This window comes from Aquila chrysaetos (genome assembly GCF_900496995.4).
Source record: "Aquila chrysaetos chrysaetos chromosome W unlocalized genomic scaffold, bAquChr1.4 W_unloc_1, whole genome shotgun sequence".
Lineage (NCBI taxonomy): Eukaryota > Metazoa > Chordata > Aves > Accipitriformes > Accipitridae > Aquila > Aquila chrysaetos.
In genome coordinates this window covers 457,725-529,813 of record NW_024470321.1, presented here as the reverse complement: position 1 = coordinate 529,813, position 72,089 = coordinate 457,725, and the positions used below count along the sequence as shown (strand labels likewise).

General features: G+C 43.3%; 1 pseudogene; it reads left to right on the top strand.

The window, feature by feature from the left end:
• Positions 1 to 34,584: 34,584 nt before the first annotated feature.
• On the top strand, positions 34,585 to 61,116 carry LOC121232849 (annotated as a pseudogene).
• The last annotated feature ends 10,973 nt before the right edge of the window (positions 61,117 to 72,089 follow it).

Here is a 72,089-nt window from a genome sequence, read left to right as displayed (position 1 = left end):
TTTTGCCTCAGGGAATGAAAAATTCTCCCACCATTTGTCAGTGGTTTGTGGCAAAGGCCTTAAGTCCAGTTCGTGCTGCATTCCCAACATGTTATTGTTATCATTATATGGATGACATTTTGTTAGCCGCTCCATCTCAACAGATGTTAAGGGAAATGGAAGTCACAGCACGTGATTCACTGCAGCGATTAGGCCTAGTTATTGCACCTGAAAAGGTACAGCGTCAACAGCCGTGGCTGTATTTGGGTATGAAAGTATTAAATCAGACGGTCACACCACAACCCATTCAGTTACAATTGGAAATAAAAACTTTAAATGATATACAAAAATTGGCCGGAGTAATCAATTGGGTTCAACCCTATTTAGGGTTGCCATCATCGAAATTACAGCCACTTTTGGATTTATTGAAGGGTGATACAGATATTGCTGCACCATGGGCATTAACCCCTGAGGCAAAACAAGTAATTACAGAAGTAGAGCAAGCCATTGTGCATAGACATGTGTGGAGAATTGATCTGACAGTTTCAATTCAGGTTTTTGTATTAATAGACAAATTGGTACCTTTTGCCATGATCGCACAATGGAATTCTGATTGGCCGGATCCATTGCATGTGTTAGAATGGGCCTTCTTACCGTTCAGACCAAACAAAACCACCCCAGGTCTTTTTGACCTTTTAGCCCAAATTATCATAAAGACCCGAGTTCGATGTATGGAATTGATAGCCAGGGACCCGGAATGTATCATTGTGCCTGTTAAAACCGATTATTTTGAATGGTGTCTCGCTAATAGCTCCGCATTGCAAGCAGCCTTGGCAAATTATACTGGGCAAATTGGGTATCATCTTCCCTCTTATCCATTAATTAAAATGGGAAGTCAAATACGCTTTGCACAAAAGCAACTAAGTCAATCAGAGCCGGTGATTGGTCCCACAGTGTTCACTGACGGTTCAGGAAAAACAGGAAAAGCAGCCATTGTGTGGCATGACGGCCAGCAATGGCAACAGAAGATAGAACAGCAAGAAGGCTCCCCTCAAGTTGTAGAACTTCGAGCAATGGTGATGGTGTTTCAACATTTTCCAGATCCTGTAAACATTGTCACCGATTCAGCTTATGTGGCGGGTTTGGTTCAAAGATTGGATAAGGCTGTGCTTGGTCAGGTGGGAAATGAAAAGTTATTTGGGGTATTGAAGCTGTTATGGATGGAGATTCAGGAACGCCGCTCCCCATATTATGTCATGCATATTAATAGCCACACAAGCTTGCCTGGTTTTATTGTGGAAGGGAATGCTCGTGCAGATGCTCTCGTATTGGGGGTGGCAATAGGTCCAGCACCAAATGTGAGACAACAGGCGATCGAAGCTCATCGTTTTTTTCACCAAGGACATCGGGCCTTAAAGCGGCAATTTCGATTGTCGAACTCTGAGGCTCGTGCCATCGTCGCCGCGTGCCCTGACTGTCAGGGCCACCACGTACCTCATTATTATGGAACCAACCCTAGAGGCCTTCGAGCCTTGCAAATCTGGCAGACTGACGTGACACATATTCCTGAGTTTGGGCGGTTGAAATATGTGCATGTGTCTATTGATACTTTTTCTTCTGTTGTTATTGCCACCGCTCATACAGGTGAAGCCGCCAGGGATGTTATTCGACACTGGCAACGAGCGTTTTCTGTGGCTGGTGTACCTCAGCAGATTAAGACTGACAACGGTCCAGCCTATCTTTCTACCAAGGTGACTACCTTTTTGCAGCTTTGGGGAATTACCCATGTCACCGGTATCCCTCATTCTCCCACAGGACAAGGCATTGTAGAGCGCGCCCATGGAACTCTAAAGCATATACTTCAAAAACAAAAAGGGGGAATGATGGGTGAGAGCCCGGAGGCTCGACTTAACAAGGCCACGTATGTATTAAATTTTTTGCAGGTCACTCATGATGTTCAACAACCACCAATGCTGCGTCATTTTGGGTCATTGACAAGTATATCTGGTGTGACCCCCGGGGTTAAGGTTCAGATACGGGACCTGCAGACAGGTCAATGGTCTGCACCTTGTGACTTATTAACCTGGGGTCGAGGTTATGCTTGTGTCTCCACAGATACTGGACCGCGATGTGTGCCGGCACGACTGGTAAAACCCTACTTAGAAGTGTCATCGCCTGCTGCAGCCTCCTCAGAGTAGTGGTTGCAATATAGGTACTATCGCAGTCCAAGATGAACGTATGGGTAACGCTTGCAAATGCTACGGGCCAAGAGGGATGCTGGCTAAGCACGCAAAGCAATGCTACATCACAAGCTCTTTCTGGATTATTGCTAGATATAGATTCTATATGCCATGCTACACTATAAAACAGAGCAGCTATTGATTTTCTATTGTTGGCCCATGGCCACAGTTGTGAAAACCTTAATGGTATGTGTTGTATGAACCTATCAGGTCATTCGGTGTCAGTGTCCCAGAGTATCCAACAGCTGCGAAAGGAGGTGCAGAAGCTGACAGAAGATGTTGGGTTTTTTGGGTTGGATGGCTTGTTCTCTCAATGGGGGATTGGAGGGTGGTTAAAAGGAGTATTGAAAACAGGATTATTAATATTGGCAATTATTATCATTGCATTGAGCATCCTCCCATGTGTGCTGTCCTTGCTGCAAAGGGCCCTGCAGCGGACAATTCACATGGCATATTTGGCGCAAAAACAAAAAGGGGGAATTGTGGAGGACCTTGGCCGGACCGAGGGGCCTGGGGAGGATATTGACCTTGACAAGATTACAGTGTTCCCATGAGAGAACAAGAAAGGAGGAGAAGCATGCCTGGGAAACTAAGTTTAAGGAATGTGTTGACCATTTGCAGTTGTGATAAGGAACCTGAAAAAGTCACCCAATGAGGGGTGAGAAAAACAACTTCTGACAACTTTCTGACCAATAAGGGACAGACATATGTACAAGGTAACAAGTATAATGGGTATAAATTTGCTGGCTTGTAGTAATAAAAATCCCTTCTTTGCTTGTACTATAAGAATGCGTACTTGTCATTTGTCCGTCTCGACCACGACATCCATCTAGTACTGATTCGATGGAGTTTTCCAGATCTATCTTTTGCCTCCAAAGCGTAAAGGTTCTTTGAGGTTGTTAGTACCATTGCCACTGTCCCAATCTGAGGCATTTTAACCAGCACAGGCTGGCCCACATAAAAGCCAGTAGGGGATTCCCCCAGCTTTACATCTGCTTTTGTCATCAATGTTGTGGCAGAAGCACAAAAAGCTTTCATCTTTGGACAACTGTCTCCACTCCAGCTATTATTCAATTGATAGATGGCATTGGATAGTCGCAAATGCCACCCAGATTCATGAGTTTTAGCAAATTGCTTGACCAACTCTTTTGTTCGCTCAACAGTACCATTAGCTTGGGGGTAGTACGGAGTATGGAATACCCATCAGATCCCTTCTTCCTTTGCCCAGTCTTGTACTACTGTAGCTGAAAAATGCGACCCATTATCGCTTTGAACCTCCTCAGGAAGGGGGAGTGTACTAAACCATTCCTTCAGACTATGGACTGCATTTTCCCCAGTGGCAGCTGTGATGGCTGTAGCCATGGTAACTCCTGAAATAACTTCCACTCCCACTAGTATGTATCTTTTACCCCCTGAAGGTTGTAGTAGGCCTATGTAGTCAATTTGCCAGGTGTGCCACAGTGTTTTCTTGTCCCAGATATGCAGGGGAGGTGCCTCAGATGGTCTTTCTTAAGTCGCAAACAACGTTGTGAACAGGCAGTTACCACTTGTTCACACAGTTTTACCAATACAGGCCATCCTCGGGCTATACCTTCCCAATACAAATCGGCTCAGCTGATATGGCCTCGTTTCACATGTAACCATTCGAGTAAGTGTTCCCATTCATGATCATCACTCACAACATCAATTTTTTTGTAGTCATGTGAGACTGTCGACTTGTTGATTGAACTGGGCAGTGATAGAAGCTGATCGATCATGTCCTTTTACCCAACCAATATGCAGCACCCTTTGTTGTCCTATATTTAGCAATTGCTTCCAACTGTTGGTTTGCCAGACTGGGACTCTGTTTACCTGCCAGTCGTCGGCTGCCCAGTGGCCTACCCACACTGTGGCTCCCTTAAAAACAGCATATGAGTCGGTATAGATATGGCTGGCACCGTGTTGTGCGGCTAATAGGACTGCCCTAAGTTCCCCTACTTGTGTACTTCCCTTGCCTGTTTCGCTTAACTTTTCCCCTGTGGCTACTTCCAGTACCACGGCCTTATAGTTCTACTCATTGTTTTGTCTATAGGATAATGCATCGGTGAACCATACCCCCTTAAGGTCACTGTCCTCCCTCAGAGGAGGTGCCTCCTGAATTGGAGATGGTTTACTTGGTGGGGTTTGGAATAACAAAGTGCTGTCTGTATCTTTCTGCAGTTTAGATATTTTAACATTGCCTTCTGTAATGGGCATAAATTCATTGATACCTTCCAGATAGGCATGCCAATTACAGACTGTAGGTTTCTGGGCAATGCCTGCAGGTGGTTCCGTGCCCTTGCGAATTATATCTAGGAGACAATGGAAAGGCCCCCGAAAGATCACACTGTGTTCTTGTCTTATCTGTTCCACTTGCTTCACTGCTGGCAATAAGGGACAGCAAGCCTTTTTCAAGGTCTGTATATCTCATTTCGGTGTCATTGAAAGAGTGGGAGCTAAACTCTAGTGGTCTCTCTGGCCCTTCTGGTCCCTTTTGCCATAAATTACAATGGGAACTGTGTTCACTGAATCCCCATTCTACATGGATAGGGTCGGTCGGATGTATGGGGCCTAGCTGTTGGAATAGCCTCAGTTCTCTTATTAATAATACTAACGCATTCTCATGCTGTCTAGTCCATTCCCATGATTTCCCTTTTCTGAGCAAATTGTATAAGGGACGAGCAATAATAGAAAAAACAGGGATATGTTTGCACTAATAGCCTAAAGTTCCTAAAACTTGCTGTAACTCCTTCATGCTAGATGGATTTTGCCCATGCTCTATTTTTTCCAGGGTATCTGGGGGAATAGAAACAGCTCCTTTGATCCACCAGACCCCCAGGAATTTAACTTCCTGTGCAGGCCCCTGACACTTGGATGGAGGATTGTCTAGTCCAAAGGTTATCAATTTTTCTCGTATACCTTTCATGGTATGCCTGACTTCCTCTGAGTTTTCTCCTCCTATAAGTGTGGGAGCAGCTTGGAACACCTGGCATTTGTTTTCAAGAGTGACCGTTAGAATTGGTTGTGCTGCATGTTTGCCAAGCCTTTGAAGAACTAGTTTTACAAGGTCAGGTTGGAGGATGGCCTGGTGTATGCCTGGAAAGATGTGGCTGAAGACAGTCACGAGTATGTGTATGGAATGTTTTTATCTTTGACTGTTCTGAGGACTGGCAAACACCCCAGCTGAGCCAGATATGCGCTCCTGTGTTAGTAACATATAAGTATGCTGTAAGACACAATAGTTTCTTTTCTGCTGTTGCTTCGGAACCATCTTGTTGTCATCCCGAGTGCCTCTTTCATCACCGCATTTTTGGTGCCCCGTGTGAGGAGCCAGGAGACTTCAGAAAGCTCAGAGGAACTTTCCGGCGACCCGCAACCCAACGGGTGAGTAATTGTGGCCACAATTCTTTAGAAATAAGGAACAGTAGCGTCCGTTGAATGGAAAAGCTACGGGGATGTGTAGAATAGCATGATGGGACAAGCTGTATCACAAGAGCATCACTTATACTTAAAGGTCTTGCAACAAATAGTTCGTGCAGCGGGGTATAAGCTTACTGAAAAGCAACTAGAACAGTTATTGTTCTTGGTAAAAGAACATTGTACTTGGTTTCCGCAGAACGGTAGCTTTGATATAAAGCTTTGGGAAAGAGTGGGGGAGCACTTGCAAACAACAAAGGAGCTAGGGCTTGCAATTCCTGATTCAGCTATTATAAGGTGGAAATTCCTTTTTGCCGCTTTACAACCGTTAAAGGCTTCTGAGACTGATGCGGAACAAAAACCTGAGGCTGATGGTGATAATAACCATGATTCTGATGATATTATTCCATCGGCTCCAGTGGACCCCAAACTAGAACCAGATTTATATCCCCCATTACCTCCACCACAGCCCGCACCACCACCGTTAACGCACACACCCCGCAGGCAGGCAGGCAGCGGGCGGGCAGCACGGGCTCCACGGGGTTGCCGGCCCCCACCACCGCACACAGGTCCCTGCCGCCTTCCGCGGCCCCCGCACCACCGCCGCCACCCCCCCCCCCCCCACCCCAACTGCCTGGTACTCCCCCTCCAGGGTTTGCAGAACTTAAAACAGAACCTGGCTTTGCTGCATTGCCTGTATCTCTTTCTCCTGCTAATCCCTCTGACTCTATGCCCCTTTCTAATCCTGTGGCTCCTGCTTTACAGTGGTGCAGGGAAAAGGCTATGTCACAAGGAGATCTTACTACTTTCGCTTTCCCTGTAATATTTCACCAAAATCAAAACCCTGTTCACGATGGCTTGCCTTATCAGGTTTTTAAAGAATTAAGGAAGTCCATACAGGAAAAATGGTTTACAGAGCACGTTTACAGTTGGAATTGTAGATGCTATCTCGAATTCTTTTATAATGACACCTTGGGACTGGTTTGCATTAATGAAAACAGTGCTTACCTCAGCACAGTACTCTGTTTGGATGGGGGGAAGAGAAAAGGGGTTGCGGCACACAGAAACAGCAGCTGAAGAGAAGAGTGAGAACATGTAAGAGAAACAACCCTGCAGACACCAAGGTCAGTGAAGAAGGAGGGGGAGGAGATGCTCCAGGTGCCGGAGCAGAGATTCCCCTGCAGCCCGTGGGGAAGACCATGGTGAGACGGGTTGTCCCCCTGCAGTCCATGGAGGTCCATGGTGGAGCAGATATCCACCTGCAGCCCCATGGAGGACCCCACGCCGGAGCAGGTGGATGCCCGAAGGAGGCTGTGACCCTGTGGGAAGCCCACGCTGGAGCAGGATCCTGGCAGGACCTGTGGATCTGTGGAGAGAGAAGCCCACGGAGCAGGTTTTCTGGCAGGACTTGTGACCCCGTGGGGGACCCACACTGAAGCGGTATGCTCCTAAAGGACTGCACACCGTGGAAAGGACCCATGCTGGAGAAATTCGTGGAGGACTGTCTCCCATGGGAGAGATCCCACGCTGGAGCAGGGGAAGAATGTGATGAGTGCTGCCGCTGAGGAGGATAAAGTGACAGAGATAACATGTGATGAACTGACTGCAAACCTCATTTCCCGTCACCCTGTCCAGCTGAGGAGAGAGGAGTGATAGAATAGCTTTGGTGGGCGCCTGGTGTCCAGCCAGGATCAACCCATCACATGGAGATAGACAAAGTGCATTACAAAATAGAATGAAATTACATTGTGATTGGGAATTTCGAAAACAAGGGCTCTGTGTAACTCCTTTACAAAGGAATGAAAGTGTATGTGATTGGAATCAGGTGAAGGCGCATTTACAAGGTGCATTTGCTACTAATATTGCAGGAGAGATCTAAGATCTTGCACAGATATTACAAGATCAAATGGGAAATATACTAAATTAGCAGAACAAAATGTTTTTCAAAGAATTGTCTAATAGTGTTAAATGATTAAATCCAAAAACATGGTTTGAAGGTTTAAATCTGTGTATCCAAATTTATATTGCTATTGGAGGGCTATTAATCATTTGTGTGTTTGCAGCAATCAGAATCACCTGAGGAGCAGTATGAGGATTGCGTCAGTTCGAAGCTAGAGTCCTCGCTGCCTTCCTCGTGAATCTGATGTTCCTAAACAAAAAAGGGGGAGATGTGGGAGCAGCTTGGAACACCTGGCATTTGTTTTCAAGAGTGAACCGTTAGAATTTGTTGTGCTGCATGTTTGCCAAGCCTTGAAAAACTAGTTTTACAAGGTCAGGTTGGAGGATGGCCTTGTGTAGGCCTGGGAAGATGTGGCTGAAGACAGTCACGAGTATGTGTATGGAATGTTTTTATCTTTAACTGTTCTGAGGACTGGCAAACATCCCAGCCGAGCCAGATATGTGCTCCTGTGTTAGTAACATATAAGTATGCTATAAGAGACAATAAAGAGTTCCTTTTCTGCTGTTGCTTCGGAACCATCTTGTTGTCATCCCGAGTGCCTCTTTCATCACCGCATATAAGTATGTCACTGATATATTGATATATCGTGACGCCCAGTGGGCTGGAAATTTCTGTTAAAACCTTCGCCAAGGTGTTGTGGGCAATGGTGGGGGAGTGTTTATATCTCTGGGGCAGCCTGTTAAAGGTGTACTGTATCCCTTTCCAAGTAAACGCAAATTGGGTCTTATCGTGTTCCTGCAGTGGGATCATGAAAAACATATCCTTTACATCTAGGGTTGCCATCCATGAGTGAGATGCTCCCTGAATTTGAGTTACCAGTTCTGTGATGTTAACTGCAATGCAGTTAAAGTTGCGGTATTGGCATTCAGTCACCTGTAATCAATCATAAGTCTCCATTGTCTGCTCATTTTTTTCACTGGCCAGACAGGAGACTTATATAGGGAGTGTGCACAGGTAATGATGCCTTGGTTTTCTAAATCTTTCACCACCCAGTCAATACTCGATTGTGCAGCCGCTGGCAAAGGGTATTGTTTTCTGGTTGTGATTTTTGATGGGGGTAGAGGTATAGACACCTCTAATAAATTTATAGATTTAGGCTCGTCCCCCTCAAGCCATGCTATTTTTCCATTGCTTTGTCTGGCGAAACTCCAGACTGACCCATCAGGGAGTTTCCATGTTCTACTGTACAACAAATCAAACCCTAAAATATTGGTATTAGCAGCACCAACCAACACTTCGGCATGGGTTAATTTCCACTCACCGGGGAGCCATAAGGTGATTTTTGCTGTGGGGCATTCTCTTATAATTCCATCGATCCCTGTAAATTTCATTTTACCGTGACTAGGCTTGATATTTAGGTCCTCTGCCATTTTTTTAGTAATTACTGACATCTGTGCCCCCACGTCAACAAGGAAGTTTACAAAAGTTCTCCTTGGTCCTATTGGGATGGCAATGATGGGTTCATGGTGTTTATCAAAGAGCCACTGTATAGCTAACACCCACCTGGCAGGGTGGCTCACTGCCCTCCCGGGGGATGTAAGTTTTTTGTCAGGGTATTTGCTAAATCAATTACATCTCGTTGCAGGGCTGAGGGCATGGGTCTAACAGGAATTGATTTATTTCCTGCTGAATCGATTCTTTGGCTTAGTGATTGTACTAGAGCTCAGAGGTTGGCGGTAGATGTGCCATATAGTAACTGTCGTGGCAGTCCCATCACCAAGGCTCTACGCCAAAGGTCGTTACATTCCTTGTCAAACTTTGGTTTGAACTCTGGTTTATGCTTAGCAGTATGGACCTGATGAATCCATCGGGGGGGGTTCTAGCGGTTTCCCAGTGGTCAATCTGATCCAACCCATGTGGCACCCATAATTCACTATCTCTTGCACAAACTCGCTCCAGGTGGTTACATGGACCTGCTCCCATGGGGGCTGTGCAGCAGCCGCAGCAGTATTCATAGCACGGGTAGTTTGTATGCGGTCCTGGGCATTAGCTACATACATCTTTAGGCTATCCAGGAGACCATGGATAAGGGGAGTTAACCTTGCCGGATCAATAGGGGCTAGCATTGGGGATATCCTTAATATGTCTCTCATACATTGCTTGTATGCAGGCTGCTTTTTGCACAGACGCAGCCAAATTGGAGAACCCTGAGGTCTTAATAACAAAAGGATCTCTTCTTTTTTGTAGGTCTATATTGCCAGCCCAATAGGCAGCCTGTATAGTCAATGAGTAATTATGATCACCTGGTGTAGTAGTTAAAAACACTCCAGGGCCCCAATAGCCTCTTGCTTCTTCCTTGCTTAACAAGATTTGATCTCCCCTGGTAAGGGAGAATTGCCACACATATTCCATCTCGGACTCCTCCGGATGCCTGGAATACTTTTCCTGTAACTTTGCTAATTCAGCAGGAGACCATGGGATGGTGCGTACAGTAGTACGAGCATCATCGTCTCCCTCATTTGCGGGTTCGGTTTTAATCAACGGTCAGATAGGTACGGGTTCTGGGGTGAGGTTAGAATCTTCCACCAATTCATCGTTGTCATTATCATACCAGATATCTTGATCCCATGTCTCGGGATCCACACAGTGTATTAATTTGTGGATTTGTTTAGCCGAGATTGAGGACGGCATTTGATTTAGTAAGAGACTTAACTTTTCCTGCAGTTGTTTTTCTCACCTTTCAGCTGAGGCTAATAGCATTTTAAGTTCCCTATTTTCGGTTTCCAAGTTTTGTTTTTCAGGGATGAGGGTATCTACTCATGTCCCTAATTTTTCACAGTTCTCCTTTTCAAAGGTCAATGATGTCTTTAATATTTCATTTTCTGACTTCAAAGCAGCATATTCTACATCTGCAATTTGTTTGGGGGGAGAGGACTTTTTAATTTCCTTTTGCGTGCAAGATAAGCAAGCCCCCAACACTGCACAAACAATTCCTTTGCCTTTACCTTTTTTAATCTTTTGTTCTCTTCTACATTGTTCTATTTGCTCTACCACTTTGTCCTCATCTTCCCAATATTTTTGGGCCCATTCTATTCCTGTTTGGGATGGTGCACACATATTTTTGCAGCAGTTTATCCATGGTGGTCCTGTCCATGATGCCAATTTTACTTTCGCGTTAGGTGTATGAGTCAGACGCGTGGCTGAGGGGGGCCCTCCTGTTGAGTCACGAAGTTCAGAAAGGACCCCCTTGCTTTCTAAACTCCTTCTCAGAGAGGAGTCTAGGTACAACTAGGTCCAGTTTTAGTCTCAGACTTGGTCAATGGTTTATGTCTAAAGGATTGTGTGTATAGCCACTTATAAGAGTCAACGTTTGCCTGTCAGAGCCTTCTCAAAGACTTTCACTGAAACAGCTTTGCAAAGCTGAAAAGATAGCTAATTTATTAAGGCGACAGATATAACAAGTTTGGAATTGCTGTTGATAAATACACTTACTGCAAAAACAGACCTCAAGTTAATAGGTCAGCGCTTTTTGTTAGAGGTACTTTCCCGGGTGTCGTAGTTTAACCCCAGCCAGCAACTAAGCACCACACAGCCGCTCACTCACTCCCCCCCACCCAGTGGGATGGGGGAGAAAATCAGGAAAAGAAGTAAAACCCGTGGGTTGAGATAAGAACACTTTAGTAGAACAGAAAGGAAGAAACTAATAATGATAATAACAACAATAATAAAATGACAATAATAATAACAAAAGAAATATACAAAACAGGTGATGCACAATGCAATTGCTCACTACCTGCCAACCAATGCCCAGTTAGTTCCTGAGTGGCGATCCCTCCCAGGCCAACTCCCCCCAGTTTATATACTAGACATGACGTCACATGGTATGGAATACCCCGTTGGCTGCTTTGAGTCAGCTGTCCTGGCTGTGTCCCCTCCCAAATTCTTGTGCCCCTCCAGCCTTCTTGCTGGCTGGGCATGAGAAGCTGAAAAATCCTTGACTTCAGACTAAACACTACTTAGCAGCAACTGAAAACATCAGTGTTATCAACATTCTTCTCATACTGAATCCAAAACATAGCACTATACCAACTACTAGGAAGACAATTAACTCTATCCCAGCTGAAACCAGGACAACCCTGTTCTAACCCCCTCTTTGTTCCTCCTTGCTCCCCCTTCCCCTGTACATTGCCTCATCAGATGGCATAGTTCCACTGACCTGAAATTAACAGTTTTCTGCTTGGAAACCCCCTTACCCTTCCCATCTCAATTTGAGTATCAAGGATTCCAATCAGTAGAGCTAAGTGAAATTGACCAATGATTGTTTTTAAATAAGAATATTGATAAGGTGATATAATCAAAAGACCAATCATTATAAGGGTTAAATTTAAGAGTGAGCATAGTATGCATTTTTATGTATAGAGCTTATGTAACTGACTTGACAGAAAAAGTTTATAAAAACTGATGAATTTAATGTTAAGCTGGACACGCCTTTGGAGGAGCAATCCCCCATGTCCCCAGCGCTGCAATAAACAAAGTGCCTGCTTCTTAATGTCACATCGGTGTTAAGGAGTTTTATTCCGGATTTCGGTAACAGGATGGTGTTTTGGGCAATGGTATGGGTAATTGGGTATGTTTCCAACCATCTGGTAGTTGCCTCTACCATTGCATGCACATGGTGCTTGTGTTCTTGGCAATGTGATATAATCAATCTGCCAGGCCTCCCCATATTCATATCTGTACTAGGTTAACCTTGCTCTGCTGACAGATGCCCACCCAGCCACTCTCTCACTCCCCCTCCTCAACAGGACAGAGGGAGAAAATAAGATGGAAAAGCCTGTGGGTTGAGTTAAAGACAGGGAGATCACTTACCAGTTACTGCCTTGGGCAAAACAGACTCGACTTGGGAAAAAAAAAAATTATTGCCAATTAAAATAGGTTTGGATAATGAGAAACAAAGACAGAATTAAAGTAACACCTTCTCACAGGAGCCATCTCCAGGGGCTGTGGATTGTCACCCCTCTTCCGATCCCTTTGTCCATTCCCCAGTCCCTAGTTAGGGATCCTAGTTGCTGGGCTTCCTTACCCTCTAATTCCTGACCATTGGTCCCAGTATCCCAGCACTGGAGCAACCAGGTGATAGTTTGCTTGCCTGGATGATGGCTGTAATCTTTCCGCATATCTTGCAGCTCACTCAGGGATAGAGCCTGGGTGGTTCCTGACTTGTTTATGCTTTCAGTCCCTTCCCTCTCCTGTTCTTGTGGCTGCTCTGCTGCAGAACAGGCTGCCTCTTCTGATTCTTCCTCCTGCTCCCTCTTAGGAGGAGCTTCTTCCTCTCTGACTAACCGAGCTGACTTCTGCTTCCATTGTTTCTTCTTGACTATAGGAGTGACTGTTATAGTCGAGGGTTGGGTCTTTGGCTTAGCCAGTGTCCGTTTATATGTCCTCAGATCCAGAGACCCTCTTGCTCCCTTGAGGGTGCTGAACAGAGGCTTGGTAGGTGTAGACCAGGCCCCAGCACAGTGCAAAACGTTGTGTCTCTTTGGCATAGGCAAAGCATCCTTTCTTCAAGTGGTCTGCCACTTCAACATCTGTTCGTGTGTGAAGTCCCAGACCATTGGAGGTGAAAACTGCTCTAGGTACCTGCCCAAAATCTCCCACACACCTTGGCACCCATGACTCAACTGCCACAGGGCACATCCTTGTGTGGCATTCCCAACCAGTTGGTTAACCTTAGGAAAAGCCAGAATCAGATTCATGGCACACACCAATACAAGCATTCTGGTTGCCCAAGGATGTTCAAGAAACTGAAGAGCCATTGCAACAAGGCAGAAAACATCTACCCCTCAAGAGAATGATGAGATGCCATTCTTTGTTTCCCCCACAAAGTGGCTCCCAGAGGAGAAGAGGAGAAAGGTGCAATTGTTAATTGTCTCCATGAGATGGTTCCCAGAGTACTGAGATGGAAGCAATGCAGGACCCAAATACGAGCTTAGGCTCAAGGCCAGTGCTTTTATCATAGCTCTCCCAGGAAAAGCAAAACAAAGTAACAAACAGCACAGCAAACAGCAAAAGCTGAAAGCAGCCATTAACAAACCATGAAATCTGACGTACAGCAAGAGACAGAGTTTATTGGCTTTGTGTGGCAAGGTTTTGGTAGCGGGGGCGGTTACAGGGGTGGTTTCTGTAAGAAGCTGCTGGAAGCTTCCCCTGTGTTCGAGAGAGCCAATACCAGCCGGCTCTAAGACGGACCCGCTGCCGGCCAAGGCCAAGCCAATCAGCGATAGTGGTAACATCTCTGTGATAACATTTTTAAGAAGGAAAAAAAGTTGGGACAGATGGAAAACAGCAGCTGGAGAGAGGAGTGAGAACATGTAAGAGAAACAACCCTGCAGACACCAAGGTCAGTGAAGAAGGAGGGGGAGGAGATGCTCCAGGTGCCAGAGCAGAGATTCCCCTGCAGCCTGTGGTGAAGACCATGGTGAGGCAGGCTGTCCCCCTGCAGTCCATGGAGGTCCACGGTGGAGCAGATATCCACCTGCAGCCCCATGGAGGACCCCACGCCGGAGCAGGTGGGTTCCCGAAGGAGGCTATGACCCTGTGGGAACCCCGCGCTGGAGCAGGCTCCTGGCAGGACCTGTGGATCTGTGGAGAGAGGAGCCCACGGAGCAGGTTTTTCTGGCAGGACTTGTGACCCCGTGGGGGACCCACACTGGAGCAGTGTGATCCTGAAGGACTGCACACTGTGGAAAGGACCCATGCTGGAGCAGTTAATGAAGAACTGCAGCCTGTGGGAAGGACCCACCTTGGAGAAGTTCGTGGAGGACTGTCTCCCGTGGGAGGGACCCCACGCTGGAGCAGGGGAAGAGTGTGAGGAGTCCTCCCCCTGAGGAGGATGAAGCGGCAGAAAACAACATGTGATGAACTGATCGTAAACCCCATTCCCCATCCCCCTGTGCCGCTGGGGGGGTTGGTAGAGAATCCGGGAGTGAAGTTGTGCCCAGGAAGAAGGGAGGGGTGGAGGGAAGGTGTTCTGAGATTTGGTTTTATTTCTCATTACCCTACTCTGATTTGATTGGTAATAAATTGAGTTAATTTTCCCCAAGCTGAGTCTGTTTTGCCCGTGACGATAATTGGTGAGTGATCTCTCCCTGTCCTTATCTCGACCCACAAGCTCTTTGTTATATTTTCTCTTCCCTGTCCAGCTGAGGAAGGGGAGTGATAGAACAGCTTTGGTGGGCACCCGGCATCCAGCCAGGGTCAACCCACCACACAGAGCATGCCACAGAGCAGGTAAGGAAACATAAACCAGTGTTGAGAACAAATAAGTCAACATCGTGACCAGCAACAGCAAGTAACAACTTGCCAAGCAACAGCTAAACAGGTATCACTACTATAAATGCTGTCTAGCACACCCTGATCAAATCTATCATTATCTTGAATGCCACTGGCCACATTGAAGAAAGAAATTATGCAAAAGCAATTTTTACCCCCAGCAGACTGATACCCAGTCTCCGAGCAATGGCTACTTTGGAAAAAATCCCCCCCCAGTTTTATTGCTGAGCATGACATTATATGGTATGGCTGTCCTGGATGTGTCCCCTCCCAACTTCTTGTACACCCCCAGCCTACTCACTGAGGGGGCAGAGTGAGAAACAGAAAAGGCCTTGACACTGTGTAAGCACTGTTCAGCAATAGCTAAAATATTTATGTGTTATCAACACTGCTTTGGTCACCAATCTAAAACATAGCACCATAGGGGCTGCTATGAAGAAAATTAATTCCTTCCCAGCCAAACCCAGTACATCAGAATCTCTTCTTTTGCTGGGTGTTCCCCAGATTTGCTACCATGTACTCAGTCTAGGAGGGCTTTCCTGAGAACCTGTGCTATATAGGGCCTAAATTCTCCTGGTTTTTGGCTAAAATTCCCCAAATCCCTTTCCTACAAATCATCTTGCGGTGGGGCAACCTTTCCTTTTCATCCCAATCTATCTGTCCTCCTGGGACTGAGGAGATTGAAGTAGACGGACGCCTGTAATCTTGAGAGTAGACAACAGACGACCCTTTATTGCTAAAACACACACATACTTATAGTCACATATTCTGCAAAGTCACTGTACACGCGCACAAGCATAAAATATAATTGGTTATATCAACACTGTACACGCGCATAAACATAGGACATAATTGGTTATACCAATTAAAACACGCGAAACTTGTCTCAGTCTAATTGGTCAAGATAAACTGCCGAATTGAGGTTCTTTGTGCCAAGTTCCCTTTATCGTGGAATGCGCACCTGTGTTCTTCTAATTGGCATCTTTCTTTTTTTGTCTTCTTGTTTATTCTGTTCAAGGTCTTCTAAAGGCCTCTGGAATGCTCTTGCGACCGATGTTAGCTAAATATGTGTCCACATGGGACTATGGATACTTATATTAGGTTTTGTGTCTGAGTGACTATGACTAGTTTGGAGAATCCGGGGATGGGTGTCTCCCAGAGAGTTTTTGCCTTCCTTGCTGATAAATCTTCCTACTGGTTTCTTGGCAACTCAAAACAATCCCTACAATGTCATTTCACTTTCAGTAAGTACACTTTACCTGTTGATTTCAATATTTGGCTGATGCTCTCCCAAAGTGGCTTATTTTTTATAATGCGCCTATTAGAATCCTGAAATTCATGTGCTTCCTATCAACCTAAGAGTTTAGTGGCCCTTTTAAAAATATAATCACTGTCTGTGGCAATCATGATTGGATTTTCTTCTGTCCCTCTCTGGTGTACATAGTGAAGCACCGCCCATAACACTGTGAGTTCTGCTGTTTGAGCTGTGCTGGTAGGAATAATCCACCCCTTCCAAATTCCCAGTCCAACAATTCCAACTGATGTTTTATAATCCCCTTGACACTTGGAATGTGCCCCATCTATATACCAAACCACCTGTTTTGAAGGGAGTTTTTCCAGATTGGTTGCCATAATCAGAGATCTTCATGCCCATTTTCCTGGCTGACAGTCATGCAGGGGAGGGCTTTGTGGGGCTATAAACTGAATGTGAGGCTGGTCTAGGGCAGTAGTCCAACGCCATTTAGCAATAACCCCCCTGTCCTAAGCAATTTCTGTGGTTTGTGTTTTGTGAGTATTTGAACTGTACCACCACAAAGAAGATAATGGAATTGGCGTACTGCCTAATAACAGGTTAAAAGGACTTCACATTCCACATATTTTTGCTTTACACTAGAAAGGCAATGACTACCATATCCCAAGGCTATTTCTTTCCCATCTTGCATTTGTGAGAAAATAGCTGAAAAATGTTCTGTAAAGAGTTTGGGAATTTTGATGGGGACTATTAATGATGGGTAATTGTGTCAAAAAATGCTGTTTACCTTCCCAAGTGAACACAGTTTTCCTTTTTGTGTCCCCCTCCCTGAATGGGCTAGACTAGAATCCATCATAAATGTCGAGTGCAGAAAATTACTTAATCTTGTGTTGCACCTTTGCATTAATTTCAGGTTGGTGGAACTATGCCATCTGATGAGGCAATGTGCAGGGGAAGGGGGAGCAAGGAGGAACAAAGAGGGGGTTAGAACAGGGTTGTCCTGGTTTCAGCTGGGATAGAGTTAATTGTCTTCCAAGTAGCTGGTATAGTGCTATGTTTTGGATTCAGTATGAGAAGGATGTTGATAACACACTGATGTTTTCAGTTGCTGCTAAGTAATGTTTAGTCTGAAGTCAAGGATTTTTCAGCTTCTCATGCCCAGCCAGCAAGAAGGCTGGAGGGGCACAAGAATTTGGGAGGGGACACAGCCAGGACAGCTGACCCAAAGTGGCCAACGGGGTATTCCATACCATGTGATGTCATGTCTAGTATATAAACTGGGGGGAGTGGGGGTGGGTGGATCGCTGCTCGGGGACTAACTGGGCTTCGATCGGCAGGTGGTGAGCAATTGCATTGTGTATCATTTGTATATTCCAATGCTTTTATTATTGTCATTTTATTAGTGTTACCATTATCATTATTAGTTTATTCTTTTCTGTTCTATTAAACTGTTCTTATCTCAACCCACGAGTTTTACTTTTTTTTCTCGATTTTATCCCTCATCCCACTGGGTGGGGGGGAAATGAGTGAGCAGCTGCGTGGTGCTTAGTTGCTGGCTGGGGTTAAACCATGACAAGGGTATAAAATGGGCCAGTCCCGGGTAAAACAGGGTCAGTCAGTTCATTTGTCTGGCTGAGCCCTGTGCCTGATCACAGGACAGTCTGTCCTGTCTTATTAGATCTTTTATTAACTATCATCTCACTCTATCCTGTGTATACATGTGCCACGAGGACTAAGTGCCAGCTACTGGTGAGACCTGTGTAAGTGGATTTGGTGCCAGCTACAGAAGTCGGACCTGGGGTGTAGGCACCACTATCCTGTTGTGTCAGCTACTGCAGCAGGTGGGGGTCTTGGCTTCCAGCCACTGGGGCGGGAACAGTATGTGTCCCAAAAAACAGCTACTGAGGAGAACTGGAGTGAATGAGGCTAGTGAGGGGTTCAGCGTGGGTGGCTGGAGCAGGCCCACAGGTCACAGCCTGTGTACCTGGTGCCAGCTGCTGGGGGGGCCCAAGTGTCTATATCTTCCCTAAACTGGGTGTGCGTGGGTGTGTGTATGTGTCATTCACTAGCAAACTGCAAGCAGGACCAGCTGGCAAGTAGGAAGCCCTGGGTCTGGGCATGGGGATCAGGTAGGCAGAGGATCCTTGCTGGTATCTGAAGGGACTTCCGAGTATGGAGTGCCTGTGGGACAAGTGTTTGAGTGCATGCATGTTTGCTAGCAAGCATCAAGCTGGACCAGCCAGTGAGCAGAGGACCCATGAAGCAGGTAAGAGGTTCTGGGATCCAGGCAGTGATACCAGATGGACAGAGCGGGTGGTGCCAGTACAAATGCAATGTGCGCATGCTTGTGAGTCTAGAGTGCCATGTGTGTGCCTTCACTAGTGAACTTCTATCTCTACTAGCTGAAGAGGAGAAATGGGACTTGGCTGTCTATTTTTATGTTTTATGCGTGTCCTATACATTGGGGCTGTTGAAGGCAGCACCCTGTCTGTGGCAGTCTTTGTAGCTAGCCGTGTCAGTGTCCTGTGTGTGTGTCTCTGGGATAGGTGCTTAGCTTTGCTACTGGTTGAACTTGCAAATGGGAAAGTGGCAGCTGCATCAATCAGCCTGAGCAGAGACCTCAGGTGAAAAGGACTGGGTTCCTGCAGCTGGGCATGAAGAAGTCCAGGGCTGGAGCTGCTGGAGGCAGCAGGCACTCTTAACATCCCTTAACAGGCATAACCCAATTCAACAAATGATAATCAACAATAAGGCTTTAAGTCCTGATAGGTTTTCTAAATGGCCAGTCTGGTGCATTAATGCATGAAGTACCCTTTTGTATATAGCCTCAAGCATGTAATATCTAGATGACAGTTTGTATGTCTTCCTTTGCTTCCCTTAGGATTGGGTATTGCTTTTGGGGAAGGGGCCATGTGTTCTATACTGGGGAAGGAGGGTGGTGGTGGTGAGGTGAGAGGAAAAAGCCAGTGCAGGGTTCTTTCTGGATCTCAATAAGAAAGGTCTGACAACAAATGGCTTAATAAGCTGCTTTAATAAGCCAGAATAAGAAGATAGCAAGTAAATCTTACATCCCTTCAGATATGGGGCACCTTGTGTTCTTGCAGCATTGGACAGAGCACAGATAGATTTTCCCACGGCATGCTGCACAAAGCAGAACCTGTCTGTGGAGAAAAGCTCTCCCTTTTGGTCGTTCAAGCCAATATATAATTTCATTACACGGAAAAAAAAAAAATTCCTAAAGGATGTTCTCATGAGAACTTCTTGCTGCACTGTTAGATAAAGGCAAGGCCACGCTGGTGGTGTAATCGATGCTACCAAGTGGGGGCTGCCTGCAGGCTCCTCTGTTACAATGAGCTGGCTTAGTTTATCCTGCAGCCAAGGAATTTGTGCAACACAACACAGGCCTGCTCTACTGACTACCTCCCTCTATTGACTGAGTGTATCCATCAGTTCCTGCCTCCCTCATTTGACTAAATGCCTCCCTCCATTCTCGATTCCCTCCGCTGACTGACTCGCTCAATTCCTGCCTCCCTCGGTTGATTGACTGTCTCCCTCCATTCCTGCCTGCCTTCACTGAATGACTGTCTTCCTCCATTGACTGACTCTCTAACTCAATTCCTGTCTCCCTCCAATGACTGACTCCCTGCTCTCTCACCCACTCCCTCCATCCATTGACTTACTCCTCCACTTCACTCCTTCCCTCCATTGACTCCCCATTTGCCTCAACACCTTCCCTCCATCTATGCCTCCTTCCCACATTCTGCTGACTCCCGTCCATTCCTACCTTGGTCAGTTGACTGAGTGCCTCCCAACATTCTTGCCTCCCTCAGTTGAGTGCCTCCCTCCACTGACTGACTACCACCCTTCATTTAAGCCTATGTTAGTTTACTGCCTCAGGTTAACTGTTATGTGTGATGTACTTAAGGCATGATGTATTTAAGCCACCTTAAGAAGACCACAAAGGTCTTGTGAAAAAAGATACCCTTTGTATACACAAGGCATGCCTTGCTAAGGACTGTGCCCCTGAAGAAGAACTAAAAGACTGATAAGAAGGGAACATCCTACCCCAGGAGGCCCTGAAAAGTTGAATAATTGCTAATAGGCATGAAGTCAGCAAAGATCTTCCATAACTGGAGGAAAGGTAAAGGCGGCAGGTGGAGATCACGACCACCGACTCGATTCAAGACCAAAAAGACTTACCCTCCCCTCCTTGAGCATGCGCTGTAGAATAAAAGAACACTGTACCTTTAATTCGAAGCGGGGAAACTTTAGCCTAATAGAAACTGTGGTAGATAAGCAACTACCAGTAATAGTTTTGGGGAAGAAATTTGGAAATTGAATATGTATAACTGAACTGTATAAATTGCTTGCCTGTTTAGGCATGAGGGGTGCTAGCTTTGTGGATTACCACCTAGCCCCCATCTTTGCACAAATATGAACTGGAATAAAATACCTCTGCTCTGTGTGTATATTGGCATTTCACACACTGGGTAAACGACCCCACTTGTGGGAAAACAATGTGGATCACTACCTCCTTGATGTACAATGGTCCCCCAGTTCATATCACCACACTGCCCCCTCTATTGAGGGTCTGCCTCCCTCCATTGACTGACTCTCCACTCTCTCCCGCATTCCCTCTCTCCTTTTACTCCTTCCCTCCTTCCCCTCCCTTCCTCCCCTCTTGCCTCAACTCCTTTTGACGTGCGGAAACAGACTCCACAATCAGTGAGATTGTAAAGTAGGTATGTTCATTCAGCGCTGGGCAGCACGGGGGGTAGTCCCACCAAAGTCGTGCGTGCCTGACGCGGCAGTTCGCTTCAAATTTATACAGTCAAGTGTTACATATACATAGAGTTTCGCAATACGCCTATACATAGGCATGACCTATCCCCGCTTCATATTAAAATTAGTTCCAAGAAGTCATTTCCCTAAGTTCTTCCCAACTGCGCCTGCGCAGTGCCTCCTTGTGGTGGTCATCGGGGGTCGTGAAGATGAAGGCTTTATGTCTTCTTCGCAATGAACTCAACCTTCTGTCCCTGCACAGACTCAGTCGCTCCTTGGCATTTATCCAAATCACAAGGCTGGTCTTGGCTGGTTCTTGGGGTCAACTTCTGCTTCTTATCAGGGACTATCTCTTGCCCCAGCCAGCCTCAACAATGCAAACGTTAAACATCACCTCTCATCCCCTTAGGCCATGTCTACCTCTATTGAAATTTCTTTAACTTCACTATAAGCTAGATAATTATTAAACAGTTCCTATCTACATCCATATATCTACTTTATCTACTAAGGTTCCTTTGGCTCCCCGTCTCACTTTCCTCCCTCCATTCCTCCTTCCAGTTTCCTCCTTCCTTCCTCCACACTCTCTCCATTGATTCTCTCCATTGACTGACTCCTTCCCTCCCCCCTCTATTCCTCCTTTCATTCCCTCCTTCCCTCCCTCCAGTGAGTTCCTTCCTCCCTCCACTTTATTGACTGACACCCTCCCCCCTCGACTCACTACACTCACTCCCGCCCTGCATTTCCTTTTCCTCCTTTCCCAGTAACAAGACTTCTCGGGCTTTGGCTTCAGCTTCTCTAGTAAAAGCTACTCTAGGAGACTGAAACAAAATTCTTGTTCCCGCTGCTTCCCTTTCTCCAGATTTTTTTTCTGCATGAAGTTCTATCGTGCTATCGCTGCAACCTCCTCCTTGTTATAAACGCTCGTGACAAATTTGAGGAGCCAATTTGTATTGAATAAAAAATCGAATTTATTAGCAAGCGATAAGAGAGCAAAACAGCGCTGGGCAGCCGGGGTGACAACGCTCCGCCATAGGCCCGCACCGTCAGGTCGAATTGTGCAGGTTAAGTACAGGTTTTACACACATATTCACTAGATTCCTGAGAAATGTTATACATATTCATTAGTTTTCCGGGAAACTATTAACATATGTAAATGTCCTTTACGCAGGCGTATTGAAGGTCTCTGGTGGTCTTCAGGAGTCCTCTGGTGGTCTTCCATAGTCTTCCTCACTTGTCCGCTATTTGACCCTCCTCAGGTGATTCTGCGCAGTATGGTCCTTTACATGTTTTGATACCTTAGTGCTTGTTAGTGTTCTTATTATCTAAGTTCTCATTAGTGGTATAGCACCATATGGTTAGTTTAAGCTAAATTATCTACAAGGATGGGAACAAAAGGCAGGAGTTCTTATCTTTTCTGGCCTTATCTATTCAAGCAAGGCCTCTACTTGTGTCTTCTTAACAAGATCGTAAATTCATCGAACACTTAATTAAGTCTTGTGATCGCTCTTGGTTCCTTCTTGCTCATCATTCCTAAGTACCAGTACCAGTCTCTGACAGGTTTAATCCTTGACAAACACCAGTCCTTGGTATGTAAAGTTACAGAGAGACAATCATTAAGCAATAAGCAGTTTGTTCTCTATATCAGTCCCCCCGCTTTTTTTCTTTAAACCTTTGCAACTATAGGATTCCGCTACTTCTGAGAGACCGTGTGAAGTATTTTTCGACTTCTACTTGATGTCTGATTTTATTTCGTTTCCAACTTTTGTAATTCCCTACTATTATATGGCTTTTGCAAGAACTATATACATACTCTCTTACTTCCCTTAGGCCTACGGTTATATAAGATCAAGCAAAACGGTTAAAGATTACATATGCAGAGAGGGTCACATTTCACCATGCGGCTCTATCGTTGTTCTATATTGACACGAATCAGGTTAATATATTTCACATCTAGTAAGTTATTGCTGTTGTTCTTTCCCCCCCTCCTTATCTAGTAAGTTATAGCCATTGCCCTCTTCCCTTTACACATCACTTAAGCAAGCTTTGTTATTTACACCAGGCATATGTTAACTCTCAATGTGTCTCTTCCCCCTCCTTGATTTCATGAACAAAGTTAACCCGTTCATTACAATCCCCCCTTTTCTATTTTATCCTGATTTTGTTCATTAAATCGATCTAATGCTTCTTTTGCTCGTCCAAGGATAGGAGTAATTTCTCCATCTCCGATCTGTTTATATTGTTTTCGTAGCAGCATTAAATGTGTAGCTTCTAGGCGCTCTTTAACAACAGCGATCAACTTATTAAAAATGCATGGCCCAAAAGTCAAAAATAAGATCAACAAAATAAGAGGTCTTGTAATGGTTGACAATAGGGTGGTTAACCAGGGTGAATAATTAAACATGGATTCATATCAGTTCTGTTGTACTTCCCAGTCTTTTTTCCGTTTTTCTAACCCCTCTTGTAGTTTGGCCATTGTATTTCTAACTATCCCAGTATGGTCAACATATACACAACACTCCTCCCGTAGGGCTGCACATAACCCCCCCTGCTGCATGAACATTAAGTCCAAGCTCCGTCTGTTTTGTAATATTACTTCTGATAAAGACCCAACAGACTGTTCTAGGGCTGTCATGGCCTCTTCTATCCTAGTTAAATCCTCGTCGACCGCTACCCTTAGGGATTGAAATTTTTTATTTTGTTGTATGAGGGAGGTTATTCCTGTACCAGCTCCAGCAGCTCCGATTACCATGAGAGTTGCCACTGTGAGGGCTGTCAAGGGCTCACGTTTCTGTATGTGATGGGCCTGAGTAGTTTGATAGTCATAAACGAAACTTTCGGGATGGTAAATAAGCCTAGGTATCACAGCTACTTGTATACAATATTCAGCTGTCCAATTAAAGACCTTTAGGGATATACAAGGTGTAACCCCAGTTTGGGAGCAAATCCACTTAGTATTATCTGCAGGAATTAACCACTCAGCTGTTATTTCTCTTGATTTGCGAGTTGTGTTACACAGGTGTCGTTTGTCCTTTGGGACATTTCCGATACACCTTCCTTTTCCTGATACTTGAGACAGTGTTATCCCTTGTTTACGTCCGGATTCTTTATTCCACATGCACTGAGCTGGATTTGTTCCATTGGACTTTTTAAATCTACTGTCCACCCCAATAGCTTCATAAAAGGGCGGTCGAATGTCGTAACACAACCAACAATGCTCAGTTATATTAGGGTGGGTGGCATTCAGTACCTGATAACTGGTTTGGAGCATATCCCACAATGGGTTGATTTTTGTTGATACGCCAGAGATATTGTTTTCAGCGATGTCTATGTTAGGGAGGATAGTAGCAGTCTGTACAATACTGTTACTATCATCTTCCTCTGCTACGACCGAATTTGGTCCTACACCAGAGGGTTCGTTTGGCACCAGCTCTTTCCTTATCGTAATTATTCCTCCTGAATCTGTGCCTGGTTTCTAAAGTCTGACTCCCCATGTTCTCCCGGTTAACCAAGCAGGATCTTTCGGGTTGGTTACATTAATATAAATATATGGGCAATTTCCACTCCATGGCCTTGTTTGGCTTCCATCCCAACCATGTGAGGCAGGTGTACATCCATGAGGCCCCCACCCTACAGATAGGAATTTATCTGGTCCTCCCCCAGGAATCCAATCAGAAGCTATAGTTTCGCAACCCCAATAAGCACAATAGTAAGAGTCGGGATGGTTGCAATACCCTTTTCCAGGGTTAGAACTGGGACAAAAGTAAAAGCCTAAGTTATGTAGACATGGGTTCCTGGGTACGATTTGACATAAGGATTGATTAAAGCTTGGGGCCCCAGCAGTAATTACTTGCTGTAGTATCTTTTGATCCTCCCACCTATAGAGCGTCCATTTGTAGGGTTGGTGGGGGTTCCCTTTGCCTTGGGTTGTCCCTATTAGCATTAGTAACAGTCCTATCATCCAAGTGTTTAATCTCAAGTTTGAGAAAAGTGGTGTCCCTTTACCCTTGCGATAGGTATTCCGAGGATGCTGATAATCATTTTGAGTTTTGTCTTCATCTCTGGTGAGAGATGAGAGACTTTGGGGAAGCTCTGAGGACATTTTGTTTGGGAGTAATAAGTCAAGAGGCTCCGTGAGCCTTCTCTGGAGGTAGTTCATCAACCTTAATCCCCACAGCAGTACGTCTCTGCCCTCTTCTCTGCCTACTCTGTTGGTTAGAGCAGCGAGGTGTATTATCTTCTCGGCAGCAGTCATATTCTTCAGGGGAACCTCCTTTATATTTACTTTGCTTTGACTTATATGCGTCCCAGTTTGTGTCCTTCAGTTCCCCAGCTCCCCCCCCACTATGACCACTGTTCGTCTGCGGGATTTTTTTTTTTTTTTTTTTTTTTTTTTTATAATTTTTCCAAGTTGATACTCCCACACGTAATGCTTACTCAATTAATTCCTGTTCATAATTATAACATTCGTGGCAAATGTCACTAGGGGAATACCCATAGGAGCAATGTGTCCACCACTTTTCTCTACAAAGTTTACACCTGTAACATACAAAGATAACATATACAGTGAGGATTTTTTACAAAAGACAGTCTCACTCCTCCACTTTTCTTCGGAACTTGATTTTCAAGCTGTCAGGGTCTTTGGTCGCCTCCCAGTGAGAACTCTGAATTGGTCCTTTGATCCTGCTTGCATGAGTCTATCCTCGTTCTGCAGTTCGGACAGCAGTTTCTGTGGTAAGTAAAACAAGAAAGGGCCCCTCCCACCTAGGAGTGAGAGAGGATTCTTTCTAGGCTCTGATTAATACCATATCACCTGGCTTCACTGAATGTATGGATATATCTAAGGGTGGCCTCTGTACCACCATTCCCTTTTTTCGCAATCGCTCCCTCCTTTTCATTATCTGAACAATATAAGGGTTAATACTATCTTCATCTAAAGTAGGATAATCGGCTGGGTATTCCATATCATAGGGCATGCCATATAACATTTCAGATGGAGAAATTCCAGTATCTGCTCGGGGCTGAGTCCGAATATTTAATAAAGCAATTGGCAAACATTTTATCCAGGACATTTTGGTTTCTATCATTAACTTAGTTAGTTGCTTCTTTATTTCTCCATTCATTCATTCTACTTTCCCGGAGCTTTGGGGATGCCACGGGGTATGGAACTCCCACTTAGTTCCAAAGGGGGCTAGAGCTTCTTTTATTACTTTGGAAACGAAATGTGGGCCTCTATCTGAATCAATAGTTTCAATATTTCCATATCGTGGTATGATATGCTCTAAAAGTATTTTTACCACTGTATTGGCAGTTGTCCTAGCAGTAGGGAACGCCTCGACATAATGAGTGAGGTGGTCTATCAATACAAGTAAGTGTTTATATCGCCCTACTTTAGGGAGATCAGTAAAATCAATCTGTATTTTGGCGAATGGTCGGTGTGCCAATTCCCGTCCCCCTTGTACTTTTTCTCTAAGATGCTGCTTATTGATTCTCTGGCACGTTAGGCACTCTTGTACGATTCCCTTGGCTACATTATAAACCCCAATACACATGTATTTTATTGCGAAATGATCAACCAGTGCTTGGACACCCCAATGAGTCTTTGAGTGTATACCTCTCATTATTTTCCATGTTAGTGCTTTTAGTAACACCTGTCTCCCATCGGGTAGTTCCCAAATTACCCTCCTTTTCCACTACTCCCATTTCCTTCAATTTATCCATTTCTGGTTTACTAAACTGTGGGCTTAGGATTCTTGTCGGCGTTTCACCTGCCAGTGGGGCGGTGGTCACAGTAAGTAGTGCTGCCGCTTTGGCCTCTTGATCAGCAAGATTATTCCCTCGAATTTCAGGGGTTGTTCCTCTTTGGTGTCTCTTAACATGTACCACAGCTTTTCGCTTGGGGCCTCTTATTGCTTGTAGAATTTTTACAATCAGTTCCTCATGAATCAAACCCTTTCCTTGAGAATTAATAAGTCCTCGTTCCTCCCAAATTTTTTCAAAGGTATGTACCACTCCATACGCGTATTTTGAATCCGTGTACACGGTTCCTTCTTTATCCTTTAAAAGTTCCAGTGCCCTAAGTACTGCGTATAACTCACATGCCTGCGCCAACCACCTAGAACTGAGGGGTCCGGATTCCTTTACTTCTAGGCTCCCCCCGTCCACAATTGCATATCCTGACTTCCTTTTCCCTGCTATTACTCGAGATGACCCATCAGCGAATAACTTTTCTCCCTCTCCCAATTCTACTTTTTCCAGATCTAGCCTAATTTTTGTTTGTTCTTCAATGGTTTGAAGGCAATTATGTGTTAAGTCTTCTTCAGGACCCCCATACAAAAATTGTGCCGGATTTTGCAAGTTCGTTGTTCCGATCTCCAATTTAGGGGAATGGATTAGGATCCCCTCATATTTTAAAAGCCTAGCATCGGTGATCCATTTTTCAGCTTTTTGTTGGAGAACCCCTCGAATATTATGAGGGGAGAACACCTTTAATTCACTTCCAAACGTTATCTTATTTGCTTCTTCCACTATCAGGGCTACAGCAACAACTGCCTGTAAACAGGTGGGCCACCCTCTACTGACGGGGTCTAATAATTTGGAAATGTACCCTACAGGTTTCTTTTTCCTTGCCCACTCCTGGGTCAAAACCCCGTATGCTGTTCCCTCCTCAGTGGCCACAAATAAATGAAAGGGTCTCTTCATATCAGGCAGACTCAAGACAGGGGCGTTAACTAGATCGGCCTTGAGACCCTCTAATCTTTCTTCATCCTCTTGAGTCCACTTAAGCAATCTATCCATAGTTAACTTTTGATACAAAAATCGCACTTTCGCACTAAAGTTCTCAATCCACTGTCTGCAATACCCAAATAGCCCCAACAATTGTCTAATCTGTCGTTTACTCTTTGGGGCTTTCAGTGATAAAATCCTATTTACTCGTTCAGGGTCTAACCTCTTAGTCCCCTTGTTTATCCAGTGTCCTAAATATTTTACCTCCTCTTCCACAAACTGTAGTTTTGACCGTGATATCTTCAGGCCTTGAAGGCTCAAGAAATTTAACAACCGTATGCTTTCTTTTCTGACTGTCTCTTGATCCTCTCCTGCTAACAATAAGTCATCCACATACTGTATTAGCATGACCCCATCTTGCAACCGGTATTCCCGTAGAATCCGTTCTAGGGCTTGTCCAAATAAGTTTGGGGATTCCGTGAACCCTTGGGGAAGTACAGTCCACCTTAACTGCTGTTTTCTATGAGTGTCTGGGTCTTCCCACTCAAAGGCAAAATAATCTCTACATTCCTCCTTAAGAGGGCATGACCAGAATGTATCCTTAAGATCTATTACACTATACCATTGGTTTTCAGGCCCCAATTGACTCAACAGGGTGTGTGGGTTTGCCACTACCGGGAACCAGCTGACAGTCCGTTTATTGATTTCTCTTAGGTCATGCACCAGCCGATAGCTACCATCGGATTTTTTTATTGGTAAAATCGGGGTATTAAAAGGGGACATGCAGGGTTCAAGTACCCCCTTTCCCAATAGTCTTTCAATTTCAGGTTTTAGTCCCCTTCTCCCTTCATTAGATAAGGGATATTGTTTAACTCTCACTGGAATCTTTGGGTTTTTAATAACCACCTCAAATGGTTCAATATCCAGTTTTCCAACTGTTTCGGGAGTATACCACACTTCGGGGTTAATTTGCTTCTCGTCCACCTCTGTAAGGGGACAAAGCTTGATTTTCAACTCTTCCTTTTCCACATCCACCTGAATCCCCATTTCTACAATTAAATCCCTACTTAATAAGTTATATTCCGCTTCAGGTACCAACAGCAGCGTTCCGATTCCATATCTGCAACTTGATTCCACCGCCACATCTTTTATAACAGGGACCCTAAAAGGTTCCCCTTTTGCTCCAATTACATTAACTTTATCCTCAGATATTTTACATCCCAGAGGTAATGATTGTACCGTAGACCTTTCGGCCCCGGTATCAACAAGAAAGATCACCTCCTGACGCTGAGGACCCACTTTTAAAGTTATCAAGGGTTCTTTTTTACCGGGGGTCCTCAGCACATAGAGCCCCTGACCCTGCTAATCCTCCCGGAACGCTTTTTCATCCTGAATTCTTTTTCTACATTCTCTCTTCATGTGTCCTTTTTTCCCGCAATAAAAACATTCCACGGCTTTATCTCCTCTCCCCCCGATTCCTTCTTTATCCCCCCCCACTAGGCCGACCGGGTCTCCTTATCACATCTTTCTGTCCCTCTCTTACCGCTGCAACCAGCAGCCTAGTCTGTCGCTTTTCCGTTTCCTCTTCTCGCCTCACATACACCTTCTGAGCTTCTTTAAGTAATTCATCCAACCCCCGCTCCTGCCAGTCCTCAATTTTCTCCAACTTCTTTCTAATATCTCCCCACGACTTGGCCACGAACTGGGTTTTCAGCAATGCTTGTCCTACAGGAGTGGCAGGGTTCACTCCAGAATATAGCTGGAAACTTTTCCTTAACATTTCAAGCCATTCCGTTGGGGTCTCATCTTTCTTTTGCTGTTCACGAAAGGCTTTATTAATATTCTGTCCTCGGGGAACAGATTCCCGTATCCCCTGAATTATAATTGTTCTCAAGTCTGACATATTATTCCTATGAGCCGGATCCTGATTATTCCAGTTTGGCCGATTTAAGGGCCATTTTTGATCCGTTGCCGGGCCAGCCTGTTGTTGCTGGTCCCACACTCTCATCCCAGCCCTTCTAATCATGTCTCTTTCCTCTACGGTAAATAGTATGCCCAGGATAGACTGTAATTCATCCCACGTGTACAAATTCGGTCCCAAGAATTGATCCAACCTTTCGGCTACCCCCAGGGGATCATCTAACAGATTCCCATTTCCTTCTTAAATTCTCTTACATCCCCTGTATTAAGGGGGACTGCCACATACCCCGTTCCCGGTCCCCCCTGTCCATCCCCACCAGGCACCAACATTTCCCGAAGAGGAAACAATCTTTCCTTTCCTCGCATTATTCTATTACGTGCAGACCTTCTGGGAGGGGGTGCCGGGGTCGGGGAATCAGGTTCCGAATCTGACCCCCCCTGGGCCTGGGCTATTTCCTGGCCTTGGGGTGGGTCCTGAGGTGGAGGGGCTTGAGGGGCATAGGGAGGGGGTCAAAGGGGGTCCTCATCATTTTTTCGATGTTTATCTGATCTGTTTTCCCTTAAGGTAAAGAGGAATGACGGCTCCCAAGATTGGGGAATCCATAAGGCAGCATATTCACTCTCCTCTTGGCTGGCTGGTGGTCTTTTATTGTTTACCCATATATTTAATTGCTGACACACCCAATCCTCAGAGGACCCGAACACAGGCCAAAGTACATGAGGATTGTTGAGAGGTTTCCCACCCCAAATCTCAATACAATAAGTGATCATTTTTTCCTTAGACTTATCCTTTCTCTTTGGTGAACTGTCCCAAGATCTTATCATCAGGCCTAAGGGACTATCAGGGGGTATGTCTGGTAACTTATTTCCTTTCCCCATCCCCATGGGTCCAGAGGGCTTGCTTTTCCTCTGTCCCATCTTCCGAGGTGCCTTTGTCCACACACACACTCACTTCCCCTCGGTCGTGACTCGCTCCCTCGCGGGCTACGAGAACTGCACTACTGGAGGGTCCGCACTCGCGTGATCTCAGAGAGACTTCTCACACACTCGCACCTCGGGATAACCACCCCAACCAAACGGCTCACGCTTTATATACTCACCCGCTCCTGGGTCTTCGCTTGGTCTTCGTGCACAAAATTTAAGGGGTCCTGCAGGTTCTTTTGCTCGGTTATCGTAATTTAAAGGGGTTCATGGGTCCAGGGTGTGGTGACGACACCTCCTCAAGACGGGGCTATCCAAGGATAGGGCGCCTCCCCGCTTGCGAGGGTCCGCACCAAAGAACCTGGATCCGAGTCACGGCACCAAATTTGTTATAAACGCTCGTGACAAATTTGAGGAGCCAATTTGTATTGAATAAAAAATCGAATTTATTAGCAAGTGATAAGAGAGCAAAACAGCGCTGGGCGGCCGGGGAGGCAACGCTCCGCCATAGGCCCGCACCGTCAGGTCTAATTGTGCAGGTTAAGTACAGGTTTTACATACATATTCACTAGATTCCTGAGAAATGTTATACATATTCATTAGTTTTCCGGGAAACTATTAACATATGTAAATGTCCTTTACGCAGGCGTATTGAAGGTCTCTGGTGGTCTTCAGGAGTCCTCTGGTGGTCTTCCATAGTCTTCCTCACTTGTCCGCTATTTGACCCTCCTCAGGTGATTCTGCGCAGTATGGTCCTTTACATGTTTTGATACCTTAGTGCTTGTTAGTGTTCTTATTATCTAAGTTCTCATTAGTGGTATAGCACCATATGGTTAGTTTAAGCTAAATTATCTACAAGGATGGGAACAAAAGGCAGGAGTTCTTATCTTTTCTGGCCTTATCTATTCAAGCAAGGCCTCTACTTGTGTCTTCTTAACAAGATCGTAAATTCATCGAACACTTAATTAAGTCTTGTGATCGCTCTTGGTTCCTTCTTGCTCATCATTCCTAAGTACCAGTACCAGTCTCTGACAGGTTTAATCCTTGACAAACACCAGTCCTTGGTATGTAAAGTTACAGAGAGACAATCATTAAGCAATAAGCAGTTTGTTCTCTATATCAGTCCCCCCGCTTTTTTTCTTTAAACCTTTGCAACTATAGGATTCCGTTACTTCTGAGAGACCGTGTGAAGTATTTTTCGACTTCTACTTGATGTCTGATTTTATTTCGTTTCCAACTTTTGTAATTCCCTACTGTTATATGGCTTTTGCAAGAACTATATGCATACTCTCCTACTTCCCTTAGGCCTACGGTTATACAAGATCAAGCAAAACGGTTAAAGATTACATATGCAGAGAGGGTCACATTTCACCATGCGGCCCTATCGTTGTTCTATATTGACACGAATCAGGTTAATATATTTCACATCTAGTAAGTTATTGCTGTTGTTTTTTCCCCCCCCTCCTTATCTAGTAAGTTATAGCCATTGCCCTCTTCCCTTTACACATCACTTAAGCAAGCTTTGTTATTTACACCAGGCATATGTTAACTCTCAATGTGTCTCTTCCCCCTCCTTGATTTCATGAACAAAGTTAACCCGTTCATTACACTCCTCACCGAGAGGACAAGGCTGATACCTGCTCTTCTGTTCCCTCCCCTGCCCCGCACTGCTGTCGCCCCCTGGGACAGAGCTTGCCTCACAGGCTATCCGGGTACTTTGCGCATGTAGTCAGACTGTAACAGGCAGGCGGAGGTAGGGATGGAGGAGGACTACCTATTAAAGGGGGTGCCTTGGGAGGGCAGCAAAAAGTACTAACTTCTTGTCCCCTTCCTATCACCTTCTGCGTGGCTGTAGATCGGGACTGTCGCGAAGTGGAGATAGGAGTTAAAAAGACAAACTCCCCTGATAGGTCATAACTACATAATACAAATGATGCAAAACTATTCCTCTCGCATGCAGACAGGGAGAGAATTACAGCATTTGGTGACTAGGAAGACAAAGAAATGCCTCCTTCCTCATTGCTCCTTCACCCCTCCTTAATCTCTGTTAATTATTGGTGATTTGGCTAAGTTTCCTACTTTTAGCTCTTCCTCAGACTGCATACAGCAGTTCCCAGGCTGGCAAAGGCCAGAGTGGCGACACAGCCATAGTAGTTGTTTCAAGGTCCCAGCTACGGCTCCTTTATAGCACTGTAAGGGACTCTTTCCACCAGGCACTTCCCAGGAGGAGCGAGGGGAAGCAGCTTTGGGAATGTTGCTGTATGTGCTTGTGAAATGTGTTCATCTGATTCGTGTCAATCTAAACAATGCTAGGGCCGCATAATAAAATGTGACCCTCACTGTATATGTAATCTTTAACCATTTTGTCGGTCCTCGTTTAACCACAGGCCAGGAGGAAAGAGATGATACGTATATAGTTCTTTTTTGCCAGCCCAAAACCGGTTTTGTTGTTAACTGCGCAGTGTTAAACAAGAGATCCTAGGGGACAACTGAGGCATTTATCATAGTATTAAGCAAGGTTACGAACGGGGTGATCTTTAGTATGTATGAATAGAGGGTGTATTGAAGTGGCAGTGTGTAAGCAATATGTTATATGCATTTGTTGGGGGGAAGGTGTCTGTTGCAAACTTGCTTAGGTTTTGATGGCCACAGCTGGTGCTGTGCAGGGTGTTGCCTGTTGCACAGGATGTCTGCTGTCATGCCTGAGCAGCGAGGAGCTTGGTAGGAGATACGTTGTATAGAAGACCCCTCAGCCAATGAGGAGAGTTTGAGAAGTTTCTAGGAGAACTGAAGACCCCTCAGCCAATGAGGAGAGTTTGAGAAGTCTCTAGGAGGACTACTGCACCTGCACAACCAGGAGGAGGAGAGTCTCTTGGATGGACACGATGTAACTAATGTTAGACTATAAAAGAGGCTGGGTTGTTTTTCACAGTGTGCATCTTGGTAGAGCAGAGACTCCCGACACACCCAGCGCTGTTTGCTTGCCTTTATTCATTTAATAAATTGTAAACTTTGATTGGAATCCTGTTTGAGACTAAATTCATTTATCACACGCTGCTGCCAAAATAATACCCCCAAAAATATCCCAAAAGAAGAAGAAAAAAAATCATTCAGACTGCAAGACCACCTCTTTCCCCCACCCCTAGCTTTCTACCTCCAGGAGAGGGGAAAGTGAGGCTTGTTTGTAAAATGTGCTAGTGCCTTCTGCTGTATTAGTGATGACTAATAAAAAGAGGGAGAGCAGAGGAGGTAGATCTTGTGGAAAAGGAATGTGGTTGCAGGAGGAGGAGTGTAACTGATATTTGTGTAATTATTTAATTAACAAAAAAAAAAAAAAAATCCCTGTCTCATTTGAAGAGTGCTAGATAGGGTCCAGAGGGTGTAACCAGTGAATTTTTCAAATTCTAAATTTTGTACAGAGAAGGCACACGAGCAAATAGGGATAATTTGAATTTTCAAGAAATCATTCTTATTATAGTGGGCATTTGGAAAGCAGTTTCTTAACATTACCTACAGAGAGAGGAAGAGGCAGAGGCTGCTGCTGAGAGAGGACCCCAGAGACTCTGCACTGCAGAGCATTTTCCACCCTTGGGGGATGCATACTTGCTCTGACACACATGGTTGTTGCCTTGTAAATTTTCACCTGCCATCACTCCAGGATTTTCCTGCTCTGCTCTGTGCTGTAACGAGCTGGTTTTAGAGTGTGGTGACAGTACTATAATAACCCACCATTAACTTTTTTTTTTTTTTAAAGCAGCCAAACAAAAAAATCTCCCGCCCTCGGCCGAGCCTCCCCCCTCCTCATCTGCAGAACAACCGCCAGCAGCAGCAAAAGCAAGACTCCTGCACCACCGACTACAAGAGGGTTAAAAGCATATATTGGATTTCACCCCAGGAAAACTAGCACACAAAGTAAACTTGAATTTTTGGCTATTTAAGGAGGACTAGGGTTTGTTGTGAAGTTGCGGTGATCCAGGGCAGAGCCTCGTCTTGATTGATTTAATCTTCATCGAGATGACTGTAAAATTAATAGATGAAATTATTACTTTTTGAGGCTTTTCTTAGGGGCTCTCCAGGCAGCGTGTTATCAAAGCAAGGTCATGATGTATTCTCCAATATGTCTCACTGAGGTATAGATGTGTTTTGTTCTTATTCATTTATTTTTATATATGAGCTGTTAATGAGTGATTGCTAGTAGTTGTAATGGGTTAAAGCACACTTCTAACTGCTTGTCAGGTCCAAACTCCTCTTGCACAAGAGAACAGTAGAGAATGCGCTGTACCAGGCCTTTGTTTTGGGGAGACTCATTCAAAGTGTCACATGTAGACAAATACTGTTTATTGTTAGTGCATAAAAAGTCAAAGGTTAACAACATGGAAATGAGCAAATTATGATAAAAAGCAGGTTTGATTTGATTGGAAAACACCAGTCTGCTGTCTTTTCATCCTGTTGGTTTATTCACTTCAATAAAAGGGTGTTAAAGGAAAGTGTTATTTTTGGAAAAAAATCAAAACAAAAAACACCCATCGTCTGGTGCAACATAATACTTTGTGTAATTAATAATATATAATCTGACAACAGTATGAAGAGGGTTTGAGTGGGGATGACCAAATTATAGGATATTTTCTTACTTGGTTATATAGGGATATGGTATTTTTCCTTGTCTAATTTTGGTGTTTATAAATCAGCATGTACATTGCTATTTATTAAAATTGTTTATTAAAACAATGGGGAATGTTTGAACAAACAGAGGAATACTGCTTTGAATGTGGACAGTAGTTTAGTAATGTGTATGGGTTTCTGAAGTTCTTCAGAACCTTCTTCTGTGAGGGGAGTCGAGTGGGGATATTGTTCTTTTAAAACTATCATTTTAGACATTAGTGGTATAGGAAGTAATCCTTCAGAAGTTAAACATAAGTGTCTGTAGAGCATGTTTGTCATTATTTTTTTAATAAGAAATAAGCATCTTGATACTGGAGCATATTCAGAATAGTAAATTATATCTGTAAAGCTATGGGCTAGTTCTCAGAAGTTTTTATGCTAGTCAGTCTTAGGAGGATGTGATGCAAACTGATTAAGCAATAACTGCTTGCTTCCACATTAGTGCAACAAATAGCTTAAGAAAAAGAAAATGCGTGAAAGTAAGTGTTACTGTTACATTAGTATTAAACACCTAATAATGCACTTATATTTGCATAGTGAACAGATAATTGTGATTTCAGTTATTTGATGATTAAAAAGCACTGTGATTTAAAAGGACTAAAGCATTCATAAAATATGAATGAAGATGAAAACAATGATAAGGCTTATTTAGTGATTGGTTACAGTCCTGTAGCTTTTTGGCTGGCACATTTTTTATTGTTTATTGGTATCAAAATGTGATTGACTTAAATACGGGTATTTTCAGCAAGTAAATGTGAACTTGAGTGAAGCAAAACTGGAAATTGAAATAGTTGTACTATAAAAGAAAAATAATATACTATGTATAGATTGTACTTTGTGTAACAGATATAAACATGTTTACAGTTGCACACTTAAGAATTACTTCTGGTGGAGTCCATGATTAGTTAAAAAAAAAAACTCCAAATGCTGTCCTTTCTATGAAATTATTGACAGCTACTGAGACCTCTACACATGAATATATATATGAGTAATACAAAGGAAACAAAGTTGTTTGGGGTTTTTTTGCATTGAAAATAGCAAACTTTAACTTCTACCTGTAATAAAGCACATAGGACTTTTGTTATTTTCTGCTTTAATGACTTTTTTCCCCATATGTTTGCTTTTTGGACTTTTTCTGTCAAAGATGTAATAAAGTCCATTATTTTTACCAAATCTATATTAAAATGCCACTACTTAAGTTTATATTAAATATATAACTCATTGGATTTTTGCAAGCATAAATGAAGCACTGTTTGTCTTTACATGTTTAAAAACTTCTATATATTGTTTTCCAATCATGCTGTATCATGTACCATGTAGAAGTGGTTTGTATTTAGTAATGAATATATGGAATACGATTGCAGCAATTTTGATTTCCTTTAATTTGTTAACTTTTTTTTTCTGCTTGGAATGCTTAAAGGGTTTCTTTAGTCATCTTTTCTTTACCTAATTTTAAAGATTAAGTTTACAGGGTAAATGAGAATTTATTTGTTTATTTAAAGTAAAAGATTGATTACTCTTCAGTTGTAGTTGAGTTAAAACTATCAGAGTTGTATCTGTTGTATTGTCTGTCTGTAAGATGCCTCAGATACAATTTGACTGTAGTAATATGTTCTCAAAAATGTTTGCTATAAATTCTTAACACAGATGAAAATAGAATACTTGATTGGACAAAGGTTCTTGCAGAAGCAGTAGTTCAGTTTGCGTGGAGACAGCATTGTAGCACCTTTTAAAACCAGATCTGAAATCTAAAAGTGTGGTTTTAAGTCAGTCCTTGGTAGTTGGGAGTATTACCCATTATCGTTACAGTAATATGAATATGAGAGAACTGCAAGGAAGAATGAAGACTTGCCAAATACAACTTAATGGTTTTTGTTTTGTTTTCTCATCCCCCATGTACCCCCTTACCCTTATTTTGGAATGAATATAAACTTCATTTACTTCTCTTGCTGAAGCATGATAGGATGCAGTTACTGCATGCCTTTAAGCAGCAAGTCTCTTGTAATATTTTTATCATAATTTATTTTTATATTGCAGTTATTCAGGAATCTTAAAATATGTTTTAATTTTCTTCCCTCTCTATAATATGTTGTTTATTTATTGGCAGAGAAAATCCATGCAGTGAAATTGAGAATGCAAAGTTTCCTATGTATAATTACTAGATATTTACCTTATTTATTGTATGGTCCTTTATTCAAGATTGGATTAATTGATACAAACTTTGGAAAAGTAGAAGGAAGAGGAAAGGATTTCTGTTTCCCTTTTAACTATTAGAAAAAGAAAACCTGACCTATCATTATTGTACCACAATTATAGATAATTTCCAGTTATTTGCAAACTATGTAAATATTTCAAAATAACTTCCATTTTAATCTAAATTGTCAGTGCACATTGATTCAAGAGCATAATTTCTTAAGACATTTGAAAATTTTACCTGCATAAATCACTTTGTTGAAAGAGCAGTTATGGCACGTGGGTAAGTGCTACATAAAAAAACATTGTTTCAACATTAACTCTACAAATATTACAGGGAAAAATGAGATTTAGTAGATAGGTAGGAGGTTTACTGGAGAATATGTATGATTAATAGCAAATCTCCATTTAGGATCATTTTTATGGGGCACTTCTTGTTAAATAATGCTTCATTTGAAAGGAATCCAAATGCACAATGAATCTCAAAGTTATTTGATAATATTGCTTTAGAAGAGGACATTATTTGCCGTGTTTCTTTTCTCATGTTTTAACATACTTTTTATAGTTTTAGGAATTTATGATATTATGGAGCAAAAGCATGATCATAGTTAAAAAAATTAAAATGTTTTCACTTTTTAAAACAAAATCATTCAGTCATTATAGACTGGAATTTAAAATTTGAAATTTGACTATATAAAATTATTTATGGATTTACAATACTATCACTTATTATTGTTAATACTATATGCAGTATCTACAGGAGCAGCTAATCCAATGTTCATGATGTTCTTACTAGAAAGAAAAACTAGATATCTGGTATTCTAATACTGTAGAATATTTCTGCAGCAATTTTATCACCATTTTTAAAACTAGAAATGCTGCAATCTATTTTAGACATGGGGAAATTATTGTACCTGGGACAAAAGAATCTTTTCTCCCCAAGCCCTTCAGCTCCCCTGCTTTAGCCTCCAGCTGTTAAATTTTAAAAACCTATAGTAAATCTGTTTTATTCAGTATAAAATGAACTGGAATGATTTACTGACACAGTCTTGCTGTTTTTGTTAAATTCAAAATTTATTAACATTTTATTAAAATGCTTTTATTAAGATGACTTCTGGAGAACTACTACTTTCTGTATTAGTTATAACTGAAGGAGGAAAAAGCATGGCATCAGAAAGTGTATGAAGACAGGGTAATCTTATCACGGGCTGTGGTTAATCACAGCACTATTGCTTTTCCACACAAAGAACAGTTTGTGGTTTAACTACTTCCATGGCTTTAACATGCAAGTATAGTATAAGAGTTGTTTAAAAATCTCTGCTGGAAACCCCTAATCAGTTTAATTATTGTCTTTGTGGTTCTTTGTTAAGCATCATATTGGAATGTAATCATTTATGTCCTGAATGGTCTTTTGATATTGGGTCTCTTCTCTATAAAGGTAGTGATGGCTATATGTAAACTGTTTGCAATTTTTCTTTTGCTTTGTCTTTGATTTGAGGGTGATTAGGGAAGAGATACTTCCCCCTAAGGTCTGACTTCCAAACCAAAATATAGTAATGTTTGATAAGCAGATTGCTCTGTTTTAAACAGCAAATTAATTATATTCATATTTGTACACAAAGACAATACTTTTTGGGAAATGCCTATTTAGATATTAACATGGATGCATAAGAAGATGCTTAAAGCAGATAAAAATGAAACAATTTAGTTGCTGTAGAATGTACTTGTAGACAACAATTAAGCATTACCTCTTTAATGCAATAAGTACTGCAACTAGGCAGAAGATATAAACTTGCAGGTGAAGCCATATGACAGGAAGGGATATTTTAGAACTGTAATTAAATTGCATGGATGTCACAAAAGCAGTGTTTGACCTATGGTACACTTTTAATATCACCCTGCCACAGCATGCAAAAACACAAAGAATGCAACGTTTGTGCCAAGTTGCCATTTTTTCATTGTATAACTCAGATGATTGATTTTTAAGGGGTTTACAATTATTGCTGTACTCAAGTGATCAGCTAAAAAACTGAATTGGTGGTGCTTCAAATGCCATAGTGGAGCTGCTGGAAAAACATTAATGTAATTCTTGTTCTCAACTTCATAAACTTGTATTTTACAGAGTTTGAGTGGTGGGAGGGAACCATGCAGAGCTGGAAGTACAGAAGCTTTTGTTCAGGATTTTTATATGACATATTGTGTCTTTTACCTACTTTCCCTTACTGTATACTGATTTCTCTAGTTACCACGACTGGAACAGTGCTGTTTCAGTGTTGGAATGTTGGACATTTGATAAGAAAATGGATCAAGTTTAATGGCACATGCTCTTTGGGCCACCAGCAGTTTCTTGCTGAGAGCATGCTCCAAAAGTGGGAACTGTGTGGTATTACACTGAGCATGTATATGCTTTGTGTTTCTGTACCACAGACAAATGAATTGTGGTATTCACTTCAGCGTTCCAAACGTTTCTGCATGGATTTTTTTTTTTAAATCGTATAGTGTCCTCTTTGTATAATGGTACTTTGCTTGGTGTTAGCTGTTCACTTGTGTGGTGGGTTGACCCTGGCTGGACGCCAGGTGCCCACCAAAGCCATTCTATCACCCACTCCACCCCCCCCCCCCCCCCCTCAGCTAGACATGGGAGAGAAAATATAACAAAGGGCTCGTGGGTCGAGATAAGGATAGGAGAGATCACTCACCAATTACCGTCACAGGCAAAACAGACTCAACTTGGGGAAAATTAACTCAATTTATTACCAATCAACCAGAGCAGGGTAATCAGAAATAAAACCAAATCTCAGAACACCTTCCCTCCACCCCTCCCTTCTTCCCGGGCACAACTTCACTCCCGGATTCTCTACCAACCCCCCCAGCGGCACAGGGGGACGGGGAATGGGGTTTACGGTCAGTTCATCACACGTTATTTTCTGCCGCTTCATCCTCCTCAGGGGGAGGACTCCTCACACTCTTCCCCTGCTCCAGCGTGGGGTCCCTCCCACGGGAGACAGTCCTCCACAAACTTCTCCAATGTGGGTCCTTCCCATGGGCTGCAGTTCTTCACAAACTGGTCCAGCATGGGTCCCTTCCACGGTGTGCAGTCCTTCAGGAGCACACTGCTCCAGCATGGGTCCCCTGCGGGGACACAAGTCCTGCCAGAAAAACCTGCTCCGTGGGCTCCTCTCTCCACAGATCCTGCCATGAGCCTGCTCCAGCACGGGCTTCCCATGGGGTCACAGCCTCCTTCGGGAACCCACCTGCTCCGGCGTGGGGTCCTCCACGGGCTACAGGTGGATATCTGCTCCACCGTGGACCTCCATGGGCTGCAGGGGGACAGCCTGCCTCACCATGGTCTTCACCATGGGCTGCAGGGGAATCTCTGCTCCGGCGCCTGGAGCATCTCCTCCCCCTCCTTCTTCACTGACCTTGGTGTCTGCAGGGTTGTTTCTCTCACATGTTCTCACTCCTCTCTCCAACTGCCGTTTCTGTGTGCCCTGCAACTTTTTTCCCTTCTTAAATATGTTATCACAGAGGCACTACCACTATCACTGATTGGCTCAGCCTTGGCCAGCGGCGGGTCTGTCTTGGAGCCGGCTGGCATTGGCTCTGTCAGACACAGGGGAAGCTTCCAGCAGCTTCTCACAGAAGCCACCCCTGTAACCCCCCAGCTACCAAAACCTTGCCACACAAATCCAATACAATTTGCTATTTACATATTAGAAACAAAACATCTTGATAGCATCTCTTAAATGATGTAGTCTGTATAGTGTTGTGGGATGAAGTGAGGGGAGGCATATCAAAATATTTACATGGATCTTTCAAAGAGTGAAATGTGGAGAAAATGTGATGCTCTGAGTAATTTTGTCCATTGCCTGATAGTGATACATAAGAGACATTATGCAGAAGTTTGTCTAAATTTTAATTATTCTTTTCATCTTGGTTTTCACTTTGATAGTTTCAGAAACCTATCTCGATATTGCCTTGCGTATAAGAACAAAATGACTTTGAGTTTTCTTCTTCTCTTCCTTTCCCCTCTCCCCCTCCACTTTTTTCCACAGCATGAATTTCACCCATTCATTGAGGCACTTCTTCCACATGTCCATGCAATTGCCTATATTTGGTTCACCATTCAGGCTCGAAAATGCAAGTATTTTAAAAAACATGAGAAGCGAATGTCAAAGGATGAGGAAAGAGCAGTCAAGGATGAGGTAGTGAGAAGCCTGAAATTAAACAGAAGTGGGCATCCAGACTCCTTGCCAAGCTTCGCAAGGATATTCACCAAGAGTACCGGGAGGACTTTGTGCTCACGGTTACTGGGAAGAAGCATCCATGCTGTGTATTGTTGTTAAAGAATTCTCAGTCATGGGTTTCTCTAGGTTTGCTTTATTAACAACTCGGAGTTGGGCCACCACCACAGTGAATGGCAACCCACAAAATTTTCTCTCGATTTTATATACCCTTTAGGTAGTTCATTATCTCAGTCCAAAGTCTTTGTAATTTTCCAGTTGATCTCGGGTTCCCATGTCGTTATCATTCATCATCATCTTATCTCATCAATTCTTGTCTCGTTCAGTCTGGTCATCATCCTCTGGTTTTTGAAGTCCATCTTGGGTCAGTCATCTTCACATCCCCTTTACCTTGAAGTCTGATACCTACACAATTCTGAGAAAACCTCTCTGGTTGTTCCATTAACTATTTCACCTTTATCTTTGTAAGCTCTACATATTTTAATCACTCCCCAGCTAAGCACCTGTATCTTGCTGATTTTTCATCATTTGTTTGATCTGTCTCTACTGATTAGCTTGACTGGGTTTTAAACCGGTCCTGGATTGGGGCTATACAGGGGGGCGGGCTGAAAACACTGTTCATGGCCTGTTGAGCAGCTCTGTTCCAATAATAACCTTAACTCATTCTATATTAATTTCTAACAGTCTTATAGTCCTAAATTTCTAAAATCTTCTACAATTGTCCAATCCTGATCAAAAGGGTAAGATTAGGAGAACTGACTGTCTGTGACAAGCTGACAAAGTCTGGTGTCTGGATCTACTCATGGTGATCCTGTTCAAAGGCATCCCTTTGGAAAGTACAGATGGAGAACAACTCATGAAATTCCCACATTGTACAAATCCAGCACTTTGCATCCAACCACATCATATAACAATATCAGTGAAGGAGCTTGATTTTTTTTGGCATAGTACATGCAGGAGAAAGGTAGGAAGCAGGTTGTTGCATTTTGTTTTAGTATGTCAAACTGATTCTAACTAGCCCTTTTTCTCCTAAACAATGACTTGAAATGCTCTTCTCTGGTCTATCTACACAATGTGGATATGTATACGTATGATATATAAATTTGAAACAAGTGTCATGTTCTCTTTCAAGAGAGACTAGGACACACTAAGGAAGTACTTAAGTTCCTTTGCAGTTGCTATTTATGTCAGCAGCGGTATTTTGCAGTTAGTGCTTCAGAAAACATTATTATTATAGGTCTTTTTCTCCAGTAATGTTAATAACAGATGCAGGTATGTGCAATTGCACAGACACATAGGTAATATAAATATTTATTTTCACCTTTTTAACTACTAATATTCAATATTTTTCCTTACACTGATGAATCTACAGTTGCTTTGAAGAACAACTGTAAACTTTCTCATCATTATTAAATGTGAAAAAACTTTAGCAAAGAAATACTGCTTAGTAACTACCATAACTATATACTCAGATTTACTGCAGACAGTATTTACATTTTATTCATACTTGACAATACCATCTCATATTACTTGTCTGAACTTTAAAACAACAAACCACTTTGTAATATTTTCACAAAATATTCCATAAAAGTTATATTTTCATATTCACACTGGTATGCTCAGTTTTGTTTGAAAGATATTTTAATATGGAAAATCCCAGGTGCACTATGGAAAAGCTACATAAGTTTAGTGTTACAGAATTAAAAGAAAATCAGCTGATGATAATTCTTTATTGGAGGGGAAAAACTCTTATATATTACAATATTCATTTGCAGTTCCTCTAAATCATAAAGGGATGTAAGTAGATAAAGTTTTTCTCAGATACTGAGGATCATGGAAAAACATTTTCTTCCTGAAAGGTCTTTTGGGTCCTCTCTGGTGATTGTATCATCCTCTGGAAGTCTTTGCATTACTGGCTGGTCCACACTAATAAAGCATTTATTTCTTAGCTGCAAAACCAAACTAGGGAAAGTTTGAACTGCCACAGATGATGGACCATTTCTCAGTTTGTCCTGGTAGTAGGCAGAAAGGGCCTACAGGAGAGCAGGTGGCAGGCTGTTACCTGATGTTCCGTATATAACTGGATGGATTTAACTGAATGTTTTTTATTAGTAACAAAAAAGTAAAATGACATGTCTTCATTTGACCATTGATGGTTTTTTTTCTTATTATCTATGAATATTCATTCTTTAAGAGAACACATACACAGCACAAACTTTTTCATTTTAATGAACCTCTCTTTTAGAATCCACGTTTAATTACCCAAGTGATGCATTATGATTACAGAAACATATAAATACAGCTAGTCTTTCTGAACTTTTCATGATGAAAGAATATAATTCATTGTTGTTGGTGTTTTTTTCTTGCTTGTATTTAACTTTTTTTTCCACAGCAGTAGACAAAATATACAACAGTTGTTCTGCAATGACTTTAAACAGCTGCTTAATTGTTAAAACTGATCCTGGATAACATAGAAAGTAAGTGTGCTGTGATACAAAATATCTTAATTATAGATGATTTGTCCCTTTAAACTTCTTTTGTGCAGAAAAGTTAAAATGATATTTGAATACACATATTTCAAGACATAGCTTATTGATTAATTAAGTAGCTTTTAAGCCAAAGAAACCAGGGTCAGTGTACTTTTAAACATTGCCAATTTTTTCTGTTGGTGGAAGCCTGTAATTTGAAATGGGGAGTAGGGGTTGCAGGACATTCCTGATTTTATTAGTTTAAATGAATTGACAATATGAGTTTATTCAAGAGTTGTCTAAATTGTCCAAGTTGTTCTAAATAGAAATGGCATCAGTCTTTCTTTGTTTAGCTTAGGATGCCTGCGATTTGTTGGTTGGCATCTGTATTGCAGTGCAGAGTAATGTTACAATATGTTGACAATTTTTAAATCTAGAAACGTCAGTAATCCTTTTGGTTATTTATAAAAAGAGATTCTACTTCCTTATTTCTCTTGGGGGGGGAATAAGCACCAGACTATCAAGTTTTGTCATTGACCAACTTAATTTCGTTCTGCTTGCTCCTCTCAGAATGTAGCTTGTTTCTCCCTTTCTCTTACTATCCTCTTGTGTTTCAGGATCTTAAATAGAAGTGGCTTGACATAGGTTGCAATGCTGCTGCTTTGATTGGTTTGAAGGAAGAAACAGTGAAGTTTACATTGTGATCAGTACTTCATCCATTAAAATATTTAACATAAAAAAAATTCTTAATGATATATTTCTTTGGGGTTCTGCTCATTCTGTGTTTGGTTTTTTTCCTGAGTTTTAAAAAACCTTCAAACCTTGAAAATGCCATGATCGTTGCTTCTGTTGACAAAACTTTTTTTTTTTTTGGTCAGGCATCAGACAGCCTCTATCATTTGATATGAAATGCATCTCGGTTCATAAAATCATTTCGTGGTATTCGATCAATAAGTGCAGCATTTATGCTATGTTCCATTGTTACAAAAACCTCCATTTTGTTTGTCAAGTGCCAGGAGAGGAGGAAAATAAAGGAAAATAATGTGTTTGATGCCAATAATGGTTGCCAGTAGCACCGAGGTTGGCATCAGATCCTCTTTGTCTAGTTGCTGAATGCCTTTGATTTGCTAGTTGGCATTTGCATTGCAGTGGCATATTGGAAAGTTTTTGACAATCACTGAATGAAAGCTGCAGTAGTTGTTTGCTGCAATAGAATCCCAGATAATATAAATTTACTATCCTTATAGATGTTTTAGTCTTATAACTGACTAAAAAAAATTGCATTGCTGTTTGTGTAAAAAAAATATCTGCTGCAATGTTTTTCATTTGCAGAATTATTAATCCCCATGTTGTCTCTGCTGCTTTTTTCTTTTCCAACATAAATAAAATGCAAACCTGATGTTAGCTATTTAATCACATACTGAATGAAGCATAGTGGACCTTGAGAAATGTTTTGAGAGTCTAAGAGACTGAAGCAATGTTAAATGCACCAAACATTTGCAATTGTTTTTAATGCATGCTTCTCTCAGTACATTTCTCTGATCACCCATGTTTATCCACTGTTTTCACTCTCCTTTGTCCTTGTGTAAGACTGATATAATTGGGAGGGGAACCTGCATCCCCTGCTACTAATAAAATCTGAAGTTGAGGGGAGAATTTTTTAAACTGTCCAAGAAAGAAAGCAGAAAATAGATACAAATCTGCTTAGTCTGATATTGTTCAGACAGTCCTGAATTTGTAAGTTCTCAAACATCAAGATGCTGTAACAGTTCCAGCTCCATGATTTTTGTTACCAGGAAATCAACAAAAATGCTAAATCACTTCTGTTGAAGTTTCCTAGAGAGTTAGTATTAATATTGCTTTATGGTTAACCACCATTACCTCATTAATTAAGAAGGATTAGCAGTTCTATCCAAAGGGCTGCACAGAAGCAAGTCTGGCCTATGTGAGTGCCTGAATTGTCAGGGTTGTCTTGTGCATTTGGGAAAAGTGGGGGTGCAGAGAGAGAGAGAAAGCTGTTTTTTTCTGTAGAGTAGGTAGGGGAAAACTTTAGTGCAAAGATTCATCTGCTGTACCACTAAGAAGTTTACAGAGCCCAAGAAATAGTGACTGCTGTGTGCACTGTGTGAAAATCACATGATTTCAACAGTTTGAACTTTAAACTAACTCAGGCTTACTGATATTTTTAATGCACTTTGAACTGTTAAGCACATTTTCAGATAATCTCAACTGAAGCTCAGAAATTTTTTTACCTCATCTGTATTGATTTTAGGCATAGTCTTGCTGTGAAAAATGTAACTTAATTTTAAAAGACGTTAGAATTCTTTTTTTTTAATGTGATATATCATAAAAAGGAGCTAATGAAACCTTAGTGGCTTATTGGTTCAATCTTTATTGAGCTGTTCTTGAGTTTTATGTATTTGTTATCTTAGGGAGCTTCAACAGGTTTAGGTAGGCATTTTTAAATTATACTGTAGTTTACATTTAGTAAACAGGCCTCTAGAAAACTGGTGTTATTAGGAATATTGAAATAGAACTTTTTTATATTTTAAAGGCATATATGTGATTTCTTTGGATGGCTAGTTCACTATGAATATAAGCAATTCTGTTTAAAAATAGCATGCAAAATAATGTTCCGGAATAGGGTTTTTTGTGTAGTTCATATGATTCATATGTTCAACAATCCACAATATTCTCATGGATTTCGGACAAAGGTTTGTATTCCTCTTGAACTTTGATGTTTTCATGTGTAATTACTGAAAATATTAGTTCTGGAAGGTTTAAACAGTCCATTAAGTTGCTAATTGTTTCTACTTCCAATAACTTCAGTAATTTGGCTCCTTCTGAATACTTTAGTTGAAAATTTTACTCATTTCATGGAAGGGTACATCAAGGCTCAATGTGATTTGTCAGAGTTCACACAACTAATTGGTAGATGATCTGACATTGACTGGAAATTGTGCTCATTACTTTCTGTACCTATAGATGCTTTAGAAGCTTGTCACATATACTGAAATGACTTGCTGATCCCCTGTGTTAAAAGAAATCTCAGTTAAGAACCAAAGAACCACTATAGAAGCAGAATGATGACTTTAATATTTTATCAGTTCTCATTTAAGAGCTTTTTGTAATATAACTATCTAATAATGAATAATGCATTTTTTAAAACTTCACTTTGCTGTGAGCAATTCCAGTTCATTCATGTATGCAGAAAATATAACTTTTTGGTTTAACTGAAAAAGACACCATACTGACTTCTCCCCTATTTATCTACTACACGGAACAGAATTACTTTGTCAAGTAATTTATTGCTTCATTGTACTTTATGACTTCAGTGTGCTGAAAAGATTGAGCATGAAATGCATCATTAAAAAATGGTGATTAATTTAATTTGTACACAAGTATAGTTTTAGTTTCTGATTGATTCTCACAAGTATTCTGTACATGAAGATGTAGAGAATTAAAACATTTGAAAAGATCACCTATCCTTTATGATTTCTCAGAACCTGCATGTGGATTTATATTTAGAAGGTAGAAATTAAGAATTCAAAATGAATAGTATTTGTTTCTTGTAGTTTCCCCTCAGGGCAGGATTATGGATGGTGTAACAGGCTGATGAGAAAGAAGAGAGAATTTTCAGTATTTAATCTTAATAGTCCAGGCATGAATGAAATAAGTATATTTTAAAAAGGATCTTTTCTGGTTTGTTTTCTCCTGATACAACCAGGGGGTCATTTTCACAGAACTAAATCACATTATTCATGTTTAAGGCAAAGGAAACAGTTAAATTTTGTGCCATAAGATGAAAATTTAGCAATGTTAACTTATAAATTACATTTAGATTAGTAGCAAGAAGCTATAAACTAACAACAACAACAAAATCTTCCTAGTAGCGTTAAGCAAAAAAACCCCAATATTGGGAGCAAAAAGGAACAAATTATATATAAGGCAACTAATTCGTAAAGGGAGTAATTAAAGGCTAAGATCTATATTTTTAATTTCTTTTTGTATATAATCAAACCTTACAGTTGTGAAAACGTCATTAAAATAATTAAATGCAAATACCACTGCAGGTTAGATTTTTAAAGTTTATTCCACCAGAATTGCTTTGAAGTCCACATCTTTTTCTTCATCCCCTTCTTCCTCCCCACCTTTGATAGAGGAGTACCTTCAGAAAGCTTAAGTACTGGTGGCCGTTGAAACCTCTGGTTCTTAGAGCAGCATGCCACAGCGTTTGTAGCAGTACATCCCGCCCCCCCATCCTGCCAGCAGGAAACAAAACTTCTCCAGGAAGGGAGAAGGGGAAGGAAACCCTGGAGGCTGCAGGTTGAAATTTGAACTGGCCAATCGAGATGCGCCAGGTACACCGAGGTGACCCTCCTAGCCAATAGAATTAAATGACCACAGGTCAGATTCGACAGGGGTATAAACGGGGTCCCGCCGGAGGACACGTTGGCAGTCCTCCTCGGAGCAGCGGGTCTGCAGTCGGGGACTCCCCCTCGGGCCGGGGCACCGCCCGAGGTAACTCCTCGAGGGAGAGAGCCCTCAGCTTTTAGGTGAGTGATACGCGCGTTTTGAGCCATCACTTTAAATCGTGGGGATTCTTAAGTCGGCCGTGTAGTATTAATTCTCTTTACATCATTGAGCCTGTGGTTTTATAAAATGTTACCGGACTTCTAACTTCTGCTGAAGAATAAATCTGAGTTTTAACACCTGTTGGATTTGGTTAGTTGTGCATCCATAACAGCGCTAAACATAACAATTCAAGAGTCTTTCTAAAGATTCATATTCCATTCTCAATGGCAAGGTAGTATGTTGCTTCACTGTAGTCACTTGGGTTGGTGATCTTAAAACCAAGTTCAACTGCTAACTGAACTAATTAGGCTTGTTACACCTATTTTGGGATGGAGACAAAAATCACATAGCTAGAGATAATTTTCTGATAAATGTGAAATAAGAAAAAGGCTTGTGTAATTAGCCAGACTAAGACAGTAACAAGATGTGATTCTTTATATGGTGGTTTCATGGTTTTACTCTGTGGTTTTTGTTGTTTTTTTAATTCATAGAACTTATAAAACCAGCTGCTAATAAACTGGTTCATAGAAGTGAGGCTATCCTAGATTTGAATTGGAAGTTTAAAAGGCCTAAAAGCTAGTAGAAGGGAAACAAATCTTACGTGTGTATTGTACTGTCTGCAATCAATGAGTTCTGTGTAAGGTTGGGATACAGTCTTATAGTACAGCTTTTCTTCTTTTTACCACATTTGTATTTATTATAAAATTAGTTTCTGCTTGAAAGTTCTTTTTTCCAAGCTTGAACTCTCTTCATAAAGAGGATTTTAAAAAATATGAATATATTTATTAAGTAGGTGTATTAAGTATTAACTTTAGTAGGGTTGGGGGGGGGTGGGCGACACGAACATCACTATTAAAGTGTACGTGGCTGTTGTTCTAGCTTATTTCTGACATGGTGGGAGATTGGTAGTTCTGGAACACTTCTCCTATGGAGAAAGGCTGAGAGAGTTGGGGCTGTTTGACCTGGAGAAGAGAAGGCTCTGGGAAGGCCTTATTGCAGCCTTTCAATACATAAAGGGGGCTTATAAGAAAGATGGAGAGAGACTTTTTACCAGGGCCTGTAGTGACAGGACAAGGGGCAATGGTTTTAAACTGAAAGAGGGTAGGTTTAGATTGGACATAAGGAAGATGTTTTTTACGATGAGGGTGGTGAGACACTGGAACAGGTTGCCCAGAGAAGTTGTGGATGCCCCATCATTGGAAGTGTTCAACGTCAGGTTGGATGGGGCTTTGAGCAACCTGATCAAGTGAAAGATGTCCCTGTCCATGACAGGGGCTTTGGACTAGATGATCTTTAAAGATCCCTTCCAACCCAAACCATTCAAAACTTGATTTTGTGTTTGTGTGTACACAGATGTGTGCATGTGTGTGTGGATTCTAATTGAGGAAAGGCAAATAATTCAAAACGTGTTCATCAGTGCTAGTGCTTTGGACATTTTGAATCAGTCTGAATACTAGACCTTTTGCTTGTAGCTTATGCTGTGTTCCATCACTCTGTCTCCCCAGTGCCCCAATGGGGCAATAACAATACTACTAATAAAAAAGACCTCAAACCACTGTAATACAGTACTAGGTAATGAATTGTGTAAAAACTTAGCTAAAGTCCATTCAACCATTAAAGGTTCTTTAAGCCTAGTGCAGCTTTACACATTTGAACTGTAATGATATAGCTCTAAAGCAGAAAGGAACCTTTTAAATTTCTCAGTGTCATTCACTGTTTTAAACATACCTTTGCTAAATGCACCTTTACAGCTTTAAGTGGCCTCTTAATTATTTCCTCACAGAAAAAAATACTCCCCCCCCATTCAAGAACAAAACGCAGAAGTAAACTGCAAGTCAACTATTTTCTGAGAAATTGAGTGTTTCCGTTAGGTTATTAAAGAAGATAAAGTTTCTAATACAGGTTTAACTCAAAGGTTGTGCATAAATATGTATGTTCTATATTTCTTGAACCTGTTCAACCATGGAGAATTTTAAATATTTAATTCTTGAACTTCTTGGTTATATGCTTGTCTCCTCAACCTTCAAATTGTAATAACCTGCATTTTTTTAAGCAATGCATTTAAACAAGTGAAAAATAAATATAACCTATCTAAAATCTAGCATTGTACTCTAATTTTTAGTCAGGTATCTTACTGTATTCTTCAGAAAACATCTAATAGAATTAAGTATTTATACATTTTTATTTAAAATAGAAAAAATGTGTATCTTAGAATATAGTACTTACAGACACTGTTGCTTTAAAAATTACACATAATTAAAATATTTTCAGACTCCTCTTTTTTGGGTGAACTATATTGGACCACAATGCCAAAACATTTTCAATATAACTTTCTGATGAGACAAGTTGCAAGGAAGCGCTAGATTTGCTTACAAGATTTTTAAAAGTGCATTGTATATAACAGATAAGCAACAATATTTACTGCAGGACCATGTTTCCATTCTGTGATTAATGCCACCAAAAAATGATAGTCATCCTTTCAATATATCTGCTATATTTCAGTGTCTCTGATTTAAAAGTGTGAAAACATCTCTTAGTCATGACAACTTATACTTTCTTATTCTGACATCTGCAGTTTCTGGATGGATTACCTTAAATTTGTTATGCCATGTTAAAAGACTTGTTTTCCAAGGCCAGCCTCAGCTCTTGGCCTTAGTGTCAAGAACCTTGCTATGTAATGCAACATGTCTTGTTATGTTTAATTGATCAAAGCTAATTTGTTAAACAATCAATTTGTGCTGGAACTTATGCCCACACTAAGTTGCTACTGGAATCTCTTGACCTTGACTTGTCTGGGCCATAAAATGTCTACAAACTGACTTTTCCATTTTTCAGCAGTGTCACTACCTCTGATTCTTTGTGGTAGCAATTGACAAGAAGGCCTCAACCCCACCTTTACACACCAGTGGGTTTCAAGGCATTCCTCTGGAGTTGCTGTCTTGTACTTTATGTGGTCTGGCTATAGACTTCATTACCTTCTGTTTGCTGACAGTGATGGGGACAAATTGACAACCCTCCTTAGTGGAAGAGGTGGCAGGATTTGTAGGTGTTGGAGGGAAACTTCATTTTCTCTTGCTTTGTAATGAAATTGTTTCTTTCAGTGTGTTCAAATTCATAATATTTTTTCAAGAGAAAATGCCCATAAGTCTTCATCAATTATATCCTGTTATTTCACTTTATGTGAGTGGGGCATATTGGAAAGAATGAAGGAAATATTGGAAAGGATGAATACGTCACACATATAACTGTAAAATTGTTTCAAGGTAATTTCTTGGCATTAAATGAAAGATCAGCTCATATCAGCATCACAAATGGCTTCCTGATTTCTTAAGTACTAAAACATTGCTTCTTAAAGACCTTTGTTCTATTCAGGATTATGTGTGATAGCTGAAGAGAAAGATTTTGTTTATTGCATTTGTTTGCAGTATCTGAACTTACTAAAAGAGGAGAGTCACCTTTGTCTTTTGCCTTTATTTGTGAAACTTCTTGCTTCTAATGAATACCGCTTATACTTGTGAATTACTCTTGGTGTGAGGGACAGTCATTCTCCCCATATCCTGACAAACTGTCTACTATGAATGTCCCCGATTCTAATATCAGATTCTTCATTTATACTTTGTGCTTTGTATAATAACCTGTGGTTCAAATGTTAGAAGAGTTTATTGAGATGAGTATTACATCTAATCATCTGCTGTGGATGTATTATGCCAACAGTTTTAGGAAACAGTGCCTTTTGAAATTGGTAACAACTTGATTTCTTTGCTTGTGTTTTGTTTTTTTTAATGAGATTGCACATCTACACACAGTATTCCATGTACTTTTGTATATGATCAAAAGTTATTTTTTTTCTGGAATGAAACTCTGCAATCTAGGTCTAATTTTTAATTGCTGTTCTATAGTTCCTTTGAAGGAAGAGGGTGAGAATGCTGATGCAAGAAGCTTGAATGGTATCACTGTGGTGACAGTGTAAAGTATGATATAGTGTTTGGGTGCTAGGGAGAAACTTAAAAAGCCTTGGCTTTGTCCCTCTCCCTGCTATGGATCCCTGGGTGACCTCAGGCCAAGTTACTTAGTCTTGTTATGTCTCAGGTCCCCACCTGTACAACAAATACCACTTGCTTTAGCTCTGCCTCAGTGGGGGTTGTGAGTTACTTGGATGGCAGGGCTATATACAGACTGAAAATTTACAATCATTGTTCATTTTGCTGCAAGCAAAATCTTTGTGCCTGTGCTCAGCCCCAAAATGGTTTCTGTGCTGTAAAGAAATGTCTTGCCTCATTTTTTTTCATGCCCAGACAGAAGAAACTTGCCCAAGCATGGAGGACCAACATAATGCATTATTCCACTTTGAGCCCTGCGGTGGTACTATTCCATGGGAGAGGGAGTAGGAAACAAATTGCTTCATAGAGTCAGTTTGCCACAGAAGATTCTTTGTGGTGGGAACAATCATCAGAATTGCATGTACATCAGTCCATAGGAGCCCTGTGCAGGGTTGACTTTTGAGGATGGGGCAATAGTATAGGGGGTTTTGTATGTTAAAAGGGGTTTGTAAGTTTTGTTGTCTTTCAAAATCTGTATACATGGCTTTAGTTGTTCAGACATTGTGCAGGGAAAGATGCTTCAGCTAGCAAGGAAGATGAAAGTATCATCATTTACATTCCTATAGTTGGGTGAACACAAAGATTACACTTGTAATGCCTGTAAGGGTGGCATTTGAGTTCAGTCTGGTTCCCCTTCCCCTCTTCTCCTGCTCAGGCCCTAGTTCTTCAGTCTAGTGTGCAGGTAGCTCAAATCAGAACATACCAGCATGGAGATAGAGCAGATGGTCAGGAGTTTCCTCTACAAAGTGAGATGAAACCCAAGCTGATGTAACAGTGTGCTTGTGTCTAGAATATGCTGGTCAGCTTGTTATAAATTACTGATAACTTGGGCAGTTTTGATTTGTAAGGCAATTGAGAAACAGGCCATTCTTCAGGTTTATTTAGATCAGGTTTGGGTATTTCTTTCAGGGTTTTTTTTCGTGTGTGTGTGTGTCGCGCAAGGGTCAACATTTGCTCTGAAGCTCGCATTGATTATATTGAAACTATCCAGAATATTTGAGTACTAATTTGTGCTGTTTTGGATTTGTTGTATCTTCTACCTCTACTTTTTCTTCCTTAAATCACTGTCTTATTCCTTCTCTTATGATGATATTCCAGGCTTGTTAATGAGCCAACTGTAACATCATCACATAGAAAGTTATTGTATCTGCTTCTAAGACTGGGAAGTGATGTTAATTTATTAAAAAAATCGAGGGACCTGGACAGGCTGGAGAATTGGGCATAGAGGAACCTCATGCAGTTCAACAAAGGGAAATGTCAAGTCCTTCCACTGGGGATGAATAACCCCATGCACCAGCACATGCTAGGAGCTGACTGGCTGGAAAGCAGCTTTGCAGAAAAGAACCTGGGGGTGCTGGTGGACAACAAGCTGACCATGAGGCAGCAATGTGCCCTTGCAGCAAAGGCTAAACAGCATGCTGGGCTGCATTAGGAAAAGCGTTGCCAGCAGATCCAGGGAGGTGATCCTTTCTCCCTACTGTCGTGGAATAACCAGAATGCAATTTAGATCAGGTCAGAACAGAAGCAGTTTATTACTATAGCTATAGGAGACAACACAGAGCAGCAGAGTGACAGCCTCTGCTGGGATGAACTCTGCCCAAATTGGGCAGTTACAAAGTTTATATACTTTTAGGTTATACAACCTGTTCCTCACCAAAACTGTGTCAGATAAGCATATAGGACTATAGTAAATCACAACAAAGACTGGTAACATGTGGATTACTTCATATACAGAGACAGTCCAGACAGTCAGATAAGGAAGCTCTAGACAGTAGCTCTTTTTTACAAATAATTCACTCTTTTGTTAATTAAATCAGGCTAACTCCTGAGGCCGTTTGGTCATGCTGCAAATATTTCTTAACTAGGGAGGCATGCAAAGGCCTATGAAGTGTTACCTATTTTACTTCCACACTACTTGGCACTGGTGAGAACACACCTGGAGTCCTGTGTCCAGTTCTGGCCTCTCAGTGCAAGAGAGATGGACATACAGGAGAGAGTCCAGCAAAGGGCCACTAAGATGATGAAGGGACTGCAGCATCTCTCCTATGAGGAAAGGCTGAGAGAGCTGGGACTATTTAGCCTGGAGAAGAGAAGGCTCAGGGGGGATCTTATTGTTTATAAATGCCTGTTGGGAGGGAACGAATATGAGGGAGCCAGACTCTTCTCAGCAGTGCCTAGTGACAGGAGAAGAGGCAATGGGCACAAATTCATAGAATCATTTAGGTTGGAAAAGACCCTTAAGATCATTTAGTCCAACCATTAAATTGAAACACGTGAAACTCCATCTGAACACGAGAAAATACTTTTTAAGCTGTGAGGGTGGTAAAACACTGGAACAGGTTGTCCAGAGAGGGTGTGGAGTCTCCATCTTTGGAGATATTCAAAACCTGACTGTATGTGGTCCTGGGCAGCCTGCTCTAGTTGACCCTGCTTGAGCGGGGGGGGGGGGGGGGTTGGACTAGATGATCTCAAGAGGTCCTTTCCAACCTCAACCATTCTGTGATTCTATGGAAAGAAACGTTTGTGTGTGCGCTTTCCCCAACTGATTCAGTGCTGTTTGAAGCTATGTGGTGGGTTGGCCCTGACTAACAGCCACACTCCCACCCAGCCACTGGCTCACTTCCCCCCCTCCAGTGGGATGGTGTGGAATGATTGCTGGAGGTGACTTATTGGTATGCCCCCCCCCCCCCCCCCCCGGGAGGTGAACCTCCAGGGTAGAATGCAGTGGATATACACGAAATCTGTTCCATAATAATTCCCTAAGCAACATAACCTGCAACCTTGGATGTTAGCAACAGCAGGGGAGCTTGGTATGCTGATTCTGAGAAACAAGTGGAGCGGAGTGGAAGCACTGCAGCCAGGCTCTGTGATATCACTGCAGGAATGGGGAACTAGAACTACTGGAAGAAGAATGGAAGGTCCCTGCATTAAATCCACTGAAGCAGGCAGGTGAAACAATGGGGTTCTGTCAACGGCATGGCCTTACTTCTGATTTGTATCATAAGTGCCCAGTTCTGGAGCAGTGACACACTAAATCATGTTCTCTGGGTGAACTTTGCTCATTATAATATCAAAATACACCTCCATCCCAAAAGCTACCTACCTTCAAGGTGCAACCGCCCCTTACTGAGCATACGCTCTGAATTTTCTCTAGCATATATCTTTAAAAGTAAAGCGAGGAGATTTTACACCAATCATAATAAAGGTATTTATGACTAAAGTCCCTCAAGCCTCACCTAAAAATAAAATAGTATAAAAGGGCTTAAGAGAGGAGGAATGCTGGGGAAGATACCACCATGGACAAGTCAGGAGGACATCGCTGACTTCTGGGATCAGTCGATGGGCTGAACCTCTCTTCCCCCCCATAGGGACGCCTATTGGGTAAGATTCAAACCCTCGGTTATACTGAGTGCTTCCCCGAGAAACTTAGAAATCTCTATAGAGTTTTTTTCCATAATTTAGTGTGCTTGTAGTCGACTGTATTATTATTTGCACATACTTTGCAGACAGTGTATTTATCACCAGCAATCCAAAAGAACCTGTACTCCTGTTGCTTTAATAAACTGTACTATTCATTAAAATCTAGCCACAATAGTTCGTTGAACGCAACCAGACTCCTTAAGTCTGGCCGTTCTAGTTTCTTGAATGCTGTCCTGGTTTCAGCTGGGATAGAGTTAATTGTCTTCCTAGTAGCTGGTACAGTGCTATGTTTTGAGTTCAGTATGAGAAGAATGTTGATAACACTGATGTTTTCAGTTGTTGCTAAGTAGTGTTTAGACTAAAGTCAAGGATTTTTCAGCTTCTGATGCCCAGCCAGCGAGAAAGCTGGAGGGGTGCAAGAAATTGGGAGGGGACACAGCCAGGGCAGCTGACCCAAAGTGGCCAACGGGGTATTCCATACCATGTGACGTCACATCTAGTATATAAACTGGGGGGAGTGGGGGCGGGGAATCGCTGCTCGGGGGACTAACTGGGTGTCGATTGGCGGGTGGTGAGCAATTGCACTGCGCATCATTTGTATGTTCCAATGCTTTTATCATTACTGCTGTAACTTTATTAGTGTTATCATTTTCATTATTAGTTTCTTTTTATATTCTATTAAACCGTTCTTATCTCAACCCATGAGTTTTACTTCTTTTCCCGATTTTCTCCCCCATCCCACTGGGTGGGGGGGAGTGAGTGAGCGGCTGCATGGTGCTTAGTTGCTGGCTGGGGTTAAACCACGACAAACGTGACTAAATTGAAAGTACAGTGCACTATTAGTGCATCCATAATCGTGATAGTTCAATATATTGAACGTGACCAGACTTATAGTGCTGAATTGGGCATCACCCAGAATCTAAGCCTAGTTGCCCCCAGCCCCACTGATATCTGAGGACAAGCTGGAATGCAAGGGGGTTTATTTTCTTCCAAACTTCTTTACGCTTTAATGCAACAGATGGGGAAGAGAACAGGATGAATAGGAGCCAGAAAGCTCATGGGTTGAAATAAAGATGGGGAGATTGTTTACCAGTTCCTGTTGTGGGCAAAACAGACTTGAATTGGGGAAAATTAATTTATTGTCAGTTAAATATATATTTACTTACTGATTTGAGCATTGGGAAACAAAAACAGGGAAAGAAACAAACATTTACACATTTAGGGAAAAACACTTTTCCTCCCTCCTTTCCCAGGCTCAGTTTCACTCCAGACTCCTCTCTTCCCACCTTGCTATTGCACCTCCACTCCCGCTACCAAAAGCTTGCCACGTAAACCCAGTACAAGCTTTCAGATGGTTAACATTAAAAGTTACTTTATTATTTGCCTTCTAAAGAATAACTAGCTTGTGCAGAAAGGAAAATTGGAAAATTGATTGGGCTGTCTAGATTCAGATGCATAATTTAAAGTAATCTATATCAGGTATTTGTTTTACCTCATATACCTTCATAGGTGATTTCAGTATCTGCAGTTTGGTCATCTATAAAGTCTCATGTTGTAGAAATGGATGACTGATAAGGCTAAGAATTTAATTACAGCAACTGGCTTAATTGGTGCTGAAAACCTTAAAGAACATTGTTACATAGGACAAAAAGTATTGTTTCTCCTTCTTGACTATAACTAAGAGTTCTGGTTAAAAGTCTATTTTAAAACATGCCTAATATTGCAATGGCAAATACAAATGTGGTATGCACACAGGGTCCTCCGTGGCTTCTTGCACATTCTTTTTTTGCTATATTGCTGCTATAACCTGAATATTCTGTGGCATGAATTCTAGTCATGTAATGGTTTCTATTCTATTTACAGATTTCAAATAAAGGAGAAGCTGCTTATGGTAATATGAGGATCACTGGCCTTTCAGTAATTAAGTAGACTTGTTATACTGCATTAATCCTTTTTGGAACATTTGGAATGACTTCTTAGCACTAACAAACATAGCATTAGGGCCTCAAATTAACCTACAGAGGGGGTTATACATAGACTTTTAGTTAAATTTCATATAAAGTTATAATGAGATGCTGTCTCTTTCACATGCTCATGACACTTCCTTTGCCACTGATGGGCACCCTTTCTCTGGGACCAATTGACACACTTAAGAAGAAACATGAAGCAACAATATTAGATCATGCAGATGAGGCTAATGAATGATAATGGTTATGGGCAATATTTTGGAAGACGCTGATTAGTGACAGTTGTATTATAGTAAACATATGCAGTTACAAGATTTCATTGCAATGCTCTGAAAACAGATGTTGGTATATGGAACAGAATGTAATTGTTAAGCTACAAGCTACATATTGCATCTAAATTGCAAGCCCCCCCCTTTTTTTTTTAATATTCTGTTATTTCATCTTGTTAAAGTTTGTCTACAGAATCATAGAATGGTTGAGGTTGGAAGGGACCGCTGGAGGTCATCTGGTCCAACCTTCCTGCTCAAGCAGGGCTACTTAGAGCCACTTGCCCAGGACCATGTCCAGATGGCTTTTGAATATCTCCAAGGAGGTAGACTCCACAGCCTCCCTGGGCAGCCTGTTCCAGTGTTTTACTACCTTTACAGCAAAAAAGTGTTTCCTGATGTTCAGACAGAACCTCCTGTGTTTCAGTTTGTGACCATTGCCTCTGCTCCTGTCACTGGGTACCACTGAAAAGAGCCTGGCTCTGTCTTCTATGCATCCTCCCTTCAGGTATTTACATACATTAATAAGATTCTCCCCTGAGCCTTCTCTTCTCCAGGCTAAACAGTCCCAGTTCTCTCTCAGCCTTTCCTCATAGGAGAGATGCTGCAGTCCCTTCATCATTTTTGTGGCCCTTCTCTGGACTCTCTCCATTATCTTGTACTGGGAAGCCCAGAACTGGACACAGGACTCCAGGTGTGGCTTCACCAGTGCTGAGTAGAGGGGAAGGATCACCTCCCTTGACCTGCTGGCAATGCTTTGCCTAATGCAGCCCAAGATACTATTGGTGGCCTTTGCAGCAAGGGCACATTGCTGGCTCATGTTCAACATGGTGTCCACCAGGACCCCCAGGTCCTTTTCTGCCAAGCTGCTTTCCAGCTGGTCAGCCCCCAGCATATATTGGTGCAAGCGGTTGTTCCTCCCCAGGGGCAGGACTTTGTACTTCTCTGGGTTTCTGTCAGCCTATTTCTGCAGCCTGTCAAGGTCCCTCTGGATGGCAGCATGACCCCCTGGCGTATCGGCCATTCCTCCCAGTTTTGTGTCATCTGCAAACTTGCTGAGGGAACGCTGCCCCCTCATCCAGATCATTAATGAAGATGTTTAACAGGTTCGGACCCAGTATTGACCACTGGGGTACACCGCTAGTTACCGGCCTCCATCTAGACTTTGTTCCACTCATCACAACCCTCTGGGCCCAGCCATTCAACCAGTTTTCAACCCACCTTACTGTCTCCTCATCCAGCCCATACACCAACAGCTTCTCTATGAGGATCTTATGGGAGACAGTGTCAAAGGCCTTCCTGAAGTCCAGGTAGACAATATCCACTGCTTTCCCCTCATCTACCAGGCCAGTCACTTCATCATAGAAGTTTATTGAGTTGGTCAAGCATGACTTCCCCTTGGTGAAGCCATGCTGACTACTCCTGATGATTTCCTTGTCCTTCATGTGCCTGGAAATGGTTTTGCAGGATTAGCTGCTCCATCACCTTCCCAGGGATCGAGGTGAGGCTGACCGGCCTGCAGTTCCCTGGGTCCTCTGTCTTGCCCTTCTTGAAGATAGGAGCGACATTTGCTTTCCTCCAGTCCTTGGGCACTTCTCCCAGATGCTATGATCGATCAAAGGTTACCAAGAGTGGCCTTGAAATTACATCAGCCAACTCCCTCATCCCCTGTAGGTGTCCATGGACTTATGTATGTCCAGTTTGCTCAAGTATTCCCTCACCTGGCCCTCTTTCTCCGAGGGTACATCTTTCTTGCTCCAGACTTTCCCCTGGTCTCTGGGACCTGGGATTCCTGAAGGCTGGTCTTGCTAGTAAAGACTTAGGGAAAGAAGGCATGCAGTACCTCAGCCTTTTCCATGTCCTGTGTCACCAGGTCCCTTGCCTCATTCAGCAGTGGGCCCGCACTTTCCCTCATCTTCCTTTTGCTGCTTATGTACTTATAGAAGCCCTTCTTGTTGCCTTTGATGTACCTTGCCAGATTCAATTCCAGTTGGGCTTTAGCTTTCCTAACCTCATCCCTGGATGTTTGGACACTGTTTCTGTATTCCTCCCGGGTTACCTGTCCTTGCTTCCACCCTCTGTATTCTTCCTTTTAGGTTTTGAGTTTGGTCAGGAGCTCCTTGTTCATCCATGCAGGCCTCCTGGCATTTTTGCCTGACTTCCTTCTCGTTGGGATGGGGCTCTCTTGAGCTTGGAGGAGGTGATCCTTGAATATCAGTGAGCTTTCTGGGGTGACTCTTCCCTCCAGGGCCTTATCCCATGGGAGTCTTCCAAGCAGATCATTGAAGAGACCAAACTCTGCTCTGATGAATTCCAGGGTTGTGAGCTTGCTTTTCACCCTCCTCCCTGCCCTCAGGATCCTGAGCTCCACTATCTCATGGTCACTGCAGCCAAGGCTGTCTTTGACCTTCACATCCCCAACAAGGCCCTCGTTGTTGGTGAGTATGAGGTCCAGCAGAGCACCTCTCCTCGTTGGTTCCTTTATTGCTTGGAGGAGGAAGTTATCATCAGTGCACTCCAGGAATCTCTTGGATTGCTTATGTCCTGCTGTGTTGTCCCTCTGGCAGATATTGGGGTGATTGAACTCCCCCATGAGGACCAGGGCCTGCAAACGTGAGGCTGCTCCTATCTGTCTGTAGAGGGCGTCATCCACTTGTTCTTCCTGGTCAGGTGGGCTATAGCAGACACACACTACAATGTCACCTTTACCTATCCTCTCTTTAATCCTAACCCATAAACTCTCAGTTGGCTCCTCATCTATCCCCAGGCAGAGCTCCATGCACGCCTGCTGCTCTCTCACATAAAGGGCAACTCCCCCTCCTCATCTTCCTATCCTGCCCTTCCTAAAGAGCCTGTATCCCTCCATTGCAACACTCCAGTCATGGGAGCTATCCCACCACATCTCCGTGATCCTGACAATATTGTAGCCCTGGAACTGCACACAGATCTCTAACTCTTTCTGTTTATTCCCCATACTGCAAGCATTAGTGTACAGGCACTTCAGAGAGGCACGCCAGCATGTTGAGTTCCTGGAGAGGGTTTGGGGTATTTCTCCATAATGGTACCTCGTAGGCCCTTCCTTGTTGTATTGGGTTTGTGTGACAAGGTTTTGGTAGCGGGGTGGGCTACAGGGGTGGCTTCTGTGAGAAGACACTAGAAGCTTCCCCCATGTCCGATAGAGCCAGTGACAGCTGGCTCCAAGACGGAGCCGCCACTGGCCAAGGCTGAGACAATCAGCAACGGTGGTAGCACCTCTGTGATAACATATTTAAGAAGGGGGGAAAAAAACCCCTGTGCAACAGTAATTGCAGCTGGAAAGAGGAGTGAGAATATGTAAGAGAAACAACTCTGCAGACACCAGGGTCAGTGAAGGAGGAGGGGGAGGAGGTGCTCCAGGTGCTGGAGCAGAGATTCCCCTGCAGCCCATGGTGAAGACCATGGTGAGGCAGGTTGTTCCTCTGCAGCCCATGGAGGTCCATGGTGGAGCAGATATCCACCTGCAGCCCCATGGAGGACCCCACACCAGAGCAGATGGATGTCCAAAGGAGGCTGTGACCCCGTGGGAAGCCCACGCTGGAGCAGGCTCCTGGCAGGACCTGTGGACCTGTGGAGAGAGGAGCCCATGCTGGAGCAGGTTTTCTGGCAGGACTTGTGACCCTGTGGGGGACCCACACTGGAGCAGTTCATGAAGAACTGTAGCCTGTGGAAAGGACTCACGTTGGAGAAATTCATGGAGGACTGTCTCCCATGGGAGGGACCCCACACTGGAGCAGGGGAAGAGTGTGGAGTCCTCCCCCTGAGGAGGAAGGAGCGGCAGAGACAATGTGTGATGAACTGACTGCAACCCCCATTCCCCGTCCCCCTGTGCTGCTTGGGAGGAGGAGGTAGAGAAAATCGGGAGTGAAGTTGAGCCCAGGAAGAAGGGAAGGGTGAGGGGAAGGTATTTTAAGATTTAGTTTTTATTTCTCATTACCATACTCTGGTTTGATTGGCAATAAAGTTAATTTCCCCAAGTCGAGTCTGTTTTGCCTGCAACAGTAATTGGTGAGTGACCTCTCCCTGTCCTTATCTTGAACCACGAGCCTTTCGTGATGTTTTCTCTCCCCTCTCCAGCTGAGGAAGGGGAGTGATAGAATGGCTTTGGTGGGCACCTGGCGTCCAGCCAGGGTCAACCCACCACACTTGCCTACATGCAAGTGCCGGAGGTGACCCCGCTTAAGCCTGATTTTGTGATCCCTTCCCATCACGTCACCCCATGCCCTTTGCTCAGGGATCCTGCCTGTCACTCCCTCACAGGGCTGCTGGTTACTGTGTCCCTCCCCCATCATTCTTAGTTTAAAAGCCCTCCTTATGAGGCCAGCCATCATCTTGGCAAAAATAGCTTTGCCCTGCTTAGCGAGGTGGATCCCATCTCTCCCAAGCACGCTCTGATCTGAAAACAGGGTCCCATAGTTGTAGAACCCAAAACCCTGTTGCTAACACCAGCTCCACAGCCAATTTTTCACTTGTCCTATTAGTGCCCTCCTCCTACCACCCTTTCCCCTAAACGGCAGGACTGAGGAGAACATCACCTGGGCCCCCCTGCCCTTGACCACCACCCCCAGAGCTTTGTAGTCACTTTTGATTCTGTCCGGGTTTCCCCTGGCAGTATCATTGGTGCCCACAGGGAATAACAGCAGGGGGTAGTAGTCACAGGGACGGATGAGCTTCGGCAGTCCCTCCACAACATCCCGGATTCTGGCCCCCAGCAGGCAGCAAACCTCTCTAGATGATCGGTCAGCGCAACAGATGGGTGCCTCTGTCCCCTGCAGCTGAGAGTCACCCATTACGATGACTCGGCTTTTTCTTCCTGGTGGTCTTGCATGGTTCAGGGTCAGGTGGACCAGGTCCTTTGTTTGTAGACACATCTGGCTCCTCTTCAGCTTTGAGGGTGGTGAACCTGCTTTGCAGTAGTAAGCTCTTAGGTGGGGCAGGAGCCGCCTTCTTGGTGCCAAAAGTCACCAGCTTCCATCCTTCCCCTTCTCTAGAAGTTTCGCTTACCTTGATAGTGGGCGTAGACACTGCCTGCTTCTCTACTGTGGATGGGTACTGAGGATCTTCAAGCTGTCTTGTCTCAGAGGAGATCCTGTCTATCTCCTTTTCATCTTCTCTGATGTTGCCCAGCCTGCTCACTTCCCCCCGCAACACTGAATGACTAACAGACATTTTGCTTCTCACCTCTGAGACACACTGCATCTGAGAGGGCCTACCAGAGGAACACAGGAACACACATACTTTCCTCTTCTTGACTCCTTCCAATACTGTTATTAGGAAGACGCCCCCTTCCAAACCACTCTGCCCATTATCACACCAAGTATAAAGGCTGTACAAAAGCCTTGCTCTCATACTATCCAGCAAGCTTTCTTAAGGGAACAGCATACTTGACTTACCATAATTTGACTTAACATTGTAAATGCCTTTTTCAGAACTTTGGTGGGAAGCCAACTATACAATGATAGTAACATAACATAAATTGAGTAAGGGGGAACAATGTATAATAATAACCAGCTAAGTCACTGTTACGGATGCACGACTAACCAAATCCAACAGGTGTTAAAACTCAGATTTATTCTTCAGCAGAAGTTAGAAGTCCGGTAACATTTTATAAAACCACAGGCTCAATGATGTAAAGAGAATTAATACTACACGGCCGACTTAAGAATCCCCAAGATTTAAAGTGATGGCTCAAAACGCGCGTATCACTCACCTAAAAGCTGAGGGCTCTCTCCCTCGAGGAGTTACCTCGGGCGGTGCCCCGGCCCGAGGGGGAGTCCCTGACTGCAGACCCGCTGCTCCGAGGAGGACTGAGGAGGACTGCCAACGTGTCCTCCGGCGGGACCCCGTTTATACCCCTGTCAAATCTAACCTGTGGTCATTGAATTCTATTGGCTAGGAGGGTCACCTCGGTGTACCTGGCGCATCTTGATTGGCCAGTTCAAATTTCAACCTGCAGCCTCCAGGGTTTCCTTCCCCTTCTCCCTTCCTGGAGAAGTTTTGTTTCCTGCTGGCAGGATGGGGGGGGGGGGGGGGGGGGGGGAAATGTACTGCCACAATCCACCCCGTGACCGCAGTCATGATTCGACTGGTTTCTTTGGAGTGGTGGTACAGTCACCTCTTGCCTCCAAAGTTAAAAGGAGGTGCAGTTTGGTGAGTTTGACGCTCATTGTGGGCCATCGTTCCCTTCTGGTCTAGAACCAAAGCGGAATATCGAACACAGGAATATTCAGTGTATGGACAGTTTAAAGGAGTATACTTAACCATTAATACAGGCTTTACTACCAAGCGTTTGATAGAACTTATTGCAATATAGATTACAGTAATCATAACTACAAGAATTATTAAATATTAGAGAATGTTGGTCTCCCACCCCGTGGCAGAAACAATTGCCTCCATGTGAGATTTCAGAGTGTAGCGTAGTATCATTCCAACCCCACCCCGTGAAAGAAAATCTGAACATATCAAAACTTTTCCCAACCAGTTGGTCCCTGGTGCAGAAGCAATTGCCTCCTAGTCTCTTGCCGTATTCTCTCATTGATTTAGTCTTGAAGCCACATTGACACATTTGGAGTGAACACAGCAGTTGTCCATTGACATGTTCAAAACTTTACATATACCCTTCTATTTCTTTGGCATCTAATCCAATACAGGCCAACTTTTGATAGTCATTTTACCGATATGTTATAACCGATTGTTTGAGAGTCCCCAAATTGTTAGATGGAGCATTGGCTAAGGTTGATAGCTGTAAACTCAGTTCTAGGGTGCTCTATCGCTGTTCCTCAAGTACCATACAGTTGCCCCGATAGAATTTCAGGGCATAGCATAGTACCATTCCAACTCCACCCCATGATCCCATGGGTTACTTGGAGGATATAGTCACATCTGGTGTTTCATACTGAACTAGCATTTACTGCACCTGGTGACCAACTATAAACAACATGAGTATAACCTCCCCCATCCAATCTGAACCTCCAACTATAATTGTTACATTGCTCTCATGCGAGGTCAAGGACTCGCGATATATTAATGTCTGTCATTTTGCCACGACATTATCATCCAGATCTTCACCATCCACGCCTGTCACCGTCATCACCGTCAGCAAAAGGACTGGAATGACTCGTTCCTTCATGGTCCTGTAAAAAAGCACAAACTAGGCCTCGGACTTAAAACCGGGTCACAGGGTTAGAAGTCCGGGATTATCCACTGGGCACTGATGTGGTGAGTCTTTCCACTCCCATGAGATGGTCTCAGAAGACCAATGTAATCAACCTGCCACGTGCTCCAAAGAGCCTTGCCTTGTCTGATATGCTGGGCCAGAGCTTGGTTTGGGTGATTAGCTTTAAGCCTTATTTGGCATTGCGGGCAAGCTGTAAGAATTGCTCCACAGGTTTTCATAGACACTGGCCAACCCCGAGATTGGCATTCGTAATAGAGATCTGCTTTCCCTGAGCGGCCTCATTTGATATGCAACCATTCTGCTAGTCTGTCCCAATCTTCCTTCTCCCTGGTGACCATCCTGATTTGGGCCAGGTGGTCCACCTGTTGATTCCATTTCGCAGCTGGGGTTCCATCCCGAGCATGTCCCTTCACCCATCCCACCTTTAAAGGTCAGGATCTCCCTATTGCCAGGAGACATTGCCAGTCCTCTGTCCTCCACACTTTCACATGACCTACTTCCCACTTACTAGATTCCCACTGACATAACCACTCTGTAGTGCCCTTAAAGGTTACGTAAGAGTCAGTATAGACGATGGTAGCACCATTCTCTACAGCCAGTAATAAAGCCCGTAGTTCTCCTACTTGTGCACTACCTTCACTCTCTTCTTCGACTGTCTTCCCAGTACCAATCTCCAATGCCACTGCTTTATATTGCCATTTTGATCCCACTCAATGGGCAGATGCATCCGTGAACCACACTCCTTGCACATCTGAGCCTGCCACGAATTCGGGTGCCTCCTCAATCGGAGAAGGTTTATACGGTTGACCGAGCAAGGCTGGGTCAGGGTTCACAGGTTGCTGTAGTTTGAAAACCTTAGTCGGACCCTCTTTTAGTGGGAGCAATTGGCTTATTCTTTCTAGGTATGCATACCATTTCCTAACTGTGGCATTTTGGGCTACTCCCTCCGGAGGAGGTGACCCATTGAGGACCCATTTAAGAGAGGGAAAGGACCCTGTACTATAACATCCTGCGAAGTACACAGCTTTTCAGCCTCTTTAACTGCTCTAGTGAGGGAAAGAGTCCGCTTCTCCCAATCTGAATATCGTCGCTCCATTTCTTTGAATGCAGTGGAGGAGAACAATAACGGTCTAGCTGGTCCCTGCAGCCCCTTTTGAAACACGCCACAGTATGAGGCATGTTCAGCAAATCCCCATTCCGCTCTCAATGGATCTTGTGGGTGCAATGGACCTAGTCTCTGATAAGCCTTAAGCTCATCTTTCAGAGTGGTGAGGGCTTCCGTATGTTGCAAAGTCCAATCCCATTTTCTGTTTTTTCGGAGCAAGTCATAAAGAGGGTGGGCAATCACTGAGGTAATACTTGGGACAGCAGAAGTTAATGGTGGGGTATTACTGTTCAATCTTCTATAATCAATTGTTAGTCGCCACCTTCCATCTGATATATGGACTGGCCAAACAGGAAAATGTGTGCAACTGATGATCTCTCTTTTCTCCAGATCATTGATTACTTCCGAAATGCCCCGTTTGACCGCGGCTGGAAGTGGGTATTGAGGGACACGGGTTACTTTAGATTGCGGTAGTGCAGGAGCAACCTGCAAGGTTCTCACATGAATAGCCTCTGCCTCCTAAAGCTCCACCCCCTACCATTGGGTAGGTCCCATTGTCTGCCTGCCAGCACATCAAATCCCAGTATATTTTCCTCATAGGGGCTTAAAGCCACCTCCACAGCTGTCATTCTTTTTTCCCCAGGTAGCCAAAGTTGGGTTCGAGCTATGGGGCATTTTTCTGTCGCCCCTGTTACTCCCCTAATGTTTATAGCCTTTCTTGATGGCCTAATTCCCAGCTCACTAGCTTGTTGCTCATTTAAAACACTAATCTGGGCTCCTGTATCGATTAAGAATTCTAAACTTATCCGTTTTGGGCCCACAGGAATGTGTATATAAGGCTCCTTATCAGCAGACCATTGGCAGGTATTCACTATGCAGATTGGGCGGCCTGAACCCCAAACCGCGGCTCCTAGTTTTTAGCCCTTCCAGTTCCTCTCGCAGTGCCGCGAAAGGGTCCCGTTTCTCTTCCCGAGGGGGCGGGGTTGCTGGCGCTTCCCTCTTGTTCTCTAGTTTTCCCCTCCAGCAACTCCACCAACTCCCGGATGTCGTCAGCGGACTGCCCGTGCAGCACGGCTCGGGGTGCCCCCAGCGCCGGTGCCTTCCGCCAGAGAGCGTTCCTTTCGGGATCGTAATTCCGGTCCGCCCGCCCGCGAGATCGAGACCGCTCGAGGGGGCGGGGCTTACAACCGGCTGCCCGGACCTTCCTGCCGCCCTCCGTGCCACCGCTCGGCTCCGCCCATCCCATCTCGCGCCCGTAAACTACTATGCTGTGCAGTACTTCCGCCCAAGTCATCACATGCGCGGCCGGCCCCTGGGGGTTCTGTCGGTTACGATCAATGGCCCCCTGGATTCTTTCTCTGAGGGACTGGACGTGTATTTTTAAAGCGTCCGGCAGACCTCTAATAAGGGGTCTGAGGTGGCGGGGATCCACCGGTGCAGTCATCGGTATCCCTTGCTGCCCTCTATCATACATAGCCTGAACACAGGCGGCTTTTTGCATCCCCTCTGTTAACTCCGACAGTCCCTTTGCCCGGATAGTAACAGGTTCTCCTCTCTCCTTGGGGTCCACACCCCCAGCCCAGTAAGCTACTCGGGACGTTATTGACCGATTCCCCGGTGGTCCATCATTCAGAAACACTCCCGGTCCCCAGTAATTTCATGCTTCATCATCACTCAACAGTATCCGGTCGTCCCCCCCCCCCATTAGAGAAACTCTCCACAAATACTCAGGTTCGGTTTCGCCCGGCTCGCGCGAAAACTTAGCTTGCAACTCGCCGAGTTCGGGTCCCGACCGAGGGACCGTGCAAACAGTGCTCCGGGGGCTCCCACCGTGCGGACCCGCATGCCCTTCTGTTTCAATAAGGGGCCGCACGTCCCTTCCCTCCAATTCCTCCTTCGGACAATCTATTTCCCCTTGCCTTTTAACAGAATCACTCTTTCGGTTCTGTGCTTGAATCCAGCAGGCGCCCAGGAGGGCCCACACGCTGCCTTTGCTGTCTCGCGGACTACTTCCGTGGCATAGTTCTACTCTCCCCACGACCGCTGCCGGGTCGGACCACTTCTCCTTCGCCCAGTCCAGACCTGGGGGAGAAGGGCTGCAGCCGTGCCTCCGTAATAATTCCTCCATTAACACCATCCTGCCGACTACACCAATTTAAAATGTTACGGATGCACGACTAACCAAATCCAACAGGTGTTAAAACTCAGATTTATTCTTCAGAAAAAGTTAGTTAGAAGTCCGGTAACATTTTATAAAACCACAGGCTCAATGATGTAAAGAGAATTAATACTACACGGCCGACTTAAGAATCCCCACGATTTAAAGTGATGGCTCAAAACGCGCGTATCACTCACCTAAAAGCTGAGGGCTCTCTCCCTCGAGGAGTTACCTCGGGCGGTGCCCCGGCCCGAGGGGGAGTCCCCGACTGCAGACCCGCTGCTCCGAGGAGGACTGCCAACGTGTCCTCCGGCGGGACCCCGTTTATACCCCTGTCGAATCTGACCTGTGGTCATTTAATTCTATTGGCTAGGAGGGTCACCTCGGTGTACCTGGCGCATCTCGATTGGCCAGTTCAAATTTCAACCTGCAGCCTCCAGGGTTTCCTTCCCCTTCTCCCTTCCTGGAGAAGTTTTGTTTCCTGCTGGCAGGATGGGGGGGCGGGATGTACTGCCACAGTCACACCTAATAATTCCAAAAATACAACAGCTTCTTTAACAAAAATGCAATAGTTTATGTAGTGAGGTCATATATTATGAATATGTAGAATCATATTCAGTTATTAAAGCACTGCTCTAATCGGGGATTTGCATGATTTAGGGAGGTTGCAGCCTTACCTTTTGTCTGGCAGTTTCCTCAGAATCCAACAGCTTGTGGAAATGGTATAGACCAAACCTCCAAGCTGGATGGTATAAAACATCAGTTTACCCAAAAAACTTTTGAAGTAGATCCAACAGCAGATTGACTGCTGAGGCTTTCATGCTTCTGTCATGACCCGGGCTGGACAGACCAAGGAGGGGTCATGGTGAGTTCGGAATTCCCTCGGGCTATATTAATGTGAAAGGACACCAAACGATCAGCTAAATATTTTATTCATGGTAGAAGCAAACTGAGCTTGGGAGGCATAACAGTAGGTGTCGGGTTTCTCTCAACAGGAATTGGCATGAAACTACCTCAGTAAACTGTGTAACCCATGGTAACCATATACATCAATTGAGGGAATAAGGAGATCCCTCCCGTTGAGTCACGGGGTTCAGAGTGGACCCCCTTGCATTCTAGACTCCTTCTCAGAGAAGAGCTTAGGGCTGGCTAGATCCACTCCTAGTCCCAGACTTGGTCAATGGTTTTATGTCTTAAAGGGATGAGGTGTAGGGATTATGACAAGGAAAGAGAGGGAGAGAGACAGGAAAAGAGAAAGATTTCACCAGTCTTGGATCCAGCGTTGGTCCAGTCAGTCTAAAGGTCCAGTTCCAGTGGGTGTGCATCCGTGAGGCTTCAGTTTATCTCCTTTTATCATCCTTGCCCCTCTTTCAAGCAGGCACTCGAACTCATTAGGCTAATTAGGTGTCATGAGCGGTTTGTGCTTTCAGACCCTTCGGGAAATGGGTCGGTGGGCTTGGGGGTCGTTTGGGGAGTAACTTCTTCCTCCCTGCAGACACTGACGTGCGGAAACAGACTCCACAATCAGTGAGATTGTAAAGTAGGTATGTTCATTCAGCGCTGGGCAGCACGGGGGGTAGTCCCACCAAAGTCGTGCGCGCCCGACTCGGCAGTTCACTTCAAATTTATACAGTCCAAGTGTTACATATACATAGAGTTTCGCAATACCTTTCTAGGCATGATCTATCCCCGCTTCATATTAAAATTAGTTCCAAAAAGTCACAAGGCCAGTCTTGGCTGGTTTTTGGGGTGGACTGCTGCTTCTTATCAGGGACTATCTCCTGCCCCAGCCAGCCTCAACAATGCAAATGTTAAGCATCACTTCTCATCCTCTTGGGCCATGTCTACCTCTACTGAAATTTTTCTTAACTTCATTATAGCTAGATAATTATTAAACAGTTTCTATCTACATCCATATATCTACTATATCTACTAAGGTTCCTTTGGCTCCCTGTCTCGCATCCCCCTTTTCTAGAAAATAGTAAATTCTTTTACTATATCCAATTCTAGTACTTCTAATGCATGTTTCCCTATCTAGCATCTTTCAAAATATTTATTGGACTCGAGTTTTTCATCGCAACTGATTCTTTTTCCATTCCGCTGTACGAATCCACCCCTGTTCTTGGAAAACCCATAAGCTGCATCAAATTGTTGTACAAAGGATTATGAGCAGAAAAATGATTACTATACTGTCACAAACAGTTGTTTTGGCCATGTTAAATTTGGCAACCAGGAAGTTCGTTTTTTCCCATATCTCAGAAAATCCCATGAGTGTCATCCATAGTGATAAGATGTAACTCCTTAGAAATTTCCCAAATCTTTCCATATCTGTCTTTACTTGCTGTCTTTCATTTAAATAAGCACAACAGCTTTGATTTATAAGTATGCACACACCCCCTTCCTTGCGGTTAACATATTCTAATGCAAGGCGATTTTGTATCGTTATCTTTGCCAAGGAATCATTTCGGCTTGTAATTTTCCTAGGCGTCAGCAGTAGTATTGGCTAAAGTCTCGACCCCTGCTGATACATTGACTATTGCTTTTTCCAATTCGGATACCTCCAAGCATTGGGAAAAGTCATCATACCACACGTGGAATGTGTGCCTCGTCTATAGAGGGTTAGAGGTTCTTTTAGTCCTCGTGTGGGTGCCATGGGGATTGGAATATTCCCTGTAATTTCCTAAGATAGGGAGTGTTTGTGGGATTATTATTCCTCTGTGCATTCTCCCCACCATCGAGGTAAACTCTTATGTGCCTCCCCATTTGCCACAAAGGTACAACGTCCGTCAGGGAGATTACAATTGGACGGCTCCCGAGGAGGAGGAAGATAACAACTCCCTGTTTAGATTTCCCCATCCTGTATTAGCTATCGCTGTAGAGTGTGATCATTACATTGAAAGCAAGTCCATTCAGTGTCCCAAGAAAACTAGAAGTGTTGGCATAATGGGGGCGCATCATTACGGGGTCTCCCCCTCGCCTCTTTCCATGTCTTTTAATCTCCAAGACCAATGTATCGTCATTATCATGTGGGTCTCTGCTATCCAGATCAAGTTTATATCTTCACTATAGTTCTGGAACCATTTCCCTATAAACAAGTATAGTTGGCAGTTCTTATTCAATAGTGTTTAGTGCTGTTTGTTCTGAGGGGACACCAATAAATGGGAAGGTTTCTCCTTGACTGGGTATTAAGTACACATCCACAGCTTGATATCATTATATCCTTTGCTAGCTCCT